The 50,580-nt window shown below is 44.6% G+C and overlaps 1 protein-coding gene and 1 long non-coding RNA gene across 4 annotated transcripts; both read left to right on the top strand.

The window, feature by feature from the left end:
- The first annotated feature begins 3,257 nt into the window (after positions 1-3,257).
- LOC115247326 (trace amine-associated receptor 8c-like) lies at positions 3,258-27,933 on the top strand. Of its 3 annotated transcripts, none has more exons than XM_029828692.1 (4): positions 3,266-3,403; positions 3,621-3,724; positions 4,061-4,143; positions 4,247-4,327. In XM_029828692.1, exons 1-4 carry the CDS (start codon positions 3,300-3,302, stop codon positions 4,310-4,312), a joined length of 357 nt encoding a protein of 118 aa, XP_029684552.1. In that variant the 5' UTR covers positions 3,266-3,299; the 3' UTR covers positions 4,313-4,327. The 3 variants fall into 3 exon arrangements, with proteins under 3 accessions (XP_029684551.1, XP_029684552.1, XP_029684553.1); XM_029828693.1 differs by having other exon boundaries at positions 3,621-3,678; XM_029828691.1 differs by lacking the exons at positions 4,061-4,143; positions 4,247-4,327 and adding an exon at positions 26,802-27,933 and having other exon boundaries at positions 3,258-3,379.
- LOC115247327 (uncharacterized) lies at positions 25,210-25,861 on the top strand. Its single transcript, XR_003886385.1, has 2 exons — positions 25,210-25,492; positions 25,677-25,861. It is a non-coding gene; the product is annotated as an uncharacterized lncRNA (long non-coding RNA).
- Positions 27,934-50,580: the final 22,647 nt, after the last annotated feature.

Genomic DNA, 50,580 nt, shown 5'->3' on the forward strand with positions numbered 1-50,580 from the left:
GCACATGTTTGTAACTTCTGTGGTGGTGTAAAATGAACAGTTCAAAAGCTCAAAGAGAGAGAATAAATGATTATCATAAATAATTATTATTAATTCATGGCTCTCGTGTTTCTGATTCCATGGTGTTTCACACAGATCTTTGCTGAATATGAATCAAACTGTTTGTAACAAACACATTTCCAAGTGTTTTAAAATTGAGACTGATTGGTTGAATGGAGACAACTTTGGAGCCTGGAGTGATGTTTATCCATCTAGGTTGTACCACAGGCTACTCCCCGGACCTGTCACCCGCTCATCACAGTGTTCCTGAAATACTGTAATTTATATAAATTTCAATGCTATATTCAACCACGCTGATTCTTTTGTTAATGTCGAATATATGTCAAATAAAGTTGCATTTCTATATTAAAAATAAGATAAAGATGTTGTATGTTTTAGTTTTATTCCACTTTCTGTGCTTACAGGATAAACTTCAATAGATTAGTTTTTCATTTCTTGAATGTGTCTTGAGAATAATCGCTATCAAAACATCAGTTTAAACATGAATGATTTGACAAACTAACAACCTTGTTCGTCAGTTTGAAAAGAGTAATTATGATCAGTGAGAAGTGGGCAGAGAAGAACACCTGAGAAATTGTTATAATATATCTTCCATATTTATTCCATGTGGGTTTACTCAGAGGTCAGCTGTTCTCTTTAGCAGCATCCTTTAATGACACTCATGTGTTTGTCCATCAAGAATGTAAATTAATTAAGATGGGAATACATTCAGATGAAATTAAAATTGCACTGAGACATTTTATTGGGCCTTTTTCAGCATAAGCTTTTGAAATATGACATGACTCTCACCTTTGACTAAGATCAGACTAATTCGAGTTTTTTACTGTTAAATTTTTATTTGAAAAAAGTGCACTATTGTTTCATGCAGGAAAGCTAATTTTCAAATTTAAAATTATTGAAAGAGCAGACTGGTCTAGAGTTTGGATTTTTGATAAGGGTTCAGGATGGAACTCTTAAACCAAGTGAAACCAGAAACAGGACCCAAAATATAAACACAGGCAATGCTGAAGATGAAAAATTTTAATTTTCAAAAGAAGGGTGACAAAAAGGGTAAAGATGCAATAGGTGGAAAATGTACAGGTGAGGGATCTGCATGAATTGGAACACAAGACAAAGGTGAGGCAGGTAAAAACTCACAAAGAAGATGGACTATCAAAAATACAACCTCAAAATATCCTCACGAAAAGGGAGCCAAGCATTAACACTGACCAGCAATAATCTGATCTGGAGATGAGAAGAGAAACAAGCTGCTTTAAAGGTGCAGATCCAGCCAACCCAGACGGGCTACAGGTCAGTGAGGTGCTGTTTCAGACCTGCCTGCCAGGGATTGGGGAAACAAGGAAAAACAAAATACACTGAATCATTACATTGCCCTCCTCCAACAAGTGCCTCCAGGTGAATAGTTACGCTTGTCCGTGGTCTGTGTGAACGACCCGGCTCAAGTCAGGATCCAGAATAGAGTGAACCCGTGGCACCCATGAGTGCCCCTCAGGACCACATCCCTCCCAGTCCACCAAGTATATGCCCCGGTGGCGAATGTCAACAAGGAGGTGAACAGAGTAGACAGGGTCATGAGACGGGGAGAGGGGGTTCAGAAGGAGGCCACAAGTCACTCGTGACAACTGGCTCATTTTGAGACAAATGGAATGCAGGCTGGATCTTCATGTTGTCTGGAAGTGTGACTGTAGTTGGGCCAATTCAACTATTTATGGGAAAATGTGTCAATGAATCTAGGAGAGAGTTTCCACGATTCAGTGAGTAGGGGAATGTTCTTGGTTGAAAACCAAATTGACTGACCTGGGCAGTAATTGTGTACTAGGGTTCGACAACGGTTGGAATACTTAGAAGTGCTGGTTTGCGCACGCTCATGGGCCTCCTTGGGCTGCCTCCACACCACCTTACAGTGCTGGATGTATTATCTGCACTGAATTTATGGCTAAATTTGCTTCCTGTGTAGGTAGCAGCAGAGGCTGTTACCCAAGGAAGACCTCAAAGGAGAGAGACCAGTAGCTGCCCAGGTAAGCATGTTGTGAGCATCCTCCACCCATTGAAGGTGGACACGCCAGGTCATGGTCATTCAACACCTGGTTGGCTTGCTCACACTGCCCGTTGGATTGGAGATAGAAAGCAGAGGTGAGGTTTACCAAGGTGCTGAGAGCCTTGCTTGTTGCACTCTATACCCAAGGGGTCTCTGAGAAATTTAGGAGGATCCTCCAAAAACATGACATACCAGTTCAGTATAAACCAAGCAACACACTCAGACAGAGGCTGGTACACCTGAAAGACAAGACACCAAGACATAAACAATGTACTGTTCTGTATGCTGTACAATCCAAGGAGGAACGCAAAGAACTGTACACTGATTAAACCAAACAAACTCTCCACATAAAAATGGCACAACACAGATGTGTCACCTCTCCAGGTCAGGTCACTTACACTTAAAGGAGAGGGGGCACTCCTTTGAGGACAGCCAAATATGGCTGCTGGCCAGAGAAGACCGCTGGTTTGACAGGGGTGTCAAGGAAGCCATCTATGTCAAATTGGAAAAACATCATTAAACAGATGTGGTGGGCTAAGGCACTTCCTATCACCTCCACTCCTTCCAACAACAAACCAAACATTCACACCATTTCAGAAGACCTGGTGATTCACCACCATGTGAGCCAGCAGACAAAGGGGAGACACCTCAACTGAAACTAGGTGAAAGACCCTACCAACTATCTGTGTGTATTTTGTAGATAATGTTAATATATACTATAAACAGAATTTGTAAATTGCACCAAAGTAGGGACAAGATCGGTGCATCTGGAAAAGAAAAATTGAATCCACCAAATAAAAAGCTGCCGTGATAAAAACATCCCGATTCTCTTTTTCTTCACCATCTATTAAACTGTTGTTGTGAATAATTTACAGTCTTCTGATTTAAAGCATATTTGCAAACCTTTGCACTTATGATGTATATGAAGGCTGGGCAAACTACAGAAATCTGATTTGCACCAAGGGGAATTTGTAAAATCACAGTCTAGAAATTGTGGCTGCTTTATTCCCAGTATATTAGGTCGACCGGGTGATAGACAGCCACTTTGTAGGAGGTAGAATGGTTGCAAAGGAAGGACAGAGCAGTGGGAGGGCAAAAACAAAGATGGCAATGAAGGTGGCAGTAAGGATAAATATTCCATCTGAGGGTACCTCACTTCACAGCAACACTGTGACACCAGTGATGTCACTGGAAGACGGAGATGGCTACATCTCTCCATTCAACACCTCCTGCAGACTCATGTCTGATGCTTGGAAATCCACTCTCATCAGTGCAGCTCTGGTCTGCCTTGCTCCTCTCACTGTGGTGCTCAATTTAATAGTTGTTGTCTCCATTTCTCATTTCAGGCAAAGACACTCTCTTGAATTATAAGTTGCATTAGTTCAACTAATTTTTTTTTACCAAAAAAGTAGCATAGATTTGAGCTAACCTTTTATATGACTGAAAGTAGGATATTACTTGCAGTTTTCTATGTAAATGTGTGATTTAAGTGGGAGACATTAACAATCATCTCTGTCTTTAGGCATTTCCAGACGACCACCAATATCATCCTGCTCTCCATGGCAGTGTCTGACCTTCTGGTGAGCCTTGCCATGATGCCGCTCATGATCGTCACCCTGGATTCCTGTCAGTGCATTAGTTCATTTATATGCTTTCTTTCCCACCTGCTAAGCTTTGTCCTCACCTCTGCCTCTATTGGGAACATGGTGCTGATATCAGTAGATCGTTATGTGGCCATTTGTTACCCTCTGCGTTATTCCTCCATCAAACCAAGTACAGTTAAAATCTGTGTGTCTGTGTGTTGGATCAGTTCTATTATCTACAATCTCATACTTCTAAAAGATAACCTTTTAAACATTGATTCCAGTTCCTGCAACAAGAAATGCCCACTTTTCATAAATTACATTTTATCTATTGCAGATATAATCATCACATTTTATGGCCCTCTAACTGTGATTATAGTTCTCTACACCAGAGTGTTTGTGGTGGCTGTCACACAGGCACGTGCCATGCGGTCTCAGGTTTCAACAACTGGGTCAAAAGCTGTGAGTGCAATGAAATCAGAGTTGAGAGCTGCGAGAACACTCGGAATTGTCATTCTCTTTTTCTTCATTTGTTTTTTCCCCTATTTCATTTCTTCTATAATAGGACAAGACACAAGTACTGAAGCTTCAACAGTTCAAATTTTTCTGTTCTATTGTAATTCTGCAATAAATCCTATCATCTATGCTTTTTTCTATCCCTGGTTTCGGAAGACAGCTAAACTCCTCCTGAGCTGCAAATTCTGTAAACTGTGACCAGGAGTATGTCGATGAGAGCATATAGGCTGGCACATGTTCGTAGCTTTTCTGGTGGTGAACAATGAACAGTTCAAAAGCTCAAAGACAGAAAATCAATGATTATCGTGAATAATTATTATTAATTCATGGCTCTCGTGTTTCTGATTCCATGGTGTTTCACACAGATCTTTGCTGAATATGAATCAAACTGTTTGTAACAAATAAATTTCCAAGTGTTTTCAATTTGAGACTGATTGGTTGAATGGAGACAACTTTGGAGCCTGAAGTGTTGTTTATCCATTTAGGCTTTACCACAGGCTACTCCCCGGATCTGTCACCCGCTCATCACACTGTTCCTGGAATACTGTCATTTGTATAAATTTCAATGGAATATTCAACCACACTGATTCTTTTGTTAATGTTAAATATATGTCAAATAAAGTTGCATTTCTATATTAAAAATAAGATAAAGATGTTGTATATTTTAGCTTTATTCCACTTTCTGTGCTTACAGTATAAACTTCAATAGATTAGTTTTTAATTTCTTGAATGTGTCTTGAGAATAATCGCTGTCAAAACATCAGTTTAAACATGAATGATTTGACAAACTAACAACCTCGTTCGTCAGTTTGAAAAGAGTAATTATGATCAGTGAGAAGTGGGCAGAGAAGAACACCTGAGAAATAGTTATGAATATATATTCCATTCTTATTCCATGTCGGTTTACTCAGAGGTCAGCTGTTCTCTTTAACAGCATACTTTGATGACACTCATGTCCTTGTCCATCAAGAATGTATACATGTCATGCACATAAATGTTTTTTTGTCATACATGCAGTTGTGATTGCAGAACTTTAATTAGATGGGAATACATTCAGTTAAAATAAAATTTGTCAATACATACTGAGACATTTAATTGGGCCTTTTTCCAGCATAAGTTTTTGACTCATGACTTTCACCCTTCACTAAAATCGGACCCATTAAATTTTTTATTGTTAAATTAGTTACTTAAAAAGCAATCCACTATTTTCTTATGCAGTGACGTTAGTGTTCAGATTTAGATTTTTTTCAAGAGTGAACAGGTCTGCAGTTTGGATTTTTGATAAGGGCTCAGTATGGAAGTCTTGCACCAAGTGAAACCAGAAACAGGACCCAAAATGCAAACACAGGCAATCCTGACCGTGAAAAAATGTAATTTTCAAAATAAGGCTGACAAAAAGGGTAAAGATGCAATAGGTGGAAAATGTACAGGCGAGTGGGGCTGATTAGAGCAGCATAAATTGGAACACAAGACAAAGGTGAGGCAGGTAAAAACTCACAAAGAAGATGGACTATCAAAAATACAACCTCAAAATATCCTCACGAAAAGGGAGCTAAGCATTAACACTGAAGAGCAGTAATGATCTGGAGATGAGAAGAGAAACAAGCTGCTCTTTATAGGCGCAGTTCCAGTCAACCCAGACGGGCTACAGGTCAGTGAGGTGCTGTTTCAGACCTGCCTGCCAGGGAATGGGAAAACAAGAAAAAACAAAATACACTGAATCATTACATTGCCCTCCTCCAACAAGTGTCTCCAGGTGAATAGTTACGCTTGTCCGTGGTCTGTGTGAACGACCCGGCTCAAGTCAGGATCCAGAATAGAGTGAACCCGTGGCACCCATGAGTGCCCCTCAGGACCACATCCCTCCCAGTCCACCAAGTATATGCCCCGGTGGTGAATGTCAACAAGGCGGTGAACAGAGTAGACAGGGTCATGAGACGGGGAGAGGGGGTTCAGAAGGAGGCCACAAGTCACTCGTGACAACTGGCTTATTTTGAGACAAATGGAATGCAGGCTGGATCTTCATGTTGTCTGGAAGTGTGACTGTAGTTGGGCCAATTCAACAATTTATGGGAAAATGTGTCAATGAATCTAGGAGAGAGTTTCCACGATTCAGTGAGTAGGGGAATGTTCTTGGTTGAAAACCAAATTGACTGACCTGGGCAGTAATTGTGTACTAGGGTTTGACAACGGTTGGAATACTTAGAAGTGTTGGCTTGTGCACGCTCATGGGCCTCCTTGGGCTGCCTCCACACCACCTTACAGTGCTGGATGTATTTTCTGCACTGAATTTATGGCTAAATTTGCTTCCTGTGTAGGTAGCAGCAGAGGCTGTTACCCGAGGAAGACCTCAAAGGAGAGAGACCAGTAGCTGCCCAGGTAAGCATGTTGTGAGCATCCTCCACCCATTGAAGGTGGACACGCCAGGTCATGGGATTAGAGGCAGTCACACAGCTCAAGGAAGTGTTCAACACCTGGTTGGCTTGCTCACACTGCCCGTTGGATTGGAGATAGAAAGCAGAGGTGAGGTTTACCAAGGTGCTGAGAGCCTTGCTTATTGCACTCTATACCCAAGGGGTCTCTGAGAAATTTAGGAGGATCCTCCAAAAACATGACATACCGGTTCAGTATAAACCAAGCATCACACTCAGACAGAGGCTGGTACACCCGAAAGACAAGACACCAAGACATAAACAATGTACTGTTCTTTACGCTGTACAATGGAAGGAGGAACGCAAAGAACTGTACACTGATTAAACCAAACAAACTCTCCACATAAAAATGGCACAACACAGATGTGTCACCTCTCCAGGTCAGGTCACTTACACTTAAAGGAGAGCGGGCATTCCTTTGAGGACAGCCAAATATGGCTACTGGCCAGAGAAGACCGCTGGTTTGAGAGGGGTGTCAAGGAAGCCATCTATGTCAAATTGGAAAAAAACATCATTAAACAGATGTTTAATGATTAAGGCACTTCCTATCACCTCCACTCCTTCCAACAACAAACCAAACATTCACACCATTTCAGGAGACCTGGTGACTCACCACCATGTGAGCCAGCAGACAAAGGGGAGACACCTCAACTGAAACTAGGTGAAAGACCCTACCAACTATCTGTGTGTATTTTGTAGATAATGTTAATATATAATATAAACAGAATTTGTAAATTGCACCAAAGTAGGGACAAGATCGGTGCATCTGGAAAAGAAAAATTGAATCCACCAAATAAAAAGCTGCCCTGATAAAAACATCCCGATTCTCTTCACCATCTATTAAACTGTTGTTGTGAATAATTTACAGTCTCCTGATTGAAAGCATATTTGCAAACCTTTGCACTTATGATGTATATGAAGAGTGGACAAACTACAGAAATCTTTTTTGCACCAAGGGGAATTTGTAAAGTCAGTCTAGAAATTGTGGCTGCTTTATTCCCAGTATATTAGGTCGACCGGGTGATAGACAGCCGCTTTGTAGGAGGTAGAATGGTTGCAAAGGAAGGACAGAGTAGTGGGAGGGCAAAAACAAAGATGGCAATGAAGGTGGCAGTAAAGATAAATATTCCATCTGAGGATACCTAAACAGCTGCTGTACCTCAGCAGCGATCACTTCACGGCAACACTGATGACGGTGATGTCACTGGAAGATGGAGATGGCTACATCTCTCCATTCAACACCTCCTGCAGACTCATGTCTGATGCTTGGAAATCCACTCTCATCAGTGCAGCACTGGTCTGCCTTGCTCCTCTCACTGTGGTGCTCAATTTAGTGGTTGTTGTCTCTATTTCTCATTTCAGGCAAAGACACTCTCTTGAATTATAAGTTGCATTAGTTCAGCTATTTTGTTTTACCAAAAAAGTAGCATAGATGTGAGCTAACCTTTTATATGACTGACAGTAACATATTACCTGCAGTTTTCTCTGTAGATGTGTGATTTGAGTTGGAGATATTAACAATCATCTCTGTCTTTAGGCATTTCCAGACGACAACCAATATCATCCTGCTCTCCATGGCAGTGTCTGACCTTCTGGTGGGCCTCGCTGTGATACCGCTCATGATCGTCACCCTGGATTTCTGTTGGTGCATCAGTTCATTTATATGCTTTCTTTTTGACCTGTTAAGCTTTGTCCTCACCTCTGCCTCTGTTGGGAACATGGTGCTGATATCAGTAGATCGTTATGTGGCCATTTGTTACCCTCTGCGTTATTCCTCCATCAAACCAAGTACAGTTAAAATCTTTGTGTCTGTGTGTTGGATCAGTTCTATTATCTACAATCTCATACTTCTAAAAGATAACCTTTTAAACATTGATTCCAGGTCTTGCTACAAGAAATGCCCCTTTTCATTAAATGACATTTCAGCAATTGTAGATGTATTCATCACATTTTATGTCCCTCTAACTGTAATAATTGTTCTCTACACCAGAGTGTTTGTGGTGGCTGTCACACAGGCACGTGCCATGCGGTCTCAGATTTCAACAACTGGGTCAAAAGTTGTGAGTGCAATGAAATCAGAGTTGAGAGCTGCGAGAACACTCGGAATTGTCATTCTCTTTTTCTTCATTTGTTTTTTCCCCTATTTCATTTCTTCTTTAATCGGACAAGACACAAGTAATGAAGCTTCAACAGGTCAACTTTTGCTGTTCTTTAGTAATTCTACAATAAATCCTATCATCTATGCTTTTTTCTATCCCTGGTTTAGAAAGACGGTTAAACTGCTCCTGAGCTGCAAATTTTGTAAACTGTGAGCAGGAGTACGTAGATGAGAGCATATAGGCTGGCACATGTTCGTAGCTTTTCTGGTGGTGAAAAATGAACAGTTCAAAAGCTCAAAGAGAGAGAATAAATGATTATCATAAATAATTATTATTAATTCATGGCTCTCGTGTTTCTGATTCCATGGTGTTTCACACAGATCTTTGCTGAATATGAATCAAACTGTTTGTCACAAACACATTTCCAAGTGTTTTAAAATTGAGACTGATTGGTTGAATGGAGACAACTTTGGAGCCTGGAGTGATGTTTATCCATTTAGGTTGTATCACAGGCTACTCCCTGGACCTGTCACCCGCTCATCAGTTTTCCTGGAATACTGTAATTTATATAAATTTCAATGCTATATTTAACCACGCTGATTCTTTTGTTAATGTCGAATATATGTCAAATAAAGTTGCATTTCTATATTAAAAATAAGATAAAGATGTTGTATGTTTTAGCTTTATTCCACTTTCTGTACTTACAGTATAAACTTCAATAGACTGTTTTTAAATTTCTTGAATGTGTCTTGACATTAATCAGTCAAAATATCAGTTAAAACATGAATGATCTGACAAACTAACTTCTTAAACAACCTCGTTAGTTAGGTTGAAAAGAGTAATTATGATCAGTGAGAAGTGGGCAGAGACGAACACCTGAGAAATAGTTATGAATATAGATTCCATTCTTATTCCATGTGGGTTTACTCAGAGGTCTACTGTTCTCTTTAACAACAAACTTTGATGACACTCATGTGTTTGTCCATGTAAAATGTAATTTTGTCATGCACACAGTTGTGATTGCAGCACTTTAATAAGATGGGAATACATGCAGATGAAATTAAAATTGTACTGAGACATTTTATTGGGCCTTTTTCAGCAGAAGTTTTTGAAATATGATTGACGTGACTCTCATCTTTGACTAAGATTGGACCAATTACATTTTTTTTACTGTTAAAATATTTACTTTAAAAATGAGTCAACTATTGTCTTATGCAGTAAAGTTAGTTTTCAGATTTAAATTTACTGAAAAAGAGGACAGAGCTACAGTTTGTATAATTGATAAGACTTTAATATAGAAGTCACTATCTGTGTGTCTCATGTAGGTAAATGGTCTACAGTATAAACAGATTTTGTAAATTGTACCAAAGATGGGACAAAATTGGTGCATATGCAAAAGAATCCACCACCATGAATCCACCAAATAAAAAGCTGTTCAGAGGTTGATAATGCTAAGATGCTGACGAGCAGACACAGACTGAACCCCAACATGCAGACACGGGAGATGAAAGTGGACTTTTTAAATTTTTTACTAATCAAATGCAGACAAAATGAGTTGCTACTCCTGCACCAAATGAGGATCACCAACAACAGGGTTGGCAGACGACAAATCTTGAACAGAGATGAACTGGGACAGGTGACGCAGTCAGAATACGAGAGTTTCTCGACGAACTGGAGCCGAGCACAAAGAAGGGACCAGCCTTTAACTAGCAGTTGGCGAGACGGTGAACCACAGCTGTACCGATATGGTGGTGGGAAATGGCTCGATCACCGCTCCACTCAGTGGGAAGGAAAACAAGACACACAGGGGACAAAAAAGAGAGACAAAGCCAAGGACTCCCAATTGATAAGGACATCCTGTGTGACTTTTTCTTCACCATCTATTCAAAAGTTGTTCAGAATAATTTACAGTCTTGTAATGTAAAGCATATTTGGAAGCCTTTGCATTTATTTGTGTATGAAGGGTGGACAAACTACAGAAATCTGGTTTGTAAGTGTGATGTGAGTCAAATCATCAAGTATAAGCCAAATAATGATATGGCATAGATATGATGTTGAATATCAACAGAGTTTTTTCAATATAGATCTGGAGCTACTCTTACTCTTTAATAATAAATATTGTTAAACTCTATGAAGATTTGGATGGTTTAACTAAATGACCAACTCTCCTCTCCTGGTGTAGAGTATTTTAGTGGTGTCTCAAAAAGATCATTCCCCCTTTAGAGATGAACAATTTTCCACCACTAGAGGCAGTGTTTCAGAATCCAAACCAAGTTGTAACATCCTAGATGGCTTGTGAAATTTAGGACTGATCTAAAGCCCACATGGGGGTTCTGTTTTCCACAGGTGCTGGATCTTTGATCTTTGTTTATTTAAAAGGGGACAGTGCAATTTCATAAAACACATAATTTTACATGGTCATAAAAAGGCAGAATTAGCCAGAAGGCAACTTTTCATCTCCAGTCCCCTGGCCATGATGTTAAAAGCAATAAAATACATATACAAGAAAAAAACATGGTAAGACACCTCACATGGCACCAATACAAGAAACGCCATACTGACAACAAACTGCCAAAGGGACCACAGAAACCCACAGAATACAATTCATGATACACATTCAAACACTCACTATGCAATTAAGACATCATTTCATATCGCTTAATCACAATATCAAAATATTCCAACAGGCCTTTCTATCAGTGTTCCCTGATATATTAGTTGATACGCCACATTTAGATTTTTTTTGGTGAAGGCCTTGTTTGTTGTGAGCAGTCTAACCTCCTCGAGTACTGAGTTCTACTCACTACCACTCCTCACTGACCAAACCGACCTACTGAAAGTGCTCCTGCCCAGTGGAATGAAACAGTCACCTCTGACACAGCCTCGAGTGACATGCTCAGAGCTGTTTCTTTGGCAGATGAACTCTGCCAGAGGATCTGGAACCAAATGATGCGGTACTTTATAGATCAAATTTAAATATGCAAAGATGCAAATTCTGTCCCAGTTCAAAAGACTGTATTTTTTAAAAAAAAATTGCACAGTGATGACAGTGCCTAGGATTCTCCTCTATAACCTTAATTGCTTGTTTTTACAAGACTTCTAATGGGGGTTTTTTGCACTCTGACCAGCCTGGGACCAACTATTTAGCCAATAGTTGAATTGACTAAGAATCATAGAATGCAAGTACATTTTTGCAGCTTCGGTTGACATTTCTTTTCGAATTGTGCGAAAATTTGCAAGATTCAACTTGATTTTTTTTACACAATTTGCCAGTATGGCCTTTAATGGTTGGATGTGAAACCAAGCTGCATGGTGTGGAGGAAGGGGGAGCTGCTGTTAAGTAATGGGCAATCTGCTCTGCCACCCATTTTTCTGAGATTTTGGAAATAGCCGAAAGAATGCTTCATGGTCGTTAGTTATGCATAGAGGTTGAGTCACCGGATTTCAAGACTGGGGTAACAAGGTTAGAAAAAAGCTGAAAAAGGTTATGGATGGTATGGATAAGACTCATGTAATTAATGGCCCCACTTGAATTACAGACTCCACCAGTACTCAGATTGACTTAGCTTATATTAATAGGCCATAAAGGACCTTGAAGTTATACAACATGCTCACAGGCCTGTCTGATCACAATCTTATAATGGTCACAAGAAAATTAAATTTAAAAATGCTTCAAACCCTGAGGTGCCACTGAATCCTACAGGATACTGCAACAGGAATAACAAAATTTCCAAGATTCAGAAGTAAACTGGCATGAATTACTTACAGGCAAAATCTAGGTCAGGATTGTTCTAATTTTGCCAAAAATACAACAATTTATTATACAATTTACATGGATAATTAAACTAAAAGCTAGAAAGAATGGCCCTCCTTGGCTAAACAAATGTATTCTAACTTCCCAATTAACATTTAGGCCACCCATTATTATCACCTCTTTTGTAAAATTGAGTTGTTTCAATAGAATTTCCAGCTTTTCAAAATAATTTGCATTTGACAAAGGAGGCCTATAAGTAACCAAGAGAGTAAAAGACATTTGCTGTGACAAAGTAATGGTTAATCCAAGAAATTCTAATCCAGTTTTATCTGTAACATGTATTTCATTACAATTAAAAATGTTCATGGCAGAGATCATTACACCTCCTCCTTTGGAACTCTGACTATCATTTCTAAACATTGAATAGCAACGTACAGGTAAAATATTACTGGAGGCGAAGATTCATGGAGCCATGTTTCAGATAGGCAAAGTCAATATATAAGTCAGTGAGAACTTGATGGACCTGATCACTTTGTTTGAACGCTTCACCAGGCCGGAGACCCTTGTTCAGTTACTGATTTGGGTCTGTACCATTAGGTAAGTCTCAGCCCTACAAGAGGAATTTGCAGAGATTTTGATATAATATTGACACTTCTGAATAGTTATTTACAAGCAACTTAAACATTTTGGAAAGTGTCAAAATGGGTGTTTCTCTGCTGAGTGTATTTAAATATATTTCTAAATATATTTGCAGAATATTATGCTACACTATTTGTAATTTTTCTCGACAAAATGGATCAATGAAATAACACAGTCTAGAAATTGTGGCTGCTGTATTCCCAGTGTATTAGGTTGACCAGGTGATAGACAGTTGCTTTGGAGGAGGTGGGATGGTTGCAAAGGAAGGAGAGAGGGTGGGAAGGCAAAAACAAAGATGATAATGAAGGTGGCAGTAAAGATAAATATTCCATCTGAGGGTACCTAAAAAGCTGCTGTATCTCAGCAGTGATCACTTCACAGCAACACTCTGATGATGATGTCACTGGAAGATGGAGATGGCTACATCTCTCCATTCAACACCTCCTGCAGACTCATATCTGATGCTTGGAAATCCACTCTCATCAGTGCAGCACTGGCCTGCCTTGCTCCTCTCACTGTGGTGCTCAATTTAGTGGTTGTTGTCTCCATTTCTCATTTCAGGCAAAGACACTCTCTTGAATTATAAGTTACATTTGTATTTTTATATTTTGGTTGACTTACACCTTTAAAGTAGCAGAGATAATAACATATTTCTTGCAGTTTTCTCTGTAGATGTGTGATTTGAGTTGGAGATATTAACAATGATCTCTGTCTTTAGGCATTTCCAGACCACCACCAATCTCCTCCTGCTCTCCATGGCAGTGTCTGACCTTCTGGTGGGCCTTGCTGTGATGCCGCTCATGATCGTCACCCTGGATTCCTGTCGGTGCATCAGTTCATTTTTATGCTTTCTTTTCGACCTGTTAAGCTATATCCTCACCTCTGCCTCTGTTGGGAACATGGTGCTGATATCAGTAGATCGTTATGTGGCCATTTGTTACCCTCTGCGTTATTCCTCCATCAAACCAAGTACAGTTAAAATCTGTGTGTCTGTGTGTTGGATCAGTTCTATTATCTACAATCTCATACTTCTAAAAGATAACCTTTTACACATTGATTTTTCCAGTTCTTGCAACAAGAAATGCCCACTTTACATGAATTACATTTTATCTATTGCAGATATAATCATCACATTTTATGTCCCTCTAACTGTGATTATAGTTCTCTACACCAGAGTGTTTGTGGTGGCTGTCACACAGGCACGTGCCATGCGGTCTCAGGTTTCAACAGCCGGGTCAAAACCTGTGAGTTCAATGAAATCAGAGTTGAGAGCTGCTAGAACACTCGGAATTGTCATTCTTTTTTTCTTCATCTGTTTTTTCCCCTATTATATTTCTTCTTTAATCGGACAACACATGAATATTGAAGCTTCAACAGGTCAAATTTTGCTGTTCTTTAGTAATTCTACAATAAATCCTATCATCTATGCTTTTTTCTATCCCTGGTTTAGAAAGACGGTTAAACTCTTCCTGAGCTGCAAATTCTGTAAACTCTGACCAGGAGTATGTCGATGAGAGCATATAGGCTGGCACATGTTCGTAACTTGTGGTGGTGTAAAATGAACAGTTCAAAAGCTCAAAGAGAGAGGATAAATGATTATCATAAATAATTATTATTAATTCATGGCTCTAGTGTTTTTGATTCCATGGTGTTTCACACAGATCTTCCTGATTATGACTCAATATTGTTGTTGAATGAAGGCAACATTGGAGCCTGGAGTGTTGTTTATCCATCCAGGCTTTACCACAGGCTACACCCCTGGACCTGTCACCTGCTCATCACAGTGTTCCTGGAATACTTTTATTTGTATAAATTTCAAAGGAATATTTAACCACACTGATTCTTTTCTTAATGTTGAATATATGTCAAATAAATTTGAATTTCTACATTAAAAAAAGGATAAAGATGTCTGTTTTAGCTTTATTCCACTTTCTGTGCTTTTAGTATAAACTTCATTAGATTGTTTTTAAATTTCTTGAATGTGTCTTAACATTAATCACTGTCAAAACATCAGTTTAAACATGAATGATCTGACAAACTAATGTCTTAAACAACCTCGTTAGTCAGCTTGAAAAGAGTAATTATGATCAGTGAGAAGTGGGCAGAGAACAACACCTGAGAAATTGTTCTGAATATATATTCCAAACTTATTCTATGTGGGTTTACTCAGAGGTCCGCTGTTCTCTTTAGCAGCATACTTTGATGACACTCATGTCCTTGTCCATCAAGAATGTACAATTGTCATGCACATAAATGTTATTTGCCATAGCTGTGATTGCAGCACTTTAATAAGATGGGAATACATTCAGTTGAAATAAAATTTGTCAATCCAGACCGAGACCTTTATTTTGGGCCTTTTTCCAGCATACGTTTTTGAAATATAATTGACATGACTCCCACCCCTAACTAAGATTGGTCCAATTACAATTTTACTGTTAAATTATTTACTTTAAAAGGAGTGTACTATTGTCGCATGCAGGAAAGCTAATGTTAAGATTTAAATTAATTTAAAGTGAAGAAAGGTTTACAGTTTGGATTTTTGATAAGGGTTCAGTATGGAGGTCTTACACAAAGTGAAACTAGAAACAGGGCTCAAAATGCAGACACAGGCAATCCCAACCATAAAAAGGTTTAATTTTCAAAAAAAGACTGACAAAAAAGGTAAAGTTGTAATCGGTGGGCAATGCGCAGGCAAGCGGGGCTGATCTGAGCAGCAGCAAACAGGGAGCTACCAAAATAGGAACATAAGACAAAGATGAGGCAGGTTAAAAACTCAAAAAGAAGATGGATGTTAAGGTTTCAGTTTTAACAGGACCCGAAAGCAGGCAAGAATGCAGTGATAAAAAGTCCAAAAATAGGTTTTATTTAACAAACACAAAAATGGCAGTCCTCCTGGACTGCAGGGAAGCACTAGTTAAAACTTCTGGGGCGCACAGAGAGCTCCAGCGTGGAGCCAACACAGGAGTCGGGTTCTGCACATTTCACAAGTTCAGCAGGACGGCATGGAGATCTTAAACGAGCAGGGGAATGCACCAAAAACAAGACACCAAAACACTCTGACGCTGGTAGGCAGGCACTCCCTCCTTAAATAGGTGGCCTGATGGAAATATCCGCCAGCTGCTGCCCATCGACTCCTCCACAACCTCTGCAGGAAAAACCAAACAACCTGAAACCCTGGACCCCCTTCTACCCCGCGGTAGAAGTCACGGAGGAAGTTGTTGTCCAGGATGAAATGGCGGGGGACCCACTATCACGTTGCTGGACCGTGCCCCTCCCAGTCGACCAGGAACTGGAACTCTCGTCCCTGTCGACGTTGTACCGGTGTACGTCGGCCTGTACTGAGGGCACTGCCACCTTGTCCACCAGGACAGACAGACGGTTCAATAGGACCTCAACTGGATCCGGAAATGATTGCTGGGCTGCTGAGACTCTCTCCTCCCCTTGCCGTGATTCGGCTACCAGGAAAACTGCAGCAGCTCTCCATCTGCGGCAGAGAGCTTCACCGACCCCAGGCACTTGGACTGTGCCACCTGGCCGCGCCACACAGGTGGAACGCCCCACCTCCTTAGCTCTCCTGGTGATGTCCAGGCCAGCAGGCATGGGGCTGAGAACAGAGCGAAGGCAGTTAGTCCGACAGGCCATTCTCCAACTCACCACTCTAGCGGTCGACCAATCGATCTGGGGTTGTGGCGAGCCAGCCAAAGAGACCCGAGAATCCCTGGGGCAGAGGATGCCAGGATGAGGAACAGGCAGATCTGCTCCCGATGGGTCCTGGAGACAATGAGGGTGAGGGGTTGGGTCTGACTGTTGCCAGGACTTTGCTGTTGAGACCAAGGACGGGTCTTGGCTCAGGCAGAGTTTCGATGGGGATCCAGGCTTGCATGGCCAAGTCCTGGCAGATGAAGTTGTCGTCTGCACCGGAGTCCACCAAGAATGGTGCAGAGACAGCTTCCTGGCCCCAGAGGAGCATGCACAGCAGTGTTAAGCGGGGTGGCACGGAGTAGGAAGAGGACGCACTCGCCAGCACTCCAACGGATGTCGACGAGCCTAGTTCCTTGGGCCGGGACGTGTTATCGGCAAGGAAGCGGCCAGCCTGGCTGCAATATAAACAGACCTTCGCCGACAGCCAGCGCTACCGCTCCGCGTGGGAGAGTCGGGTTCATCCCACCTGCAAAGGTTCACCGGCGTCGTCGTTCTGAGGTGGAGCAGGGACCGGAGTTGACAATTCAATGGGAGCTCCACTTTGCCTGGATGGACTCCCCAAACTCCTCAACGGGAAGTCCCTGTCCCTCTGCCGACGTCTCTCCCGCAGACGGTTGTCCAGCAGAATCGCCAGGCTGATAAGCGTCTCAAGGATCGGCTCTCGGCGCCTCTGTGGCTGGCAGAGACGGACCCTGCTCCGCCTGTCCTGAAGTGAGCAGGTCAGTTACGCTCACGTTGAGAGTCTGGAGCGAAGTCCAAATATCCGTGAGGAGCTGGACGTGCTGACCTTACAGCCTTCCCTGAGCCTCCAGCGTACGGCACACTGCATCTTGATCGGCCGGGTCCATACTGGCCGGAGTGTTCTGTTAAGTTTTGGGTTTTAACAGGACCCGAAAGCAGGCAAGAATGCAGTGATAAAAAGTCCAAAAAGACACCAAAACACTCTGACGCTGGTAGGCAGGTGCTCCCTCTTTAAATAGGTGGCCTGATGGAAATAGCCGACAGGTGCGCCTGCCCGCAGCGCCAGCTGCTGTCCATCGCAGGAAAAACCAAATAACCTGGAACCTTGGACCCCAACAACGGACTGGTAACACTCTAAAAAATATTAAAATATTCTCACTAAAAGGGAGTCGAGTATGACCACAGATGATCAATAATGATCTGGCAATGAGAGGAAAAACAAGCTGCTCTTTAAAGTTGCAGATCCAGTCAATCCAGACGGGCTGCAGGTCAGTGAGATACTGTTTCAGACCTGCCTGCCAGGGAATGGTGAAAAAATGGTGGCTGCTGGGAGGCCTTGTAATGGGCATATGTGGTGGAGGCAGAAACAGATTCCCAAGTGTCTGCTGCCGTTGGCCACCAGAAATGTATCCGAGCAAGATTAAAGTCTGTTGCAAACTGGGGTGACAGCTAAAATGTGTCTGCCCACTGCAGCACCTGCGACAATAATAACTTGTGAAAGGACAAACAATTAGAGAGGCCATCACCTGGATCTGGCTCATGCTGCAATGCTTCTCTTATTCTTCATCGCTCCAGGTGAGTGGTGCCGCAACCCGACTTCCAGGGACGATGGTGTCTGCAGTAGCATCTACATCCTCTGAGGTATGAAGGGAGGATAATGCATCTGGTTTGGTGTTCTTGGAAACAATATGGTAGGTGATGGTGGAATTAAACCAGCTGAAGAACATGGTCTAAGAGCATGACAAGAATTCAGTCTATTTATTGTATGCCGAGTATACGCTACATTGTCGAATGTACACTAAATTCCTATGGTCTGTCCATACCACAAATCGTTGTGGACCACTCTCACGGTGCCTCCACTACACCAGATCCAACTTGACTGATAGCAACTCCTGGTTGCCAGCATTATGATTGCACTCCGGGGAGAAAGATGCCTTGAGAAGAAGGCACAGTGATGCAATTTCCTGTCTTTTCTTAAGTGCTGAGATAATATAGCTCGACCCCACTGTCTGAAGAATTGACTTCTAGCCTTGGGGAAGAGTTAGGTTCAGATATCTGACTCACCAGTGTCCCCAAACTCACGGGTGAGGCTGGTTCCTTTGGCTGTGATGCTGCAGGGGGGAAAAAAATTACCAGTCCTGTCACAATAAAGGCACACATCTGCCCGGAACCTCCAGACACTTTCCTCTAGTGTTAATCTGATGTGACCTCATTGCCTGGGTTCCTCCCCCACAGGATAGGCTGGATGTGCCGCTGACTATGTGGACTGGAGAATGTCTGGGGAACAGAGTCCTGGCAATGCAAGATGGTTGGCAAGGAGGGGCACTCGCTTGACCCACTATATGTTCCTGGTGCCGTTTCCATAGTATGTTATTCATCCGGATGACAAGAGTTGCGAGAAACTGGAGATTTGCAGGGGGATGATGGGCAGTCAAGTACTTTAATGAACACTCCCTGCAGCACAAAAGTTGATCAAATAATCAGATCAGGACCCTTGTCATAGTCCCAACAAGCGACTGGAGGCAGTTCCGGTATAACTGGAATTGTGAAAAAAACATTTTAAAAAGTTCATATTTACTTCAAAAGAACATGATACAAAAGGATGACTGTAATTCACAGCCTCTGCCCAAGCAAGGACTCTGTCCCGGAGAAGGCTAAAAAAAACTAATCTTGGTAATCTTGAGCGCAGTCTGGGCTCTTAACCAAAAAACCAGGTCTCACTGCAATAAAAAAAATCCCTCAGCACTTGTCCTGCAAACCATAAAAAGAAATGGGTACTAATCTTCTACAATACTCAGATTATCTGATGATGATCTGCAGATGATCCTGTGTTTGGTTCCTGCTTCTGTTGGGTAAGTTATTGCATCACTTCCTGTCTTCTCAGTAAAGTTCATTGGTGCACTGTGCACGGTGTGTGTTGGATTCACTTTATTTAAAATTGAATACTCGGGAAATTCTAGTTACTTGATATCAACAAGGAGAAATAATTAATTTTAAATAAATACAGGACTCCGCCAATTCAACTGATCACTAGCATTAGCATGGCCTAACCATCTGTTTCACCTGTTGTCTCACCTTGTGTCTGTTCAGTTGGTGAAATGTTTAGTTACTCTTCTGCCTCCTTTAGTGAAGGGAATAGATGCAGAAAGTGTAGTTTATTAATGGCTCTGGAGGCGAGACTTAGCAAGCTTGAGACACAGTTCCGCAACTTGGAGTTGTCTGTAGTTGCGTCAGGAAGCCAGGAGAATGTAGCTGCTGTGGAGCTTAACTCACACATTAAAATAGTCTCTGGAAGTGCATTTTTTTCACCTGAGAACCAGCGCAAAGATCAGGAAGCGACTAACGCGGCATGATCCTGAAAAGTTAGTCCATGCATTGGTTACTTCCAGGCTGGACTATTGTAATTCATTATTATCAGAGTGTCCAAACAACTCTTTAAGAAGTCTCCAGTTAATCCAAAATGCCGCAACTAGAGTTCTGACAGGTATTGACAAAAGAGATCACATTACTCCTGTACTGGCGTCTCTTCATTGGCTGCCCATTAAATTTAGAATAATTTTTTAAATTCTTCTTCTGACCTACAAGGTCCTTAGAGGCCTAGCGCCATCCTACCTGGAGGAGCTAGTGACACCTTATCATCCCTATAGACCACTCCGCTCTCAGAATGCTGGTTTACTTGTGTTCCCCAGAGTCTCTAGGGGTAAAATGGGGGGCCAACCATTTAGCTACCAGGACCCCCTGCTGTGGAACTAGCTCCCTGTCCAGGTACGGTAGGCTGACTCCATCTCTACTTTTAATATTAGACTTAAAACCTCTTTGAAAAAGTTTATTATCACTAATTCCATAGTTGCAGTTACTATCCTAGACAGCCAAAATATCATACTTAGGGTGTTGTCTAATTATTTGGTTAACATCTTAGTTATGCTGCTATAAGCCGAGGCTACCGGGGTCCAGAAACATGATTACCTGAAATGCCTTTGTCACCCCACTGGGTTATGGTTTCCTCTCCTCCTGCTTTCCCCCCCCTTAGTCATCTAAAGGTATCGCATTCATAGCTGTATGCTGACCTACTGACCTGCAACCCCGATGACCCACTTAACTCAACTCTATTGGCAGCTTATTTCAATTAATACAATGTATTTCTATGTTCTCTACCTATTCTCTCCTCTACCTGTCCTCCCCCTCCTCCTCTCTCTCTACCCAGCCGGCCATCATGAGGGTCCCTCTATATGAGCCTGGTCCTGCTCAAGGTATCTTCCTGTTAAAGGGGAGTTTTTCCTTGCCACCGTTGCTTGTTGGGGGTCAGGCCCTGGGATTCTATAAAGCGCCTTGAACAATTTTGATTGTAACAGATGCTATATAAATAAAGATTGGTTGGGTGGGTGGGTGGGTGAGTGGGTCGGTCAGTCAACAACAATCTGGTGACAAGAGGCGAAACAAAATGCTCTTTAAAACTGCAGACCCAATCGACCCCGAAGAGCTACAGTGAGGTGCTGTTTCAGACCTGCCTACCTTTGAGTTGGGAACGAACAGGGGAAAAGAAACCAAAATACATTAAATCAACAAGTCACTCTCTGTGTGTCTCGTGTAGACAATATTAATATATAATATAAACAGAAATTGTAAATTGCACCAGAGTAGGGACAAGATCGGTGCATCTGGAAAAGAAAAATTGAATCCACCACATAAAAGGCTGTCAAGAGGTTGCTAAAGACATCCCAATTCTCTTTTTCTTCACCAGCTATCAAACTGTTGTTGTGAATAATTTACAGTCTCCTAATTGAAAGCATATTTGGCAAACTTTTGCATTTATGATGTGTATGAAGGCTGTAAAAACTTGTAAAATCACAGTCTAGAAATTGTGGCTGCTGTATTCCCAGTGTATTAGGTTGACCAAGTGATGCATCACTTGTGTAACAGGTACATATAATATTGTATTATAATTACAGTTGAGAGAAGTTCTGTCTGAAATGGAAATGAGGGGCATAATCAGCAAATCCATCAGTGAATATGCCTCTCCCCTGGTGTTGGTGTGGAAGAAGTCAGGGGATTTGCGAATATGTACTGACTTTCATTGGCTTAATGCTAGGTTTGTTAAAGACGCCCATCCACTGCCACACCAGTCAGACTGCCTTGCTGCCCTTGGGGGTAACGCCTTCTTCAGCACTATGGATCTGACCTCAGGGTTCTACAACATCCCTCTCCATCAGTCTGAAAGGCATTACACAGCCTTTACTACACCTCTTGGCCTTTATGAATACAACCGCCTGCCCCAGGGCCTCTGCAACAGTCCAGCCTCCTTTATGCGGATGATGCTTAGCATATTCGGTGACCTCAACTTCTCAAACCTTCTGTGTTACCTTGATGACTTGTTGGTGTTTGCACCTTCTGTAGAGGAGTCTTTAAGCCGCCTCAGTGTTGTCTTCTCCCGGTTGAGAGCTAGTAACTTGAAGCTTTCTCAAAAGAAGTGTCATTTTCTCAGAAGGTCAGTTAGATTTCTGGGTCATGTTGTGAGCGCTGACGGTGTTTCTGTGGATCAGGAGAAGGTGAGCGCCATCTCTGGGTTTAGGAGGGAGGACTTGATGGAATCTGATGGCTGTACTCTGTCCCAGCAGAAGGTCAGATCTTTTCTCGGAATGGTCCTGTTTTATCAGCATTTCATTCCTGCATGTTCCCGTATTGCCAAGCCTCTCTATGCCTTAACAGCTGGCCAGAAGCGGAGGACTAAAGGTGGTCAGGGCCGATGTAAACCTGGAACATACAGACAGTTAACACCTCAGGATTGGTCCCCTGAGTGTGATGGAGCCTTTGAACAACTAAAAACTGCGCTCCTCGATTGTGTGGTTCTGGCTCACCCGAATTTTGATAGACCTTTTATCCTCTCCACTGATGCTTCCACTGACGGGCTTGGAGCTGTTCTTTCTCAGGTGCCGGCAGGTGAGGAGAGGGCAAGACCGGTTGCGTTTGCTAGCAAGTCCCTAAGCTGCAGCCAGGCTAAGTACCCTGCTCACAGACTTGAGTTTCTGGCTCTCAAGTGGGCAGCTTGTGACAAGTTCAGTCATTGGCTCAAAGGTCATCAGTTCACAGTCTGGACTGATAATAACCCGCTCACGTACATCTTGACCAAGCCGAAACTGGACGCCTGTGAACAGCGGTGGGTCTCCAAACTGGCTCCGTACAACTTTGACATTAAGTATGTCCCTGGCAGGCTGAACGTTGTTGCAGATGCCCTTAGTCGACGGCCTTTTGTCAAACCTTTAGCCGAGCGTCTCCTTTCTGAGCCTTACATTGATCTGTTGAAACAGGCTTGTGAAGTGAGGGAGGAGTCCGTGCAGGATGCTTTTCATCTGACCTGCCAACCTCAGTCATTGGTCGGTCCTGCTTTTTCTACTGCAGTCAATGTCTCCATGTCTGAGGACGAAGTCTCCACCGTCCTGTCAGCCTCCAATGACTGGGAGGTCGCGTCCAGACATCGTGCTGTTTCTTTGGCTGACCATTTAAGTGCGCTTGTTGGTCCTGAGCCTTGCCTGTCGTCAGCGTTGTCCAAACATGAGCTCCAGTCCCACCAGGAGAGTGATGTTGTTGTTTCCAGGGTTGCCTTCTTTGTGAACCGGAAAATCAGGCCTTCCAGACGTGAGCGTGCCCATGAAAATCAGCAGTTCCTAAGAATTTTGAAGCAATGGGAAAGGCTGGCAGTTATTGAAGGAATTCTGTATCGCGTCACTAAGGACCCTTTGACCAGGCACAAGCGCTTCCAGTTTGTTGTTCCAGAGTCCCTCAAGTCATCTGTGCTCTCTGGCATCCATGACAACGCAGGTCACCAAGGGCAGCCACGCACTTTGTCACTGGCACGTCAGCGGTTCTTTTGGTATGAGATGGAAAAGGATGTCCGCAACTATGTAAGACAATGTCCACGGTGTGTTCTCAGTAAGACTCCAGAACCATCCGCCAGAGCCCCACTGGAGAACATAAAGACCAGTGTGCCACTGGAGTTGGTATGCATTGACTTTTGGTCTGCAGAGGACAACAACAATAAATCGGTTGATGTCCTTGTTGTCACTGACCATTTTACTAAATTGGCACATGCATTCCCTTGCCACGACCAAACTGCAAAGAATGTGGCTAAGAAGCTTTGGGATGGATTCTTCTGCATTTATGGCTTTCCTCAGCATATCCATTCCGACCAAGGTGCTACCTTTGAGAGTGAGTTGGTGGCAGAGTTGCTAGAAATGGGTGGCATCATCAAATCTCATACCACACCGTACCACCCCATGGGCAATGGCATCACTGAGCGGTTTAACAGAACGTTGGGGAACATGTTGAGATCTTTGCCCCCAAGGACGAAGCAGAGGTGGCCGCAGATGATCCAGTCTTTGACATTTGTATATAATTGCACAGCTCATGAAACAACAGGTTTTGCGCCCTTCTATCTGATGTTTGGGAGGGTTCCCCGGTTACCAATCAATCTCCTCTTCATGAACGTTCTCCATGATGACTCTGTATGCGATTACAATACCTATGTCAAGTCACTTATGGAAGATCTTCGGTCCGCCATGATCTTGGCTCAAGGAAACAGCGCTGTTGAACAGAACCACCAGTCGGACCAGTACAATAAGCGGGTCAGGGGCTTACCTCTTTCTGTTGGGGACAGAGTACTGTTGGCAAATAAAGGAGTTAAAGGAAAAAGGAAGCTGTCTGACAAGTGGGAGGCGGTTGTTTATGATGTTGCTGCTTCTAAGCCAGACCTCCACATATACAAAATCCGAGACCAAGCGGGTAATGAAAAAACTGTGCATCGCAACTTACTGCTTCAGGTCAACTTCTTGCCGCTGGATGTTTCGCTGGATGTGACAAAGGCTCAGTCTGCCGTTGGTGTTGATGTTGTCCCAGAGGAACCTGGAGTATCAGTGGGGGGTAGGGAAGTTGAATCCTCCCGGCCCAGTGCCATTCCAAGTTTGAGTGAGTCTAGTGTTGACTGCACAGCATCCTGGGTCCAACAGCAGTCACCCAATGAGAGAATGGAACCTGATGTGATGTCCTGTGACTGTCCCACAGAGTTTGCTGGTCCCCCCTTGGTCCCTTGTGATGAGGTACACAAACTTTCTGATGACTTTTCTGATTTGGGTCACAACCTTACCACACAATTTGGTAGGCTTGTTAAGCCAGTCTGTAGATTGATTGAATCTATGACTCAGGTAGAGTCTTTGTTTGGCACTGAGAAAGTTCGTTCTCCTTTTGTAACTATTTGAATTTTGTGGCCTCCCCTCTTTTGATTGATTAGTGCCAGAACTTGTGATTTTGTTGGGCTACATGCTACCTATATCTAACACTCCCATGCACATTGTAAATGGTCGCTATTTTGTGGTGTAAAGGGCACCACTTATTGCCTTTTATTCTTTAAATAGGAAACTGTCTTGCAGATATCTTGGTTTTTTTTAGCAGCCAGCGTTATGTGCTTTTGGTATTTTGTGTAATTCTAGGGGGGTGAATGTAACAGGTACATATAATATTGTATTATAATTACACAAAATTGTTCTTTTGTTTATTATTGTTGAACATACCTGGTGTTTGTTTTACTGTGCTGTCTTGGTCCTCCAGTCACTTCTTCTGTATTTTATTTCTTCTTCGTGTGTCCCCCTTGGTGCACCTGTATAAATTCGAGGGTCGCGACTTCCTCTTCCCTTTTGCAATTCTCGTGTTGGGAAGAGGTCAGTCATCTTTTGTAATCCTTTGTTTTAAGTGTCTTTTTGTTATTATTTTGTCTTAATTTGTCACTCTTATAACACTACAGTTCTATTCAAGTTTATATTGAGCTCTGATGTTGCTCCGATGTAGTGTTTTATTGATGTGAACAAGTGCGATGGTGCTAACTCCATGTTGTCTTCTCTGTAGTTTGGGCTGGATCAGCAAATAGCGGCACGTGTTAATTTTGCTGTTTTATTTTGACCAGGTATGTTTTTCGTCCCTTTTGCAATTCTCGTGTTGGGAAGAGTTTGGGCTGGATCAGCAAATAGCGGCACATGTTAATTTTGCTGTTTTATTTTGACCAGATTAAACGGAGAGTGCCTCCAAAAGTTCAACTGTGTCTCGTGGCTACTCTACGCACCACAACCACAAAAATAACACAACCCAGACATACACCGGTCACACTTGGTCAACCTATGGTTGCAACCATGGTTGCAAAGAAAGGAGAGAGGGTGGGAGGGCAAAAACAGAGATGATAATGAAGGCGGCAGTAAAGATAAATATTCCATCTGAGGGTACCTCACTTCACAGCAACACTGTGACACCAGTGATGTCACTGGAAGATGGAGATGGCTACATCTCTCCATTCAACACCTCCTGCAGACTCATGTCTGATGCTTGGAAATCCACTCTCACCAGTGCAGCACTGGCCTGCCTTGCTCCTCTCACTGTGGTGCTTAATTTAGTGGTTGTTGTCTCCATTTCTCATTTCAGGCAAAGACACTCTATTGAATTATAAGTTGCATTAGTATTTTTATATTTTGGTTGATTTGCACCTTTAAAGTAGCAGTGATAATAACATATTTCTTGCAGTTTTTTCTGTAGATGTGTGATTTGAGTTGGAGATATTGACAATGATCTCTGTCTTTAGGCATTTCCAGACCACCACCAATCTCATCCTGCTCTCCATGGCAGTGTCTGACCTTCTGGTGGGCCTTGCTGTGATGCCGCTCATGATCGTCACCCTGGATTCCTGTCGGTGCATCAGTACATATTCATGCTTTCTTTTCCACCTGTTAAGCGTTGTCCTTACCTCTGCCTCTGTTGGGAACATGGTGCTGATATCAGTAGATCGTTATGTGGCCATATGTTGCCCTCTGCGTTATTCCTCCATCACACCAAGTACAGTTAAAATCTGTGTGTCTGTGTGTTGGATCACTGCTATTATCTACAGTCTCATACTTCTAAAAGATAACCTTTTACACATTAATTTTTCCATTTCTTGCAACAAGAAATGCCCTGTTTACATGAATTACATTTTATCTATTGCAGATATAATCATCACATTTTCTGGCCCTCTAACTGTGATTATAGTTCTCTACACCAGAGTGTTTGTGGTGGCTGTCACACAGGCACGTGCCATGCGGTCTCAGGTTTCAACAGCTGGGTCAAAAACTGTGAGTTCAATGAAATCAGAGTTGAGAGCTGCTAGAACACTCGGAGTTATCATTCTTTTTTTCTTCATCTGTTTTTTCCCCTATTATATTTCATCTTTAATCGGACAAGACATGAATATTGAAGCTGTTTTGCTGTTCTTTAGTAATTCTACAATAAATCCTATCATCTATGCTTTTTTCTATCCCTGGTTTAGAAAGACGGTTAAACTCCTCCTGAGCTGCAAATTCTGTAACCTGTGACCAGGAGTATGTCGATGAGAGCATATAGGCTGGCACATGTTCGTAACTTTTGTGGTGGTGTAAAATGAACAGTTCAAAAGCTCAAAGAGAGAGGATAAATGATTATCATAAATAATTATTATTAATTCATGGCTCTAATGTTTTTGATTCCATGGTGTTTCACACAGATCTTCCTGATTCTGACTCAATATTGTTGTTGAATGAAAGCAACATTGGAGCCTGGAGTGTTGTTTATCCATCCAGGCTTTACCACAGGCTACACCCCTGGACCTGTCACCTGCTCATCACAGTGTTCCTGGAATACTGTCATTTGTATGAATTTCAAATGAATATTCAACCACACTGATTCTTTTGTTAATGTTGAATACATGTCAAATACATTTGCATTTCTACATTAAAAAAGGATAAAGATGTCTGTTTTAGCTTTATTCCACTTCCTGTGCTTTTAGTATAAACTTCAATAGATTGTTTTTAAATTTCTTGAATGTGTCTTGACATTAATCACTGTCAAAACATCAGTTTAAACATGAATGATCTGACAAACTAATGTCTTAAACAACCTCGTTAGTCAGCTTGAAAAGAGTAATTATGATCAGTGAGAAGTGGGCAGAGAACAACACCTGAGAAATTGTTCTGAATATATATTCCAAACTTATTCTATGTGGGTTTACTCAGAGGTCCGCTGTTCTCTTTAGCAGCATACTTTGATGACACTCATGTCCTTGTCCATCAAGATTGTACAATTGTCATGCACATAAATGTTTTTTGCCATAGCTGTGATTGCAGCACTTTAATAAGATGGGAATACATTCAGTTGAAATAAAATTTGTCAATCCATACTGAGACATTTTATTGGGCCTTTTTCCAGCATACGTTTTTGAAATATAATTGACATGACTCCCACCCCTAACTAAGATTGGTCCAATTACAATTTTACTGTTAAATTATTTACTTTAAAAGGAGTGTACTGTTGTCGCATGCAGGAAAGCTAATGTTAAGATTTAAATTAATTTAAAGTGAAGAAAGGTTTACAGTTTGGATTTTTGATAAGGGTTCAGTACGGAGGTCTTACACAAAGTGAAACTAGAAACAGGGCTCAAAATGTAGACACAGGCAATCCCAACCATAAAAAGGTTTAATTTTCAAAAAAAGACTGACAAAAAATGTAAAGTTGTAATCGGTGGGCAATGCGCAGGCAAGCAGGGCTGATCTGAGCGGCAGCAAACAGGGAGCTACCAAAATAGGAACATAAGACAAAGATGAGGCAGGTTAAAAACTCAAAAGGAAGATGGATGTTAAGGTTTGGGTTTTAACAGGACCCAAAAGCAGGCAAGAATGCAGTGATAAAAAGTCCAAAAATAGGTTTTATTTAACAAACACAAAAATGCCTGCCTGCAGAGCCAGCTGCTGCCCATCGACTCCTCCACGCCCTCTGCAGGAAAAACCAAACAACCCGAAACCCTGGACCCCAACATTACCTTACCTTCAATAGGCGCCTCCTGGCGCCCTACCTGGCCTATCCGGTGGGGGTGGGGGTGGGGGGTGGGGACGCGGTAGAAGTCACGGAGGAGGTTGTTGTCCAGGATGAAATGGCGGGGGACCCACTATCACGTTGCTGGACCATACCCCTCCCAGTCGACCAGGAACTGGAACTCTCGTCCCTGTCGACGTTGTACCGGTGTACGTCGGCCTGTACTGAGGGCACTGCCACCTTGTCCACCAGGATGGACAGCTGGTTCAGTAGGACCTCACCTGGATCCGGAAATGATTGCTGGGCTGCTGGGACTCTCTCCTCCCCTTGCCGTGATTCGGCTACCAGGAAAACTGCAGCAGCTCTCCATCTGCGGCAGAGAGCTTCACCGACCCCAGGCACCTGGACTGTGCCACCTGGCCGCGCCACACAGGTGGAACGCCCCACCTCCTTAGCTCTCCTGGTGATGTCCGGGCCAGCAGGCATGGGGCTGAGAACAGAGCGAAGGCAGTTAGTCCGACAGGCCACTCTCCAACTCACCACTCTAGCGGTTGACCAATCGATCTGGGGTTGTGGCGAGCCAGCCAAAGAGACCCGAGAATCCCTGGGGAAGAGGATGCCAGGATGAGGAACAGGCGGATCTGCTCCCGATGGGTCCCGGAGACAATGAGGGTGAGGGGTTGAGTCTGACTGTTGCCAGGACTTTGCTGTTGAGACCAAGGACGGGTCTTGGCTCAGGCAGAGTCTCGATGGGGATACAGGCTTGCATGGCCAAGTCCTGGCAGATGAAGTTGTCGTCTGCACCGGAGTCCACCAAGAATGGTGCAGAGACAGCTTCCTGGCCCCAGAGGAGCGTGCACAGCAGTGTTAAGCGGGGTGGCACGGAGTAGGAAGAGGACGCGCTCGCCAGCACTCCAACGGATGTCGACGAGCCTAGTTCCTTGGGCCGGGACGTGTTATCGGCGAGGAAGCGGCCAGCCTGGCTGCAATATAAACAGACCTTCGCCGACAGCCAGCGCTACCGCTCCGCGTGGGAGAGTCGGGTTCATCCCACCTGCAAAGGTTCACCGGCGTCGTCGTTCTGAGGTGGAGCAGGGACCGGAGTTGACGATTCAATGGGAGCTCCACTTTGCCTGGATGGACTCCCCAAACTCCTCAACGGGCAGTCCCTGTCCCTCTGCCGACGTCTCTCCCGCAGACGGTTGTCCAGCAGAATCGCCAGGCTGATAAGCGTCTCCAGGTCCCCGGACTCCTCTCGAGCGGCTAACTCATCCTTGAGTTCCTCGGCGAGTCCTTGGGTGAACACCCCCCAGAGGGCCGCTTAGTTCCAGCTGCTCCTGGCCGCGAGAATGCGGAACCGGATGGAATAGTCCGCAACGGAACTGGAACCTTGGGGCAGGGACAGGATCTGGGAGGCCGCCTCTCCACTCTGGACAGGTTGGTCAAACACCCGCTTTAATTCAGCTGTGAAGGCCGGAAAACTAGAAGAAGCGGGTCGACGAAGGCGATCTTCGCCCTGTCGCTGGGGTAGGTGAGGGGCTGGAAGTCGAAAACTATGTAGCACTGAAGCATAAAACTGGCACACACTCCAGCCTCACCAGAATACCGCTCCGGGATTGGTACGTTGGGCTCCCGCGGTGTGGCGGTAGCCAGGTGAGGATCGGCTCTCGGCGCCTCTGTGGCTGGCACAGACGGACCCTGCTCCGGCCGTCCTGAAGTGAGCAGGTCAGTTACGCTCACGTTGAGAGTCAGGAGCGAAGTCCAAATATCCATGAGGAGCTGGTCGTGCTGACCTTACAGCCTTCCCTGAGCCTCCAGCGTACGGCACACTGCGTCTTGATCCGTCGGGTCCATACTGGTCGGAGTGTTCTGTTAAGTTTTGGGTTTTAACAGGACCTGAAAGCAGGCAAGAATGCAGTGATAAAAAGTCCAAAAAGACACCAAAACACTCTGACGCTGGTAGGCAGGCGCTCCCTCTTTAAATAGGTGGCCTGATGGAAATAGCCGACAGGTGTGCCTGCCAGCAGCGCCAGCTGTTTTCCATCGCAGGAAAAACCAAATAACCCGGAACCTTGGACCCCAACAACGGACTGGCAACACTCCTTAAAATATTCTCACTAAAGAGAAGGGAGTCGAGTATGACCACAGATGATCAATAATGATCTGGCAATGAGAGGAAAAACAAGCTGCTCTTTAAAGTTGCAGATCCAGTCAATCCAGACGGGCTGCAGGTCAGTGAGATATTGTTTCAGACCTGCCTGCCAGGGAATGGTGAAAAAATGGTGGCTGCTGGGAGGCCTTGTATTGGGCATATGTGGTGGAGGTAGAAACAGTGTCAGGTTCCCAGTTTCTGGGAACTTTTTTGCAGGGTTTCACCTGCGGGGGGCGTGGTGGAGCCATGCCTCAGCCGCAGGTGGTGCCGGGGACTGGTGCACCTGCAGACACTCGGTAATCAAGCCACCTATTTATGGACTGTTCTCACGGTTGGCCAGCGTTGGCGTGTTTTGTCTGTTTCGGAATACCCCGGCTATACCCTCCTGGACTATCGTGAGACTTTTTCCTTCGTGGATAACTTTTGAACCCGTTTATCGGATTATCGTTTGTCTTTTTCCTTCGTGGACTGCTTTCGACCCCGCTCGGGATTTTTTTGTCGTAAGTTTTCATTTCCTGTTTTGATTAAGAACTGAGTCGTGGTCTCCACGCCTTTTGAGTTGCACAACGTTCTATAAACTTAAATAAAGCTTCTTGAAAAACGATACGCCACTGTGTCCTGCCTGCTTTCAGGTCCTGATACAACCGCTCGTAACATTACACGCCAACCAACATGGATCCGGCGGACCAGGACGCAGTGCACCGTACATTGGAGGCTCAGGGTAGGTTGCTGGGTCAACACGACCAGCTCCTTACCGACATCTGGACCTCTCTCCAGACTCTTAACGCCAGCGTGACGAACCTGCTCGCCTCGGGACGAGCGGAGCAGGCCCCGCCTCCGACCCCAGCGGAGGCGCCGAGAGTCGCGTCACAGCTGGTCACTGCTGCACCACGAGAGCCCCACGTTCCTATCGCGGAGCGGTATTCCGGAGAGGCAGGTGTGTGTGCCTCATTCTTGCTCCAGTGCTCGCATGTTTTTGATCTCCAACCCCTCACATACCCCAGCAACAGGGCAAAGATTGCCTTCATTGTGAACTTACTCTCTGGAAGAGCGGTGCAATGGTTAGAGTGAGTTAGAGTTAGCAGCGAGGGAGCAGCCGGAGACCTTGGAGGCGCTCATCGGTCTGGCTACTCGATTGGACAATCGACTTCGGGAGCGACGCCGGCAGAGGATGAGTGGGCGGACGGTGAGAGCTTCAGGGAGGTTCTCCAGGACGAGGGAGACCACCGGGGACTCGTCAGCCTTCGTCCCTGTCCCAGCTCCTGAGGCTTCAACCTGCGAGCCAATTCAGTTGGGTCGAACACATCTAACCCAGTCGGAACATCGGCGCCGGCGCTCAGCTGGGTTGTGCGCCTATTGTGGCCACGCAGGCCACCTCCTCGACGACTGCCCGGTGCGGCCAAAAGATTAAGCTCGTCAACGCCGGCAGGAGTGTTGGAGAGCGGATCCTCCTCCTGCTCACCCCCCGTCCATCTAACCCTCTCCGGCACGCTCTTTTGGGGGCAGGAGTCGGTGCCAACAACCTTCCTGGTGGATTCAGGTGCGGACGGCAACTTCATTAGCCAGGACCTGGCCCGGCAGGTTCGCCTTCCCCTCGAGACGCTGCCCGAACCGAAGACCATTCTGGGTCTCGACGGAGAGGTCCTGGCTAGGATTACCCACCGGACCCAGGCACTCACCCTCATCATCTCAGGAAATCATCGGGAACAGATCCACTTCTTCCTCATCCGTTCCTCCTCATCCCCTGGAGTCCTCGGGTCCCCGTGGCTGGCCCTACACAACCCTCAGTTCGACTGGCTAACCGGGAGGCTGGTGAGCTGGAGCGTTAACTGCCACACCAATTGTTTGCGTTCGGCGGTCACCTCCTCGTCGGGGATCTTGGCACCCGCCCAGGAGATTCCCGATCTGTCCCAGGTTCCGAGGGGGTACCATGACCTAGGTGAGGTCTTCTGCAAGCAGCGGGCGCTCTCTCTTCCGCCCCATCGGCCGTATGACTGTGCCATCAATGTCCTCCCCGGGGCCACGTTACCGTCGAGCCGACTCTACAACCTCTCCAGGGCGGAACGGGAGGCGATGGAGAATTATATTGGAGAGTCCCTAGCTCCTGGCCTGATCCGGCCCTCCTCTTCCCCAGTTGGTGCTGGTTTTTTCTTCGTGCAGAAGAAGGATGGAACCCTGCGCCCCTGCATCGACTATCGGCCCCTGAATGAAATCACGATCAAGAATAAGTATCCACTGCCCCTCCTCGACGCGGCCTTCGCCACTCTCCACCGGGCCCAGGTTTTTTCTAAACTAGACCTTCGGAGCGCATACCATCTTGTGCGGATTCGAGAGGGGGACGAGTGGAAAACTGCCTTCAACACCCCTTTGGGCCATTTCGAGTATCTTGTGATGCCGTTTGGACTCACCAACGCCCCCGCCGTGTTTCAGACCCTTATTAATGACGTGCTCCGGGATATGTTGAATAAATTCCTCTTTGTGTACCTAGATGACATCTTGATCTTTTCCGAGTCTGAGGAGGAGCACGTCCAGCATGTCCGGCTTGTTCCCAACGGCTCCTGGAGAACCGACTTTTCGTTAAGGCTGAGAAATGCGAATTCCACACCACCTCCATCTCTTTCCTGGGCTTCGTGGTGGCACGGGGACAGCTTTCACCAGACCCAGCCAAGGTGAGGGCGGTAATGGAATGGCCAAATCCTTCCTCCCGTAAGCAGTTGCAGCAGTTCCTGGGCTTCGCTAATTTCTACTGTCGCTTCATCCACGACTACAGCAAGGTGGCCGCTCCGCTCACCAGGCTCACTTCCACCCTACTAAGCTTCCGCTGGACTCCCGAGGCCGAAACTGCTTTCAACAGACTGAAGGGCCTGTTCTCGTCGTCGCCCATTCTCACTCACCCCGACCCCAGTCGCCAGTTCGTGGTTGAGGTGGACGCCTCAGATGTGGGAGTCGGGGCTGTCCTGTCTCAAAGGAGCGGACAGGACCAGAAGCTCCATCCATGCGCCTTTTTTAGTCACCGGCTTTCACCCGCAGAACGGAATTATGACGTGGGAAACAAGGAGCTGGCCGTGGTCCTGGCGCTCCAGGAGTGGAGGCATTGGCTGGAGGGCGCCACTCAACCATTTATCGTATGAACGGACCACAAAAACCTCACATACCTCTGGAACGCCAAGAGGCTTAATTCCCGGCAGGCTTGGTGGGCTCTGTTCTTAGGGAGGTTTCGATTCACACTTACCTACCGTCCTGGCTCGCGTAACTTGAAACCCGATGCCTTGTCCCGTCAGTTCGCCTCCGAGCCTGGGGAGACGGACCCGGACCCCATATTACCCCTCTCCTGCATCCTGGGGGCTGCATCCTGGCAGGTGGAGGAGAGGGTCCGCGAGGCCCAGCAATCTGCCCCGGATCCTGGGGGATGTCCTCCAAACCGGTTGTTCGTCCCGGTGGCGGTGCGCTCGGAGGTGCTGCACTGGGCCCATTCGTCGAGATTAACCTGTCATCCAGGAGTCAAACCGCTCGTTACACTTCCTCCGGCAGCGTTTCTGGTGGCCCTCCATGGCCCGGGACACCAAAGACTACGTAGCTGCCTGCCTGGTGTGTTCTAGGGGGAAGGCCTCCCATCAGCCACCGGCAGGACTCCTTCAGCCCCTGGAGATTCCTCGACGACCGTGGTCACATATTGCAGTGGACTTCATCACCGGCCTCCCTCCTTCCCAGGGTCATCAAGTCGTTCTCACCGTCTTCGATCGATTCTCCAAGTCGGCCCACTTTATTCCCCTACCCAAGCTCCCGTCGGCAGCTGAGACTGGAGAGCTCCTGGTCCAGCATGTTTTCCTCCTCCACGGATTACCTACGGACATAGTTTCTGATCGGGGTCCACAGTTCTGCTCACAGGTGTGGAGGTCCTTCTGCTCTGCGCTAGGAGCCTCGGTCAGTCTTACGTCGGGGTACCACCCACAGGCCAACGGGCAGGCCGAGAGGACAAACCAGAGGCTGGAGGACGCCCTAAGGTGTATGGCGGCTACCTGCCGTGGGTGGAGTACGCCCACAACTCCTTGGTTTCAGCTTCCACTGGTCTGTCCCCCTTCATGGCTTCCCTGGGCTACCAGTGTGAGAAGAATTATTGTTGTTATTACTATTATCGTTTCAATGCTATAGTAAGTATAGTAAGTAGATTTAGAATGTTTAATCAAAAAGAATGTATGAGTGTTTGAACCAAGTATTGAAGCTGTTATGTACCCAGCACTGGGAGGTATCATGTTCAAGGACACGAGGAAGTCGTAGAGATAGGAGGAGAAGGAATCATGAGGTCAGATTGATACAAATCTTGTGTGCACCAAATAAAAGAGGAGAGCGAGCAGCAGACTGACGGAGTTGAGAGAGGAAGCTTGAACTGCTCGTCAGCTCTCCCTTGCAAGGCCTCCTGTTGTTTGTGTGGTTGATCTGAGTCTAGTAAACGAACAGCGCGGGTGACCAAACATCACCCTCACAAAAATTCGTCCTTCGAGCCGGATCCCAAGATCTGGAGAGGAGCGCCGTGGGACGACCGAACGCCAAAGTCTGCGCAGCCGGAGTCAAAAGGATGTCCGAAGCAAAAGACCTTTCATCACGAGTTGACGGAAGGCCGGTCTTCGTCCCTCCCAGGGCGACCATCTCCAGTGACGGGAAGAAGGCACTAAAACAACTCAGAGAGAAACCATCGAGACAACGGAGTGAGTATAAGACACAAAAAGCGCTACACGGAATATACCGCGGTATTACCTGCCTGGTCATCAGGAGAGAAGCAGAGGCAAGATACACCCGCCTCCTCGGAGGTAGAAGCTTGGTGTATACTCTCCTGATTAAAAAAGAGGGGTTATAAGGCCACGGCGGAGGGACTGAACTAGATATCCTGTATGGATTGAGGGTTGTTCAGTCGGGAGATCAGGCGTCTCCACTCAAGTACATAAAAACTGATAAATAAAGTGCAAACATGGGCAACCAACATTCCACAAAAGGTGCTGAATTCGAAATCCCAGCATCATGTAAACACATGGAAGACAAATATCCAGGTTCATGCTCATATGTTCAGCTGTGGATGACTAAGTTCGATTGGGATGGTAACTTAGACAGGCCAGGCAATATTACAAAATTAAAAGAAGTTACCATACTAACGGTACTGAAACACAGCAAGTCCTCATGTGCGTTAATGGCAAGAAATGGGGCACTGTTAGAGGAGATTGGGTCCCAGTGGATCCAGCTACTCAACAACCATGGCAGCCTGGCAGCCAAGAACTAAATGACAGACTCGACAGACTGTACGAGCGCATGCGAACTACTTTTACTAGACGAGCTGACTACAGCGCCATTACGGCCACGAGACAAAAGACTGACGAAAGTTTTGAAGACTAGTATGAGAATGAAAGATGTGTTCCGAAAAAATAGTGGAATTCCGTATGCGGAAGAACCAGAAGGTCCCTACCAACAGCAGTTAAAGCAAGCTATACATGGGGGATCAAAATCAGAGATAAAAACCTGGGTAGAGAGACAATTAGTTGATTTCGGAACTAGTAACCTAAACCGCTATGAACAACATGCTATGCATGCTGAAAGACAATGCCAAAAAAGTAAGAATCAATCAACAGGCATGTTTTTCAATGCCAACCCTCTCCCAAGCCGAGGCCGAGGACGTGGGCGAGGCCGAGGCGGAAGGGGAGGAGGAGGCAATTTCAGTGAAAAAGATCAGTGTCATTATTGTAAAAATTATGGACACTGGGAACGTGATTGCAGAAAGAAACAACGTGACCAGAGATACAATAGAGGACAGCAGCAAGGTTCTAATCCACCTCAGCTATGACTAGAACCGGAAAAAGATGTCACAAAAATTAAAACAAATCAGGGCACAAAATTTGACCAATTTGAAAAAGAAGACTTAGAAGATGTTTTAGACTTAGAAACCATCTTCCTGTTTGCTGAAGGCAAACCAGAAATACAACTGACCGTGTTAGGTAATTCTTTAACATTTTTAGTAGACACGGGTGCAGGTAAATCAGTAATTAGAGATCCAATAGCCCTGACACCAACTTCTACACAGATTTTTGTGAGATCAGCAAATGGTCTCATAACTAAAGAAAGAATGTCAGTTCCTGTAGATGTTTGTGACCCTGTAAGTGGAATCACACTTAAAGCCCCTTTCGTGATCTCCACCACATGTCCCGTAAATCTGTTAGGAAGAGATCTTATCTCTCAGCTTCAGTTGATGATTCGTACCACAGCCGAAGGGATGTGGTCTGTAGATAGAATGGTTAATCTGTGGGTAAGAGAAGGAGAGATGTGCACTAAATTTTGGTCACTTGACATTCCTGAAAAGCAGCCCCCTCCATTCTCTGAGCCAATCACTATGATATATGGTAAAGCTCTGTCATACTTACAGCCTGAAGCCCAGCTCCACAATCAAGCTGACCTGCATGTAACCATGCACGTGGAGCGCACTGGTGGATTCTGTAAATCAGACCCACACGGCACATCAAGCTATGCAGAGAAGTTTGCTAAACTCAAAGATCCACAAATGATTGTAATTATGCATCTATATGTGTGTGGTCAAACAGCTGTCTGCACGGCAGGAAGTTTTTCCGCCGAAGCAGCAGCACTATTCAAAGTGTCAGGTTCTGTACCACATGTTTCTATTGCTAAACCGCTTAAGAAAAGATGGCAAGACTTGGGATGTGATGTAAAACACTGGAGCAGCCTGCCCTATAGGCCTAAGGGTGAGGTTGATTTTAATGATCAGTTCCAGGTGTGGCGCAGTGGTCCCTAGGTCTCCCTTAGTCGCAGATCCATACACTCTGCTGAACGACTTAAACCCTGAACATCAGTGGTACACGGTGATCGATGTATCCAATGCATTTTTCTCTGTACCAGTACATCCAGACAGCCAGTTCTGGTTTGCGTTTACGTTTCAAGGACGGAGGTACACCTGGACAAGGTTACCTCAGGGCTACTGTGAGAGTCCCACAATCTTTTCTCAGGTAATGATGTCATCGTTAGCTAAGTTTAAACCTCCGTGTGGAAGTCAAATCCTCGTCTACGTTGATGACATCCTCATGGCGTCAAAAACAGAGGCAGATTGTTGGTCAGACACGCTAGCATTGCTACACTGGCTAGCCGCTCAAGGCCATAGATTAAGCAAAAGCAAACTGCAACTGGTGAAGCAGGAAGTGATTTATCTGGGCCATGTTTTGACACATAATGGCAAAGCTATTCTCGAGTCGAGGAAAACAGCAGTGCTTGAAGCCCCAAAACCAAAAACAAAGAAGCAGATGATGTCATTCTTAGGAATTTTTGCAGATCATGGATCTTAGATTATGCGAAAATAACTGCCCCTTTACAAGCATTGATGTATGATAATCCCTTAGCAATGACTGATGTGTTAACTTGGACCCCTGAAGCTGAAGAAGCATTTACACACACAAAGCAGGCCCTTGTAGGTGCTGGAGTGTTAAAGCTGCCAGACTATCAGAAGCCTTTTGAGCAGGTCGTAGATTGCAAAGGTAATTTTATGACTTCAGTTTTGTTGCAGAAGCACGGAGATAAGAGGCAGCCAGTGGCCTACTACTCCCACAAGCTAGATCCCGTAGTTTGTGCACTCCCACCATGTGTTAAAGCAGTGGTGGCAGCATCTGAGGCAGTAAAAGCCTCCGCAGGAGTGGTGCTATATCATGAGCTAACTTTGCTAGTTCCACATGCAGTGTCAATACTGCTGCTACAAAGTAAGATAGCATTCCTGTCGCCAGCACGTCATCTTTCCTGCATGGCAGTGTTGCTGTCTCAGCCGAATCTGACGATTCGTCGCTGTACGACCTTAAACCCAGCAACGCTGCTACCCACCGCAGAAGAGGGACACCAGCACAACTGCCTGGATGAGGTCTCCACCAAGGTCCTGCCGTGACCAGATCTTAGTGATGTCGCGTTGACTACAGGACGGATACTCTTTGTGGATGGATCATCGAGAAAGGATGACTGTGGACGCACTAGAACTGCCTATGCAGTAGTCACAGCAACTGAGGTGGTGGAGGCGAAATCACTTCCCTCTTCCTATTCTGCTCAAGCTGCAGAACTCGTCGCACTCACACGTGCCTGTGAACTAAGCAAAGGACAAGATGTTACCATTTATACAGATAGTCAATATGCTTTTTCCACGCTGTTTGTGTTTGCTCAACAATGGAATTTAAGAGGGATGAAAACGTCGACCGGCAAACCGGTCATGCATGCAGAACTGTTAAAAAAGTTATTAGCTGCAGTACAGCAGCCACGTAAAATAGCTGTATGTAAATGCACTGCACATACTAACAACACAGACGCAGTCTCACAAGGCAATGCCTTTGCTGACAGAGCCGCAAAGGCTGCAGCAAATAACAACACACTTCTTGATAATGAAGAATCATTTACCTTAGAACCTGCAGATAATGATATTCTAAAAGAAATGCAACAAAGTGCTCCAGAAAAAGAAAAGGCCACGTGGAAGAAGCGAGGAGCCAAACTGGATGACAAAGGACTGTTAACCATAGGAAACAAACCAATCCTTCCCCGGAATATGCATAAATGGGCATCATTAGTGAGCCATGGGCCATGCCATGTCTCAACAGGAGGGATGGTACAGATGGTTAATGAACATTATTATACTATAGGATTTCATACCTACTCAGAAAAATTTTGTTCACAATGTGTTATTTGTGTAAAACACAGCCCACAGGGAGCCCTTAAGGCCCCTGCAGGCACTACACCATTACCAAATCATCCATTTCACAGTTTTTCTAGATTATATTCAGCTAACACCATGTGAAGGTAAACAATATTGTCTAGTAGTGTTAGATGGATTTACTAGGTGGGTAGAAATTTTCCCCACAGCAAAAGCAGATGCAGTAGCAAAAGTTTTATGTAGAGAAATCATTCCCAGGTTTGGCATCCCGAAGGTCATCTGGAGCGACAATGGAAGCCATTTTGTAAATGAGATAGTGAAAACTGTCGGAGTAACCTTGGACATTGATTTGAAGAATCACTGCGCATACCACCCTCAGAGTGCAGGGTTGGTTGAAAGAGTCAACGGTACTATTAAGAACAGACTGAAGAAATGTATGGACGAGACAGGAAAGAACTGGATGTTTTGTCTCGACCTGGTGAAATTATGGATGCACATAACACCACACAAGAAAACAGGCATCACACCTTTTGAAGCATTATATGGGCGGCCTTATTGCCTGCCATACTTTGCAACAACAAATGAGCTAAAACATGTTGAGGAAACAATAGCAGATTATCTGAAAAAAGTGTTACTTAACCGATGTGTGCATACAGTAAATGTTCTGCCTAGTCCTGTGTCTTCCACAGATTCCACCCCCCAGGAACCCATTCAACCGGGCGACTACGTGTGGGTGAAGAAGTTTGTGGAGGTGGAACACGCCTAGATGGGAAGGTCCTTATCAAGTACAGCTGACCACAAAGACTGCAGTTCGAGTGGACGGGAAACTGTCGTGGATACACCTTTCCCATTGTAAGAAACAGAAAATTCTTCCAGGTGAAGGCGAGGGAGCAGTGGCGGACTCTCCGTAAACGGCTGACGGCCTGTATAGGTCCAGCAACGGCTGAACCCCGTCGGAACCTGTGAAGAGGATCTAAAAGGAAATGAAGTTGTTCTTCCTAATTGTGGTGGAAGAACGATCCCTACTGGACAACGATGAAGAGGAATCAGAAGAAGAATGGACAAATGTGATGCAAGATGTAAATGAAATGTTTGAGATGTCTTAAGCTGTACCCATGTTGAACTCTGAGTGTAAGAAATGTGTTTCTAAGAAAATGACGTATGCATTTAAATTTCATGAAATGAAATGATGTAATACTGACAATGAGAATCTAGACGCATTTAACGATAAACAGGAGGGAAATGTGAGAAGAATTATTGTTGTTATTACTATTATCGTTTCAATGCTGTAGTAAGTATAGTAAGTAGATTTAGAATGTTTAATCAAAAAGAATGTATGAGTGTTTGAACCAAGTATTGAAGCTGTTATGTACCCAGCACTGGGAGGTATCATGTTCAAGGACACAAGGAAGTCGTAGAGATAGGAGGAGAAGGAATCATGAGGTCAGATTGATACAAATCTTGTGTGCACCAAATAAAAGAGGAGAGCGAGCAGCAGACTGACGGAGTTGAGAGAGGAAGCTTGAACTGCTCGTCAGCTCTCCCTTGCAAGGCCTCCTGTTGTTTGTGTGGTTGATCTGAGTCTAGTAAACGAACAGCGCGGGTGACCAAACATCACCCTCACACCAGCCTCCATTGTTTGAGGGCCAGGAGGAGGAGGTTGCTGTACCGTCAGTGCAGGCCAACATTCGCCGTTGCAGGAGGGTGTGGAGGCAGGTCCGCTCGACTCTACTACGGACCTCTCGTCGATCTCAACTGCAGGCCAATCGACACCAGATGCCAGCCCCCTCCTATCAACCAGGTCAGAAGGTCTGGTTGGTGGATCGGATGGTGAACCCCGCAGCCGTCCGTCTGAAGCTTCCCCCAGCGTTGAAGATACACCCCACCTTCCATTTTTCCAAGGTAAAGCCCGTTGCAGAGTCGGATCTGGTTCCCCCGTCTGACCCTCCACCTCCTCCCCGCATTGTGGACGGAGGCCCTGCCTATACGGTCCGGAGTATCCTGGATGTCCACCGACGAGGCCGTGGCTTCCAGTTCCTAGTCGACTGGGAGGGTTATGGACCGGAGGAGCGATCGTGGGTTCCCCGCCGGTTCATCTTGGATACCAGCCTCCTCCACGACTTCTACCATCCCCACCCGGAGAAGCCTGGAAGGACGCCCGGAGGCGCCCGTTGAGGGAGGGGTAATGTCAGGTTCCCAGTTTCTGGGAACTTTTTTGCAGGGTTTCTCCTGCGGGGGGCGTGGTGGGGCCATGCCTCAGCCACAGGTGGTGCCGGGGACTGGTGCACCTGCAGACACTCGGTAATCAAGCCACCTATTTATGGACTGTTCTCACGGTTGGCCAGCGTTGGCGTGTTTTGTCTGTTTCGGAATACCCCGGCTATACCCTCCTGGACTATCGTGAGACTTTTTCCTTCGTAGATAATTTTTGAACCCGTTTATCGGATTATCGTTTATCTTTTTCCTTCGTGGACTGCTTTCGACCCCGCTCGGGATTTTTTTGTCGTAAGTTTTCATTTCCTGTTTTGATTAAGAACTGAGTCGTGGTCTCCACGCCTTTTGAGTTGCACAACGTTCTATAAACTTAAATAAAGCTTCTCGGAAAACGATATGCCACTGTGTCCTGCCTGCTTTCGGGTCCTGATACAACCGCTCGTAACAAACAGATTCCCAAGTGTCTGCTGCCGTTGGCCACCAGAAATGTATCCGAGCAAGATTAAAGTCTGTTGCAAACTGGGGTGACCGCCAAAATGTGTCTGCCCACTGCAGCACCTGAGACAATATAGACTTGTGAAAGGACAAACAATTAGACAGGCCATCACCTGGATCTGGCTCATGTTGCAATGCTTCTCTTATTCTTCATCGCTCCAGGTGAGTGGTGCCGCAACCCGACTTCCAGGGACGATGGTGTCTGCAGTAGCATCTACATCCTCTGAGGTATGAAGGGAGGATAATGCATCTGGTTTGGTGTTCTTTTGAAACAATATGGTAGGTGATGGTGGAATTAAACCAGCTGAAGAACAGGGTCTAAGAGCATGACAAGAATTCAGTCTATTTATTGTATGCCGAGTATACGCTACATTGTCGAATGTACACTAAATTCCTATGGTCTGTCCATACCACAAAGGGTTGTGGACCACTCTCACGGTGCCTCCACTACACCAGATCCAACTTGACTGATAGCATCTCCTGATTGCCAGCATTATGATTGCACTCCGGGGAGAAAGATGCCTTGAGAAGAAGGCACAGTGATGCAATTTCCTGTCTTTTCCTAAGTGCTGAGATAATATAGCTCGACCCCACTGTCTGAAGAATTGACTTCTAGCCTTGGGGAAGAGTTAGGTTCAGATATCTGACTCACCAGTGTCCCCAAACTCACTGGTGAGGCCGGTTCCTTTGGCTGTGATGCTGCAGGGGGAAGAAAAATTACCAGTCCTGTCACAATAAAGGCACACATCTGCCCGGAACCTCCAGACACTTTACTCTAGTGTTAATCTGATGTGACCTCATTGCCTGGGTTCATCCCCCACAGGATAGGCTAGATGTGCCGGCTGACTATGTGGACTGGAAAATGTCTGGGGAACAGAGTCCTGGCAATGCAAGATGGTTGGCAAGGAGGGGCACTCGCTTGACCCACTATATACTACCCACTGTTCCATAGTATGTTATCCATCCGGATGACAAGAGTTGCCAGGAACTGGAGATTTGCAGGGGGATGATGGGCAGTCAAGTACTTTAATGAGGTGAACGACTAGAGGTGAACGACCCGACCAACGACCCTGCTAACGACTCTCAGGTGACCACCCAGAGCATTAGCATGCAAATGGTCCACAGGGGCTATATATTTTCAAGCTCTCTCCCCAGCGATTTCAGAACTGAAGAAGCCTTCTGGATAGAAGGCGAAACGTCTTCAAGAGAAGAAACCCAGTCCAGTTGACAGAGAAAACTACCTTGGATACAATGATCTGGATGACTGAGAATTTACACAGACATTTAATAAAGCAATTTTTCATCCAAAAATGGATCCAGAGCTAATTTTCATCTTTGTAAATATTCTTTTACTAAGATTCTGTCGCCTAGTGAGGAACAGACGATTCCGAAGAACAATTTTAAGTGAGGGGCGGGGGGATCAGTGAAGATTGATTGATTTTTTTTTTTTACACATTTATGTTGTAATATTTTAAGATGATCATATTTGTCCCCTACTGAAAAAAAATCTTATTTCCAAAAATGTCATATATCAAACCGCACAGTAGAAATTACATTAAAAATGTATCCCGTCGGTATCACGTGATACCGTCAAGGCTGATGGGTTACATTTTCCGAGTTAGGGTGCTCGCTTGTACACTACTTTTCGCAGTGCATTGTGGGATACATTGAGTGCACTACATAGAGTACAGCGATGCTCACTAACAATTCGGACACTATTTCAAAATGGCACCATTGAGTGCACTATGTAGGGTATAGGGGGTGGTTTCGGAAACAGCCCAAGTCTACTGGATGTATTGTGGGCACGTCGTTTTGTTACGCCAAGTGAAGCCAGAAATAGGATCCAAAAGGCAAACATAGACAAACCCAACCATAAAAAGTTTTGATTTTCCCAAAAGAGCTTACAAAAAGGTAAAGATGGAAAATCTAACTGAGAAGTCCAAGATGAAAAAAATTGTCAAGAAAAAGGAGCCAAGCATTACTACAGACTATCAACAACAATCTGGTGACAGGAGGCAAAAGAAACTGCTCTTTAAAGCTGCAGATCCAATCGACCCAGAAGAGCTACAGTGTGGTGCTGTTTCAGACCTTCCTGTCTTTGAATTGAGAAAAAGCAAACAAAACACACTTAATCAATAACAGGAAGTCTCTATTTGTGTGTCTCATGTTTATAATGTTAATATATAATAGAAACAGAAATTGTAAATTGCACCAAAGTAAGGACAAGATTGGTGCATCTGCAAAAGAAAAATGAATCCTCCAAATAAAAGGCTGTCCAGAGATTAATAACGACATCTTGATTCTCTTTTTCTTCACATCTATTAAACAGTTTTTTTGAAAAATTTACAGACTCCTAATTTAAAGTATATTTGCAAACGTTTGCATTGATGATGTGGATGAAGGATAGACAAACAGTCAGCTGTATTCCCAGTGTATTAGGTTGACCGGGTGATGGACAGCTGCTTTGTCAGAGGTAGGATGGTTGCAAAGGAAGGAGAGAGGGTGGGAGGGCAAAAACAAAGATGATAATGAAGGTGGCAGTAAAGGTAAATATTCCATCTGTTCACAGCAACACTCTGATGATGATGTCACTGGAAGGCGGATATGGCTCCATCTCTCCATTCAACACCTCCTGCAGACTCATGTCTGATGCTTGGAAATCCACTCTCACCACTGCAGCTCTGGTCTGCCTTGCTCTGCTCACTGTGGTGCTCAATTTAGTGGTTGTTGTCTCCATTTCTCATTTCAGGCAAAGACACTCACTTGAATTATAAATTGCATTCATACAGCTAAATTTTGATTGTTTTTTTTTTTTTTACCAATAAAGTAGCACAGATGTGAGATAACTTGTTACATGAGTAAAAGCAACAAATTTCTTGCAGTTTTTTCTGTAGATGTGTGATTTGAGTTGGAGATATTGACAATGATCTCTGTCTTTAGGCATTTCCAGACCACCACCAATCTCATCCTGCTCTCCATGGCAGTGTCTGACCTTCTGGTGGGCCTTGCTGTGATGCCGCTCATGATCGTCACCCTGGATTCCTGTCGGTGCATCAGTTCATTTATATGCTTTCTTTTCCACCTGTTAAGCTATATCCTCACCTCTGCCTCTGTTGGGAACATGGTGCTGATATCAGTAGATCGTTATGTGGCCATTTGTTACCCTCTGCGTTATTCCTCCATCAAACCAAGTACAGTTAAAATATGTTTGTCTGTGTGTTGGATCACTGCTATTATCTACAATCTCATACTTCTAAAAGATAACCTTTTAAACATTAATTTTTCCAGTTCTTGCAACAAGAAATGCCCTCTTTACATGAATTACATTTTATCTATTGCAGATATAATCATCACATTTTATGGCCCTCTAACTGTGATTATAGTTCTCTATGCCAGAGTGTTTGTGGTGGCTGTCACACAGGCACGTGCCATGCGGTCTCAGGTTTCAACAGCTGGGTCAAAAGCTGTGAGTTCAATGAAATCAGAATTGAGAGCTGCGAGAACACTCGGAGTTATCATTCTTTTTTTCCTCATCTGTTTTTTACCCTATTATATTGCTTCTATAATCGGACAAGACATGAATATTGAAGCTTCAAATGGTCAAATTTTGCTGTTCTTTAGTAATTCTACAATAAATCCTATCATCTATGCTTTTTTCTATCCCTGGTTTAGAAAGACAGTTAAACTCCTCCTGAGCTGCACATCTGTAAACTCTGACCAGGAGTACGTAGATGAGAGCATATAGGCTGGCACATGTTTGTAGCTTTTGTGGTGGTGAAAAATGAACAGTTCAAAAGCTCAAAGAGAGAGGATAAATGATTACCATAAATAATTATTTTAAATTTGTGGCTCTAGTGTTTGTGATTCCATGGTGTTTCACACAGATCTTTGCTGATTATGACTCAATACTGTTTGTAACAAACATCTTCTCATGTGTTTTAAAAATGAGACTGATTTGTTGAATTAAGGCAACATTGGAGCCTGGAGTGTTGTTTATCCATCCAGGCTTTACCACAGGCTACTCCCTGGACCTGTCACCTGCTCATCACAATGTTCCTGGAATACTTTCATTTGTATAAATTTCAAAGGAATGTTCAACCACACTGATTCTTTTGTTAATGTTGAATATATGTCAAATACATTTGCATTTCTACATGAAAAAAAGGTAAAGATGTCTGTTTTAGCTTTATTCCACTTTCTGTGCTTTTAGTATAAACTTCAATAAATTGTTTTTCAATTTCTTGAATGTGTCTTGAGATTAATCACGATCAAAACATCAGTTTAAACATGAATGATCTGACACATTAATGGCTTAAACAACCTCGTTCGTCAGTTTGAAAAGAGTAATTATGATCAGTGAGAAGTGGGCAGAGAAGAACACCTGAGAAATAGTAATGAATATCTATTCCATTCTTATTCTATGAGGTCAGCTGTTCTCTTTAACAGCATACTTTGATGACACTCATGTCCTTGTCCATCAAGAATGTATACATGTCATGCACATAAATGTTTTTTTGTCATACATGCAGTTGTAATTACAGAACTTTAATTAGATGGGAATACATTTAGTTAAAATAAAATTTGTCAATACATACTGAGACATTTAATTAGGCCTTTTTCAAGCATAGGTTTTTGACTCATGACTTTCACCCTTCACTAAAATCGGATCCATTCCATTTTTTATTGTTAAATTTGTTACTTAAAAAGGAGTCTACTGTTTTCTTATGCAGTAACGTCACTGTTCAGATTTAGATTTTTTCAAGAGTGAACAGGTCTGTGTAGGAATATTGGTAGGAACCAATAAGTGGAACTAATGTGCCGATGTTGGTAACTACTAGGGACACATTTAGGGTTATGCCCATTCCCCTTTTGGCGGTATGTTTTACGTGCTTACGGAGTACTCGTGTGTGTGCAATCAATAGAAAGGATACACTCGTCTCATCCCTATTAGATATATATACAAGGCATAGAGTATTGCTACAGTCTGCAGTTTGGATTTTTGATAAGGGCTCAGTATGGAAGTCTTACACCAAGTGAAACCAGAAACAGGACCCAAAATGCAAACACAGGCAATCCTGACCATATGAAATGTAATTTTCAAAATAAGGCTGACAAAAAGGGTAAAGATGCACTCACTCACTCACTCATTTTCTACCGCTTGTTCCTCCACTGAGGGTCGCGGGGGGGCTGGAGCCTATCCCAGCACAATGGGCGGAGGCAGGGTACACCTTGGACTGGACGCCAGTCAATCGCAGGGCTAACACATATAGACAGACAACCATTCACTCTCACACCTACACCTACACCTACGGGCAACTTAGAGTTTTCAATTAGCCTAATCCCCAATCATGCATGTCTTTGGACTGTGGGAGGAAGCCGGAGTACCCAGAGAGAACCCACGCAGGCACAGGGAGAACATGCAAACTCCACACAGAAAGTCCCCAATCAATCCCAACCGGGGATCGAACCCGGGGCCTTCTTGCTGTGAGGCAACAGTGCTAACCACCACACCACCGTGCCGCCCGGTAAAGATGCAATAGGTGGAAAATGTACAGGCGAGTGGGGCTGATTTGAGCAGCATAAATTGGAACACAAGACAAAGGTGAGGCAGGTAAAAACTCACAAGAATAGAAAGAAAAATACAACCTCAAAATATTCTCACAAAAGGGAACCAAGCATTAACACTGAAGAGCAATTATGATGTGGTTCATGAAAGGAGAAACAAGCTGCTCTTTAAAGGTGCAGATCCAGTCAACCCAGACGAGCTACAGGCCAGTGAGGTGCTGTTTCAGACCTGCCTGCCAGGGATTGGGGAAACAAGAAAAAACAAAATACACTGAATCATTACATCTGAGGTGTGTGCCCAATCATTACACCAACAAGGAGGAGGAATACTTAGGCTTGTCCGTGGTCTGTGTGAACGACCCGGCTCAAGTCAGGATCCAGAATAAAGTGCACCCGTGGCACCCATGAGTGCCCCTCAGGACCACATCCCTCCCAGTCCACCAAGTATATGCCCCGGTGGAAGATGTCAATAAGACGGTGAACAGAGTAGCTGCCGTTGGCCACCAGAAATGTATCTGTAGCAAGATTAAAGTCTGTTACAAACTGGGGTCACATTCACAATCTGAGGTGTGTGCCTACTGCAGCACCTGTGACAATACAGACTGGGGAAAAGCTGACACGTGAACAATCACAAGGTTAATTTTTTCAAGAGCAGCGGGGAGCTTGGGTAAGACAATAAATGTGCAGCCTTGGAAAATCTGTCCACTGGTGTCAGGATGGTTTCGTTAACTATGGATGGGGTGAGTCCCATGACAAAATCCCGGGCAGTGTGAGACTCACGGAAGGTGAGTGGTTGATGCACAATGGCTGTTAGATGGGGGAAGGCCTTGTTATGGGCATAGGTGGTGGAGGCAGCAAAATATTCCCAATTGTCTTCTCCCGCTGGCCACCAGAAATGTATTTGTAGCAAGAATAAAGTCTGTTGCAAACTGGGTGACAGCCAAAATCTGAGGTGTGTGCCCAATGCAGCACCTGCGACCAAACACACTGGGGAAAGGACAAACAATTAGAAAGGCCATCACCTGGATCTGGTTCATGCTGCAGTGCTTCTCTTATCCTTCGTTGCTCCAGGTGAGTGCTGCCGCAACCCAATTTCCAGGGACGACGGTGTCTGCAGTAGCATCTACATCCTCTGAGGTATAAAGGCAGGATACTGCATCTGGTTTGGTGTTCTTGGAAACAAGATGGTAGGTGATGGTGAAATTAAACCCACTGAAGAACAGGGCCTAAGAGCCTGACAAGAATTCAGTTTATTTGCCAATTTTATGCCAACTGTACGCTACATTGCCAAATGTAAGCTAAATTCCTATGGTCTGTCCATACCACAAAGGATTGCTCAAACCCATCTTACAGTACCTCCACTACACCAGATCCAACTTGACTGATAGCAACTCCTGGTTTCCCACGTTTTGATTGCACTCCAGGAAGAAAGGCGCCTTGAGAAGAAGGCAGAGGGATGAAACTTCCTGTCTTGTCCTAAGTGCTGAGAAAATATAGCTCGACCTCACAGTCAGAAGAATTTACTTCTAGCCTCGGGGAAGAGTTAGGTTCAGGTATCTGACTCACCAGTGTTCCCAAACTCACTGGTGAGTTCAGTTCCTTTGGCTGTGATGGACACAGGGGAAAAAAGTGACTAGTCCTGTCACAGTAAAGGCACTCACATGCACAGAACCTCTAGAGGCTTTCCTCCAGTGTTATTTTAACATGACCCCTTTGCCTAGGTTGATCTCTCGCAGGTTAGGCAAGATGTTGTGCCGGTTGACAATGTGGACAGGAAATGTCTGGGGCATCCAGATGAGAAGAGTTACCAGGGAGTGGAGATTTGCAGGGGGATAATGAGCAGTCAAGTACCTTAATGAACACTCCCTGGAGCGCAAAAAATTGTTCAAGCCCAGGTCCGCACGCAAAGTCCAAAACTCAACCAAGTAGTCAGACCAGGACCCTTGTCATAGTCCAATCAAGCAACAGGAGGTGGTTCCGTCATTAATGGAATGGTCAAAAACAGATTTGAAAGATGAGTAATCCAACTGAGAATTCTAAGATGAAAAGTCCAACCTCAAAAAATTGTCAAGAAAAAGCAGTTAAGCATTACCATAGATGATCAACAACAATCTGGTGACAAGAGGAAAAACAAATCGCTCCTTAAAACTGCAGATCCAATTGAACCAGAAGAGCTACAGTGAAGAGCTGTTTCAGACCTGCCTGCCTTTGACTGGGGAAAAAACACACAAAAAACACTGAATCAAAAACAGTAGATCACTATCTGTGTGTATTTTGTAGATAATGTTAACATATAATATAAGCAGAATTTGTAAATTGCACCACAGTAGGGACAAGATTGGTACATCTGGAAAAGAAAATTTGAATCCACCAAATTTTCATTGTTATGCTGATGACACTCAGCTTTATTTATCCATGAAACCAGAGGAGATAGAGAAGTTAGTGAAGCTTCAGACCTGTCTTAAAGACATAAAGTCCTGGATGTCTTCAAATTTCCTCCTCCTTAACCCAGGAAAAACTGAGGTCATGGTGTTTGGTCCTGAACCTCTCAGGGATAGATTAGATCACATGATCACTCCAAATGGCATCTCATTATCATCTCGTCTCTGTGAGGAATCTTGGAGTAACTTTTGACCAAAATCTCTCCTTCAACTCACACATTGAATTAGTCTCGAGAAGTGCCTTTTTTCACTTGAGAAACATCTCAAAGACCAGGAAGCTACTGACGGGGCATGATGCTGAAAAGTTAGTCCATGCATTTGTTACTTCCAGGCTGGACTACTGTAATTCTTTATTATCAGGGTGTCCAAAAAACTTTTTAAGGAGCCTCTAGCTGATCCAAAATG

Source organism: Takifugu rubripes, chromosome 20 (assembly GCF_901000725.2).
Source record: "Takifugu rubripes chromosome 20, fTakRub1.2, whole genome shotgun sequence".
Classification (NCBI taxonomy): Eukaryota; Metazoa; Chordata; class Actinopteri; order Tetraodontiformes; family Tetraodontidae; genus Takifugu; species Takifugu rubripes.

Coding starts and splice junctions, on each gene's coding strand:
- LOC115247326 (XM_029828691.1), top strand. CDS start 3,300: ATGGCTACATCTCTCCATTCAACACCTCCTGCAGACTCATGTCTGATG. Junction 3,380..3,620: donor CTCTCATCAGTGCAGCTCTG/GTCTGCCTTGCT, acceptor CTCTGTCTTTAG/GCATTTCCAGACGACCACCA. Junction 3,725..26,801: donor GATCGTCACCCTGGATTCCT/GTCAGTGCATTA, acceptor TATCTATTGCAG/ATATAATCATCACATTTTCT.